The 72,089-nt window shown below is 45.5% G+C and overlaps 2 protein-coding genes and 1 long non-coding RNA gene across 3 annotated transcripts; 1 reads left to right on the forward strand and 2 right to left on the reverse strand.

Moving 5' to 3' along the window:
* The first annotated feature begins 27,924 nt into the window (after positions 1–27,924).
* LOC142568578 (uncharacterized) lies at positions 27,925–40,977 on the forward strand. Its single transcript, XR_012825466.1, has 3 exons — positions 27,925–28,050; positions 37,366–37,642; positions 40,782–40,977. It is a non-coding gene; the product is annotated as an uncharacterized LOC142568578 (long non-coding RNA).
* Positions 40,978–49,246: 8,269 nt separating this feature from the next.
* LOC142568576 (uncharacterized) lies at positions 49,247–56,447 on the reverse strand. Its single transcript, XM_075678456.1, has 9 exons — positions 56,396–56,447; positions 56,124–56,321; positions 55,981–56,028; positions 54,422–54,472; positions 53,270–53,317; positions 52,005–52,207; positions 51,097–51,256; positions 50,256–50,393; positions 49,247–49,564 (listed from the first exon to the last, which is right to left on the reverse strand). The coding sequence occupies exons 1-9, from the start codon at positions 56,445–56,447 to the stop codon at positions 49,554–49,556; spliced, it is 909 nt and encodes a 302-aa protein (XP_075534571.1). The 3' UTR covers positions 49,247–49,553.
* A 305-nt stretch (positions 56,448–56,752) lies between these two features.
* Positions 56,753–58,424, reverse strand: LOC142568577 (uncharacterized). The gene has a single exon (XM_075678457.1). It carries the CDS (start codon positions 58,172–58,174, stop codon positions 56,753–56,755), a length of 1,422 nt encoding a protein of 473 aa, XP_075534572.1. The 5' UTR covers positions 58,175–58,424.
* Positions 58,425–72,089: the final 13,665 nt, after the last annotated feature.

A 72,089-nucleotide genomic window follows, 5' to 3' on the forward strand; every position in this document is an offset into this window, starting at 1 on the left:
CTTCCTAATGCACGAATGACGCGCATAAAGCGTAATTCGTACTCAATATATTGTCATGGATGAGATGGGATTATTTAAAAGAGGACTGAGCGTGTGTACAGAAGAGATCGCAGGTAGTCGGACATTTTCTGCTCTGTGCGCAGTTCTTCAATTCCCTCTTTTTCCGCTCCGCAGCATAGTGCAAGTTCTTTCTCCGGCGCAAACGAAGCTCGTTGAGCGAGTTAGGCAGCCCTGTGATTGGTAATGCTTCAGTCGGGAACCTTATGATGGTAGTGCTTTAGGCGGGCCACATGAGCCGCGTGTGTCTTCCGCGACTGACGACTATTGGAGGTCAGTCTTGCTATGACGTAGTTGAGGTCCCTTAATCGGTTGAGTATCAGGAATGAACCGCTACATGTTGTGATAATCTTGCGATACAAGCCTTTTTCCGTTAGGGTGTCCACAGCAAAACGTGATCGCCTCAAGCGAAAGTGAGATGTACCTGCCGGTAGCCACAGCGTGCCTTGATTGAAACTTTCGACGAGATTGTTCTTAAGGGAGCAAGCCGACGCGCTTCTTCTGCACGACACAATTTCTGTGCAATGACGGTGTCTTCGGTCAATGTGAATTTGCTAAAGTGAATAAATTGGACATAAATCTTGGACATCAATTGTGTCACAGCACAGCATACCAATTCTTGTGATCAGCTACGATTCGTGCATTCGGTGAGGCCGTTCTTTTGCAGGTGGTATGGCGTTGAATGACAATAAGTAGAACTGCAAAGGCGCAGCATATCTTCAACATCGTCGGCGTTGAATTGCCGTTCACTATCCCTAATTAGAACGACACGTGGAGCGCGGTGGCGCAGGATGACAGAATAAAGTAGGAAGCAGGACACAATGCGGCGGTAGCAGACGTAAGCACCCCTGTCTCAGTATGGAGCGTCAAGTAGTCGACGCACATAATAATTCAGCGACGACCGGTAGTGCTCTTGGGAAAAATCCCGAGCAAGCCGATACCAACTTTTCCAAATAGTAACGTAGATGGTTTCACTGGCTGCCAATAGCTGTGGAAAGCGTCGCTGCCTTCTTATGACATTCGCAATGACGACAACTAGCAATATACTCTCAAGCGTGCGAGCGTAGCCCAGCTGACCCGATGTGATGTCGTCAGGCATGGCGCGAAAAAACGCGGTACGCAGGCGTTCGGGAATGACTAGGAGAAACAAAGCGCCGTTAGCAGATTAATTATTTTTCTAAAGCAGGCCGTCACATAGCGCGAACGGCGTGGTCCGACCTGACATGCGGGCAATTTGCCATAGGGATAACAACGTAAGATCGCGATGCTGGCAACATAGTCGTCGAAATCGTCGTCGTTAACGTTGGATAGGGTTGACAGGAGACGATAGAAACAGTAGGCGTCGGTATGACAACGAACATTCTTGTAGGCGTAACAGAAGTTGTATTCTTGAAGGCGTATGTCCCAACGTGCCAGCCGTCGAGAAGGATCCCGCAGTCCAACAAACCAGCAAAGGGAATAATGATCCGTCACTGAAATGGCGACCGTACAGATATGGCCGAAATTTTCGGATGGCGAAACTACTGCCAGACATTCCAATTCGGTGACAGTGTAATTTTGCTCTCCTCTCATCAGTGTCCCACTTGCAAACACGACGACTACTGCCACCCATGGTGAAATTGAACGAAAACGGCTATAACGCCCATACCGCTAGCATCAGTGTGTAGCTCAGTCATGGCCTCAAGAACGAAATGGCGCAAGACTAGCGCAAGACCGGCAAGACTGAAACGAATAATTCAGCTGACGGAAAGCGTCCACGCGCTCTGCAGTCCGGATTGCCTTTGCGAAGTGGGTGAGCAAGTCGGGCGAAGTTCTTAACTAACAGGCGGAAATCCCAACACAGGCTTAGATAATTTCGGAAGTCTTTCACTGCCTTCGTTTGGTCAAAAATGCGCACAGTAGCAATCTTCCCTGGCTCAGATCATATGCTATTTCTGTCGACAAAAAAAAGAGAAACCGAGCATGAGAGCCTGGCGCTCTCCAAAAATGGCACTCTTTGAGTTTAAAGCCAGTCTAGCGTTTTGTATGCGGTCCAGTAGGACGCCAAATTGATGATTGTGTACCTCAAGTGTTTTGCCAAAAATGATTACATTATCGAGATAGCACGTGCAGATCGTCGATTTCAATCTGCGTAGCACTGTGTCCATAAGCGTTTTAAATGTTGCTGGTGCACTGCATACACCGAAAGGCATGAAAGGCATGATGAAGATTGACCTCTATCTGAGGTCACAAAGGCAGTTTTCTATTTATCTGTGAGGGTGCGTCGGTATCTGCCCGTTACCCGATCGTAAGTCAACGGAGTAGAAGTAGGAGGCTGCATGAAGGCAATCGATAGCACCATTGATGCATGGCAGAGTATATACGTCTTTTTTTATGGCTGCCTTATGTATTCGACAGTCAACACTGAATCTCCAGGAACATCTCTTTCTCATAACTAGTATCACTGGAACTGCCGAGGGACGGCAAGGCTCCTTTACGAAGACGTTCCGCACCATTTCTTGAAATTGTTCGTCGATTACTTTTCGTGCTGTAGGACAGACGCGCTACGGTTTCTGGTGAATAGCCGTCTCTGGGTCCGTGTTTATGCGGCGTTGCGGAAGTGAGGAGTCGAAGTACGACGCTCGCTTTGCGCGAAATCTAATACAGATGCATAGCGAATGAGCACCCTTTGCAACTCTATCCGCTTTAAGAAGATAGCGACGTGTTCTTCGTCGTTCGGTAGAATTCCAAGGAGCAGGCGCGATTTGCTGCCGTCGCGTCGGTAGAGGAGTCAACGACATCAGTGTCGACAGTCGCTCCTCAGTCAAAGGTCGCAAAGCTTGAGTCCAATAGGCAGTAAACCATGCTCCAAATACGTGTTCACGACCTTCGCGGCAGCGCGACCGTCTAGACATTCTATAGTAGATCTAGGAACCGGTATATTTTTCTTCAACATGGTAGTGGAGTATGAGTGAATTAAACCACAGCAGCGATGCGGTGGGCAATGCGGTGGGCAATGCGTGGACGCTCCGGAGGAAATGCCGCAGCCTGAGCTGGTAAAATGACATCATGGGACACGTATAATACTTCCAGGTTGTCCATGTCAGATTGTTCTGTCATTGGCGTTATCACGTAATTTCAAAGCGCAATTTCACGAGCCCCTCAATCTAACATTGCACCACATTCACCATGAAAATCAATCCCAATGACTATGTTGTGAGTGGTGTGATCCAAAACAACAAATTGAGCTAGAAAATCTTGTCCACCAGCACTCACTATAAAATTGCAAGAACCAACTGGCCGCACAGTTTCGCCCTTGACTCCACGAAAAGCAGTCTTTCGGTCCCACGTGAACAAATCCTTGTGATAAGACGATTTTTAGACAACACACTTATCGCTGATATTCTAGCACTGATATCGACTAAGTCACCAGTATTTCAACCGTAAACACAAAAAGACACTTTGTTTTTGAGCATAGCGACGGGCGGAGGACTACATGACCGTCCCACAATCTCACCTCTATCGGTCGCAACAGCTAGTTTCCCGCCTGGGATGGTGGTGAAAGTGAGCGAGGGCAAGGTGATGGCGAGCGGATGTAGTAACTCAGAGGTGAAGCGAGGCTGCGATTGGAAGCTGGAGACTCACGGCGGGATACGCGTTTACGTTGACGTCGCCAATAACGCAGTGATCTACCACGGTGAGCTGTCTTGGCCTCCAGGTTGAAAATCTGAGTTCGTGGAAGCTTGCTGCTGCCGTCGGCGACAGTACCTGGTGATTTGTCTATGGATTTCTTAACTAAAGCAAATAGGTGGCTCGCGGTACTCGGGATATCATAAAATAGATTTCAGGCTGGCTGTATCGGAGAGAAAGGCATTTGGTTGGTGTGGCCTGATGGCGTTCGAAGGCACGCGAAGGAAGCCGGAATTTCGCCATGTTGACTTGGACGCCATAATCCCGCAAGGGCCGATTTTCTTTATTAGTGTGCAGTTGGCAAAATAGCGGCTATTCAGGACAGCGTACGTTGTGCATTGGTCGCACTGTCATCCTGCGGCTATTCCTCCACCTTGTGTTTGAAACTGCGCTAATTCTTGATTAGCGAGTTGACTTACTAATGAAGCGATGTCGGGGGAAGTGTAGGTATCCACGCTTGCAATCGTGGTCACGTTGTCAAAGTTTACCAAACTTTGGCAATACTCGTGAGATCTACAGCGCCTCAAAAGCACGGAAGTGACTCATTATATGGTGTGCGCAGGTCTGAGTTTCATATAAGAAAATTGTAGACACCTTCAGCGATGCACTTCAGAAGATGTCCGACCTTGTCTTCGTCGAACATTGCCGTGCTCACAGTATTGCACAGTTTCAATACTGCTTCACTGCAAGTTTTGCATGTTTCCCCAGGCAACTGTGTGTTTCGCGAAAGCGTATGCTCAGCCTTCTTTCTTTTTGAAAGTGAGTCCCTGAAGCAACTCTTGATTCCTTTTTCCTCGGCGAACTTTTCCCATGCGGTCATCGCGCTCTCGTTATTGTCGAACCAGAGAAGTGCGGTTCTGGTGGGAAATAAAACTGTGTCGGAAAGTTTCACCGTTCAGTTCCACCCATTGTGATCGCTTACCCTTTGATAGTACTTCAGCCAGTCGTCGACATCCCCATCAGCTTTACCGGAAAATGTGCACGATCCTTTCTGAAAAATCTAGCAGATGACTCGCCTTGGGCGTTCACTGTCATCGTGCATGCTTGTGTCATGACTGGCGCTAGCGGCTTGTGGTTCGTTCATGTCTGTGTCTTCAGGCGGTAGTCTGACCAAGCGCCGGCTTCGTCACAGGGTGCCTAGAAGAAGGTTGTTCAGTGTGATTACTCAGCATCGTCCACCAAAGTTGTTATGGATTAGATGGGTTTACTTACAAAATGAACGATGGGGCGCATAGACGAGATCGTTGGTTGTCGGGTGTTTTATACTCCGTTCGCAGTTCTTCAATGTCTTTCCCTTCGGCTCCACCACGCAGCGTAACAATATGTTAATGTTTATGGCAACCTTGAAATTCCGGGAAACAGGCGACAATCGCAGTCATCAAAAATATTCCTCAGTGTTTAAGAAATGCCATAAAAATTGTGCAGAAAATGATCTGTTTAATACAGGCGAGTGGCTTGTCCACGAGAACTCTGCAACACACCTGAATGAGTGTTTAGAACTTCCTGATAAACATGGCATGACAACTCGACCTTACCTCGCCTGTTACACCCCGTATCTTGCCCCTTCCTACTTCTTATCTCGAAGTTCGAAGTCTCAAGGAAGTGCTAAAGAAGGATGTTTTCAAGATGTACATTATTATTACTATTATTATTTGTTTTGAACACATATACACATATACACAGGTAACAGGAAACGGAAAGCGAGGAGCAGGCTGGCAACTGCCAGCGGAAGGGGCACAACGCCTGCCTACTCATCTGAAGGGAAATGACAGCAACACAGAAATGGAAGATAGGAAGGAGGGGAGGAAAAAGGAAAGAGGTAAGGAGAGCAACAGGACAAATCTAAAGACCAAAGTAGAACACTGCAACAGGACAAATCTAAAGACTAAAGTAGAACTCTGCAGCCGGAATTAAAGTGACGTCGCGTCGAACAGCCTCCACAATTATCAACCACATCCATGGCTAGTTCGCTATGCGGCTAATTGTGTTCTCCACGATGAGACGCCAAGTAAAGCTGCACGTAATCACCGTTTCACCGGTAGTCGGTTCACAATATACACTACAAGGTGTTTGAACCCGCCACTTCCCATCATCGAAGGAAGAAGCGTTAGGGTACAGTACTGATCACACACAGTAGGGCCGGTCACTGAAGGTCACGCTACTATAGAATGTTGAATGTTCATGTTACAAACGTGAAGCTAAGTTAGTTCTATAAAGGTTAGTAGGGCGCGATAGGCCTGATCACATTCAGATGCACAGCCACTGGGGTATAAACATTCCTCGAGTGTCGCACACCGCAGGCCAAGCAGATGATAGTTTCTCACTAGCGACATGCGCTGCGCACTGAAAGCGGGACACTCAAATATAAGATGCTGAAGTGTCTCGTAGCCGCCACAAGAAGTACACAATGGACTTTCCGCACGCCCTTGTCTGTATAAACGTTCGTGCACGTTCACGCGACCAACCCTCAGCTTGAGCAGTTGTGCTCTAGCGCGACTCGACCACGAACACGGGGCGGGAACGTTCCATTTGCGAAGCGCTGATCAGGATGCTGCTTGAGTAGGTGGCGACGTATCAGCAGACGAGCGTCATCAAGCTTGCACAATATTTCTGGGCAGTCACAGTTGTTATGAACGCAACTTGAAGCGAGCCGACCAGCCTCTTCATTTCCGGCGATTCCTACGTGTGAAGGTATCCATCGAGCAACGAAGGTACCCCACGTGATGTAATTTTGCTCGCAGAGTAAAAAATGCTGCGCACAAGTGGACAATCAAGCTCGCTGTGTTGTAACCTGCTAAGGGCAGCACGGGAGTTCGTAAAGATGACAACCTTCGATGTAATTAACTCCTCTTGCACGTATTTCAGTGCAACATTAATCGCTGCTAGTTCCGCAGTTGTTGACGAAGTTGGATGAGGTATTTGAAAGATACGTCGTGCTTGAGTTCAAGGGCAGTAAAAAGCTGCAGAGGCGCCTTGACCGTCGTTGTGTACAGATGCATCTGTGAAAACTTGAAGATAATCTGGAGACTTTTCGAACAAGTGCGACTGAGCCAATTGGAATATTGCCGAAACAGCCGTATCAGACTGTTTGTGCATGTCAGGGATTGTGAGGAAATTGGGGAATACGTGTTTCGTGATACCTTATGCAGGCGGAGACGTATCTCAAGCAGCATGTTCAGAACTGGTAGTGATATTCATAAATAATGCCGCCATTTTTCCCATGCGAGATAATGGGCGGTGAATCAGACGATCAAGGAGCGATTGACCATTCGATGCGTGGTGCAGAGGCTCAATATGATACAGCACTCTTTGATGTAAAGGAGATAAACAGGAAAACGACAAAAGCCCTGAATCTCTGACCAAATTCGTGTCAACACCATCAACAATACCGTTCTAATCAGCACACCAGACATGGGACGTGCAGATCTCTACCACAACATCCAGAGTCTGCAATTCAATGGTAACCCTTACGAAGTCGCCACCCATGTGGCCGATCCCATCGATACCTGCAGAGGATGCATTCACTTGCCCGCAGATTACTCAGAAGATGACATCGCCTCAACCCTCCGCAGATGCAACCCAACATTGATTATTGGGGGTGCACGACGCCTGGACAATACTGAAACCATCATGGTCATATTCCAAGGCGAAATCATCGCTTTCTACGTCAACTACGACGGCTGTTCACTTCGATGCCGTCCCTTCAGGCAGAAGGTAGAAGCCTGCACCCGATGCCGCGGGATTGGTCATCGCCAGGACGTCTGCACTAATGCCACGGACACACTCTGCCCCAAGTGTGGAATGAAAGACGCACCCATGGACCACGAATGTGACCCGATATGTGTTGTGTGCAACGGAAACCATCAAACCGGCTCCTCACTGTGCAAACAAAGGTTCAAACCGCGCCCTAAACGTCCCAGGCACAAACAAGACACTTCACCCACCAACCGAACTCCCAGTCTCGACCGCACTCGCGACTCAAGCCGGCGAAGAAGTCGGAGCAAAAGCAAGGACCGCGGGCCTGGCTATGCAACCCAAGACGTCGCCTGGCCAGCTCTATCATCAAGCCCTACTCTCGCCAACTCCTCGCGCAACCCACCCCAGGTAAGCTGGGCTAAGGTAGCCTCTTCCAGCTGCTCCTCAAACCAGACTGCTAATAATGAATCCCTCCTTGAAGAAAATGCAATTCTAAAAGCCGAAATTCAAAGACTTAAATTAGAACTCCAATCTTGTCACCCCTCTACTTCAACCTCTGAAGCCCCTCTCTCTAACACGACCCTTTCGACTCATCATCCATCAGCCCTACCTGAAACCTCTTCACACCGCCCCATGGACACTAGCCCCTCCACTGAACGGGAACCGCCTCACCCTCCCCCCAGCAAACGTAAAACTCCGAGCACTCCGCGATCAGAGGACACCCTAGACGAGACAATCTTAAATTATAACGACAGACTAACCGCTTTGGAGACTAAATTTCATAATATACGCACTGCAATTGAAAAAATCAATACAGATTACACAGCCAGGAATGAAAAGCTAGACAAATTTATTGAATTCGTACAAGCACACATCGAACAAACTACAAGTTGGATAGCTGGAGTCACCGCGAATCATCCTAACATAGTTGCACCTGCTCGATCCGCCTCCCCACCAGCTCCGCTTAACAATGGCCAATAACCCGACCCGCTCCGAGTTTGAAGTGTGGCAGTGGAACTGTAGGGGGTTTCGAAAAAAGAAAGCACACCTCCAGCAGTTTCTAGCCTCCTCTTCTAATCTCCCAGCTGTCATTGCGCTTCAGGAAACTCACGGACAAATCAGCTTTCCAGGTTATAATGTCTATCAGAACAATAAGGTCTCCCGGCCAGATACGGCAATTCTTATGCAAAAGCACCTCACTGCCAATCACTCCCAATTCGACAGCGTCGATATAGAGCACGATTTTCTAGAAATTATTCCTCGCAAAAATAATGCACCTGGCCTTTACATTCTCAATATCTATAGTCGTCCACAAGACAAACATCACCGCTTTGACTCCCTTTTCGCTCAAGCTATTGCCGCTGCCACCCACCACCCCCTCATAATCCTTGGAGATTTCAACGCACCCAACCATTTGTGGGGTCACTCCGTTTCTACTCCTAAGGGCAGAGCCCTATGGATCCACATACAAGACCACAGACTCACATTACATAACGACATCGATGCACCAACCAGGCTAGGCAATAGCGTAGCTAAGGACACCTCCCCTGATCTTACGCTTACACACAGAATCCAACACGTCACATGGCACAACTCACAAGTTAACCTCGGCAGCGACCATTACATCATTACCATCACACTACAATTCAAACACAAACCCTTTGCACCCAAACGCCTCAGCCTTACCAATTGGGACAATTTTCGAGAGGCCCGCCAGATATCAGCTCCCACAAACATTCAAGACATTTCAGAATGGGTTCAGCAACTACACGCAGACGCCCAGACGCACACTACCACTCTGCCCCCCGAAACCGCTCTCACTACGGTTGATTCCAAGCTTCTACACATGTGGGAAGCCAAACAGTCTCTTCTCAAACGGTGGAAGAGGCAACGGTTCAACCGAAAACTAAGACTCAGAATTGCCAAATTAGACCTCAGATCCAGGAGTACGCCACACAACTGGCCTGCCAGCAGTGGGGCCAGGTATGTGAAAGCATGCATGACAACCTCGATAACAAGCGCACATGGCAACTCTTGCGACACTTATTAGACCCTACCACATCGCGCACACACCACAACCATAGCATAAACAAACTGCTACATGCACACAAAACCAATCTCAACGGATTCTTCGACGACCTCCGCCATAAACATCTGCCTCCCGCTCAGAAGTATGACATGCCAAAATATACTGGCGAACCCAACGACCTACTTAGCGCCGCTATCACGGAAGCGGAGGTTCGCCATGCCCTCGCCACCCTGCGCACAATGTCAGCACCAGGCCCCGACCTTATTAACAATAAAATACTCCGCAATCTAGACGACAACTCTGTCACAGCCATCACGGCATACTTCAATCACTGCTTTGACACTGGCACCCTCCCTAGTTCGTGGAAAGATGCCATGGTAATTTTTATCCCAAAGCAAAACAAACCCCTCAACACTTCTAATCTCAGGCCTATATCACTAACCTCTTGTCTAGGTAAAACACTCGAACACTTCATCCTCAACCGACTCAGTAAATACATGGAGGACAACAATCTTTATCCATCAGAAATGGTAGGTTTTCGAAAATCTCTCTCATGCCAAGATATCATGCTTCGAATGAAGCATGACATCATTACACCCAATAGCAGTCTAGATACGCAAGCAATTCTCAGTCTGGACCTCCACGGCGCCTTCAATAACGTTTCACATTCCGCCATCCTCCGAGAGCTTAATCTCATTGGGGTTGGCGGAAAGACATATGACTACATATGTACCTTCTTATCCAACCGTACCGCAACGATACACATAGGCACAGAGCAATCCCTTTCATACGCTTTAGGTAGCTACGGCACGCCCCAAGGCTCAGTGCTGTCCTCTTTTCTTTTTAATCTTTCTATGATGCCGATGGCGCAAGCATTGCGGTCTATTCCCGATCTCAAGTTTTCACTCTACGCCGATGACATCACTCTTTGGACAACTGGCGGCTCCGACGGAAAGATTCAAGACACTCTACAGGCCGCAGCAGACGCCGTCGTGGCTCATGCCGGGGCTATGAATCTCACATGCTCCCCTCAAAAATCCGAGCTGCTACTTCTGCCATCCCACCGGGGGACCGGAAAACACATGTCTAGCATAGAGGTAATCCTAAACCACATCCCCGTTACTAGAGTGGACAGGCTCCGGGTGCTCGGTTTACACATTCAAAGCAACCGGCTCAACACATATACTCTACATACACTCCAGACCACAGTCGATCACACCCTGCGTCTTCTAGGGCGAGTCTCCAATAAACATGGCGGACTAAAGGAGGCCGAACTTCTCCGCTTGATTCAGGCCTTCGTTATCAGTAAGATTACATTCGCAACACCATATCTACATTTCCTTAAATCAGAATCAGATAAAATCGACACTCTTTTACGCAAAATATATAAATTCGCTCTCGGAGTCCCCATACGTACCTCCACTGAAAGGCTAATGCTTACTGGAACTTTCAACACACTTTCTGAACTCACAGAAGCCCACCTCACATCCCAATATAGCAGACTTTCTAACACCGCAACAGGTCGACACATTCTACAAACTCTTTCTATCACTCCGGCATCCATCATCAAGACTAAATACACCATTCCACATCACATACACGAGAACCTCTGCATCCCCCCACTTCCTAAAAACATGCACCCTGTGCATCACAAACAGCGCAGGAGGCAGCGAGCAAAGGCTCTCCAAAAACAATTCTCCACCTCTAAAGACGTGCTCTATGTTGATGCAGCCGAATATGGGAACAGAAATCATTATGCAATATCAGTCATTAACTCTCACGGGCAGGTCGCTGCGGCCGCCTCCATTCCTGGCTCTTCCTCGGAGGAGGCGGAGGAAGCGGCCATAGCCCTGGCCCTCACAATTCCAAATTCATCAGTTATCGTTAGCGACTCCAAAGCAGCCATACATAACTTCGGAGCGGGTAGGGTCTCTAAGCCAACTTTTTCTCTCCTCTTGGCTCATCCTTTCAATCAAACTGTGGCATTAATCTGGACTCCCGCGCATGCGGGCCTTGCCGGAAACGAGGCGGCTCATGCCAGTGCCCGAGGATTTACAGTCCGGGCTCAGGCATCAGACGCGTCGGACCTCGCCACGGAGGAGGCGCCGTTCACAGCGCGGGATCGACTTATTACTTACCACGAAATCTGCACACACTACCGATTAGGCCGCTTAACCTTTCCGCCACTCATGGGCAAATCCCCGCGTAGGTGTGAAGTTCTGTGGCGACAGCTGCAGACTCGCACCTTTCCGTCCCCTTACCTCCTTCACCGCATTCATCCCGCCATTTACCTTTCTCCCTCTTGTAAATTCTGTGTATCTCCCAGAGCAGACTTAAACCATATCATGTGGGGGTGCCCTAAGCACCCCCTTCCCCCTTTCCTCAAGCAATTAATATCTAGTGAGGAGCAGAGGGAGGCTGCCTTGCGCAGCTCCAGGCCCGATCTTCAGGAGGCCATCCTGGAGTGGGCTGAGAGGATAAAGGAGGTCTACTTCAAGTAGTTCCTCCCCCCACCCTCTATTCCATTGCCCCCTTCCCTTTAAAGAGGGATAAATAATGTTTTTCATTATCATCATCATCAGGACAGATTTGAACAATGGACAAAATGGCGGGTGGATTTCACTATGACTCTGAGAGAGTAATTTGAAGATAATTATTGTCTTGGAATGTTCGAGGAAATAAGCAAAATAAAGAAATAAAATATCGACGGTATTTGCGGGTCACCCCTCACACGCCTATAACGCTGTGCAGTGGCTGCAAAAGTAATGTAGTGCGACCGCTTAAATTTACCAAGTCTCAACTTAGATTGCGCATTACCCTTGATATACACCTTAATTCAACGAAATATCAACTAGGTACTTTATTTATTTCATTAAGCGCACTGTTTGTCATCAGTCGTCATGCCATCTCATAAATTTGTCTTGAGAATGAGCACAACGGAAAACAGGTCTGGTATGTGTTAATGCAGCGCCTCGCGTCTTCATTTTTCTAAATAACTGTAAATGAAACAGTTGCGACAGCTTAGTTGAAGCCTTGAAAGTGAAGTCAGGAAATAAGCTAAATTCGTAAATGTTTCCGGTCCTACGTCGAACCATGAGCCCTGACGAAGCACACGAAAGTCTGTCATCGTCATTTTTAATTTGGGAGCCTGGCTCGGGAACGAGACCAATTTGGAATCAGAATGCTTGCATATTTACAATACTCCCTTATTCAGCATACTATACCACACGCTGCCTGTGTCATTTTCCTCCTTACATCCTCGAAATGAACAATACACGACTGCAAAGGTTGGAGGAGTAATGACGGTGTCAGCCACGTGAATAACATTTTATACACTCTGGCGGGAAAGCACTTGCTACAGTATAGAAAGAAGTCATTCGAAGGTAATGCAGGGACCCTACGTTACGAATAATTGAATGCCTACGCCTTTAGGCACATATCTACAATTTCATTTTATATCTTTTTTTGTTTTCTACCAAGTGAACATTTCCTTCTTTCACACTTTTATGAAATTTCTTTACTTGCTTTGTTCTGTACATCTCTACCATTGACAGCTTTATTTTATGTTCTGTTTCTGGAACATATACTCTTTGCAAACCAAGCGGTCCACTTTGTTGTGTTTATAACAAAAGCGTTGATTGAGCCTATAAGCATGCTATAAATGAACTCTCCAGTTTTTTTGAAGTTGTGAAGAGGCTATAAAAAGTAGTGCATCTACTTAGATGGCTTTTGGTACGGACATGTGATTAAATACTGAATATCGGTCATAGACTTGTACAGAAACATTACTTATACGGAACTTGTACAACAGCTATGGGGTGCTGGATTGGGGCAATGTGTCGTCCGCGCAGTAAAGGAAAGGAAAAATCGTGGTCACTTTTGAAATGACGCCACTGATCTGGGCGCTTCCAGCGGCGATTGTGCTTAGCGCGCAAATTTAGACATGCATTGCAAAACTTCCGCATTCATAAACCAAAACGCTAGAACACACAATGAAAATGAATAAATTTTGCATAAAACAATTTAAAAAGATTTTATAATACACTAATGGCATATTTCAAGCTCCGTTTACGCAAGCTATACTTGCACGTTTCCCACCGTGTCCCTGAACATCTGCTTATTGTTTTGACTGTAGAAAGCAAGCAAGTGCTCGTTTGCTTGTTCCGTTCGTATACGTGCGCATTTTTGTTATCAAAGTACATTAAAGTTATACGACTAAACAAAAAAAATTGCCCAAACCGCGATGTGATTATGAGGCACACCGCAGAGGGTACTCCGGAATAAATTGGTGTACTTTAATGCGCACATCGTGCACATGGTGTCCTTTAACGTGCACCTAAATCGTAAGTACATTGCTCTTTTTGCATTTCGCCCCCATCGAAATGCGGCCGCCGTAGCCGGGATTTCATCCCGATACCTTGTGCTTAGCAGTACTATACCAAAATCATTGAGCAATCACGATGGGTTACGACGAAACTCATAGGAAAATTCGAGCCGAGAAGAAAAATTTGCGCTATGCCAGGTGAGCTGTATGAGCTTCTGTTCACCTGTATCAGCCAGAAAAGCAGTCATAGAGTTTTGCTAAAGAAATGACGCTCAAGTATGATGAACGCTGACACCATCGCGCGGACATTTCGCTCCGAAATTGTTGACTGAACGGCATTAACAAATCCGAAAACGCCTGAAGTACCTAGTCCGAAAAATCCGCTGTTGTACTAATTGTTCTCGATGAACCATAGTGTATAAAACAATAAAGAAGTAACTCTCACAATCAGTTGGCCTGCCACGCACCTAAATAGGGTGCGAGCTGAGTAGAAAAAAAACAATAGCAAGCAATCGGCGAGTTCTCACGGGCGTCATAAGAATGGCGTCCACGAGAACAACTACTGTTTACCCCAGAGGCCTTGTCTGTTATGGCTATACGGCTCCGTTTGCCAACAATGACTCAGTGCACCAGCGACAGAGGACCATGCAGTAGACCGGTGTGCTCCTGCACTCCAGGCAGTCATCGCAAAATGGGCCGCCTTGTCGGCCGCGAACGACACCACTGTCATATTCTGCTGCAACATACAGGAGCTTTTAAAATACACATGCCGTACTTTATATTCGCAGTAACAGTGATCCTAGGAATGTGCTACATTCGGTGTTTTTTTTCTATCCTGCTTGTCAATATATGTTTTTATTGCTATGATGACATTGCTATTTTCCTGGGACGAATGCACTACAGATGCGCAGAAATTGTTTTCTACATTTGCCACACAAACAAAAGAGATACAGACGCGATAAAAAACTAATGCGTCATGAAGCGCTAAGAAAACTATAGTAGAAAAAAGAAAAATTATTCAAAGGCAGCACCCACTAAACTTTTTTCATAGCGACACAACGGCAATAATATTATGTAGCCAGAGGAGAAACACATTTTACAAACTGTATGACTGTGCTTGGAAAACTCCTGGTCCTAATATTGCACCTTTTCCTCTATGCAGGCTGCTGTTGCAGGTGAGAAAGCTACTTCTCGGTACTTTTATTTATTTATGCAAGTGATCTGTAAGTACTGTCAATTTTGATGGCTTTATCGACGTTTTCCATAACTTCTTGTCTATTCTTGTCACAGCTAAAGTAATAAATAATTTTGCTAAGATGTGGGAAAATTATGACTAACCACTAGGAATTTGTGAATTAGCATGCCACATTAGCTTATTAGTGAATAATTTAGGCTAAATTGGGATCGGAATCACTTTTTTTACGCAGCATAATGAACGTATTGTTCTCTAATCTGATGGGGCCAATATTAAAGGGGAGTGACACATTTTTTATTACGAGGGTAGGAACTTCTGTTGGATTCTTTCTTTTTCATGGGAGCGTTCATCTCCCGAAAAATTAAATAATGTATAATTCTCAGTCTTATGTGTAATTTTGTTCACCGCACACTTAAGAGACAGCTTTATCTCGGGGCTTCTTTCTAATTATGTGAGAACTAAGATGTAATGTTTTCGGCAACTATTGCAAAATGTTTCATAAAGAGCTGCATATAAAAGACGAAATTAAAAGCTAGCAAACACAGCAAGTACATTTCAATTTATGCCATCGTTTCATTAGAAGTACCCTTACATATTTCAAGGCAAAAAAAAAACTGGTGCATCATGTCTAAGACTCCACAACAAAACCATAAAAAATGCCATGTGACGATTTTGTAAACTGTACTTATTCTTCTATCAAAAGTGGGCTACATTTTTATACTATACAGCACCCTGCAATATACAACTAGTTTGTGAGTAGCAATTTTGCAATACTATCATAAGTGTCGCAACAATATTACGTAGGCTGTAAGCTACAATCAAGATTGTCCGCTTAAGATGCATTAACACATGCACTTTAGACAACTGCGATATTTATTTTTGGTGAAAAGTTAAGCACTTATAAACTTCGTGCATAAATTCCTTAACCTGATTTCTGACAATTTCTCCGAAAATTCTGTTCTGGATCAAAATTTTGTTTACCACAGTTACTATAGTTTACCTGCTTTCTTAAATGCAATAATTTCATTGAAGTTGTTCCAGTGGTTGCGTATCAAAAATATTTATCGGTATTTTAATATGGAAATTGCAGTTAACTCCCGAGCTTAAACTTCCCCTTATCTGATGCAGCTTATGACACTGCCGTAGGTGTCAATTCATATTTTATTACGACAGCAATTACAGGGTGCTCGAGGCGCATTTTCACCGTCGCCGTTGCCGTCATTGCCATCATGCTGCGAAGGCGCGTGTATTAGAACTGGGTGTTAGAACGTTTTCAGACACGAATGACAAACCGTGCGCTTGGCTGTGAGAACAACATATAAGGCAAGCATCAAGTTCATGAATCAGTGATCTCCAAATTGCACACCATGCCACCCCAGCACGAACGCAATCATTCCTTTTGTTCAGCGGTCAACATACAGGGGTGTGAGTGGAACAGATAGCAAAGGTTAAACTGCAAACGCTGACGCGTTCCTTTGTTCTATTCTCGCGTACAATAAAGATGGGATGTCTACAACGCCGCTGACGGTGTTGCTGATCACGTCAGTACTATGGGGCACATGGCAGGTATAATACGAAATTCCGCAGGGGAAACAAGTTTTCTTGGCCTCAGTAGATACAATTGTCACGGTCCGCCCGAGTTCGTGAACGGGGGAGGGCGCGAGGCCCCCTCCGTTTGACGGACGCTCCGCAGCGTGCTGCTGACAAACGATGACTGACCGCCGAGCAGCTGTGTTCGTCGGTGTTTATAGTGGTGCGGTGACTAATGGGGGGGGGGGAGGGTTGCCTACCGAGCCTGGCAGGCCACCGAGTCTGGCGGCCCAACGAAGATTATGCCCGAGGGGGCGTCACATGCTTGCTACACCTCCTTACACCCGTTTGTTTGTCGACAACAAACGTTTAAGTTCAAAGTGCGATGCTCTGCCTCCACCCTAGCCGGGTCGACGGTGGCTGCAACCCGCACGACTAACGGACGGAGGCCGTCGAATACTCCGCCTGGGCACCGGTGTTGACGGGCCGGGCGTGGTAACGCCAAGTGCTGCCTGAGCCAGCCTCGCTCCGTCCGGAGGGTCCGCAGTGGTCGGCCTTGTGAGTGGTGCCGGGCTCGACACCGGCTCAACGGTCGCCGCACCACTGGCAACGCTTGCCGCCTCCGAGGTGGGCGGTGCTCCACTGGAAGCGACTGGTGCTGCCGCTAGTCCTCCTGCAGGCTGGAACTGGGAAGTAGCAGTCGAGGGTGGTGGCCAGGCCCCAAGGCGAGGCCTAATATGGTCGGCGTGTCTATACCACGTGGCCCCGTCTGGCATGCGGGCGAGCAGCGATGAGGCCCTGGCAGGGCACCTGTTCGGCGAACCAGGGTGGGCCAGGACGAAAGTTCCTGGCGAAAACTGGAGCTCCCGACTCCGGCAAAGGCCCGGGACGGCACCCTCGCTCAGCAGCCAGCTTTTGCTTCAGCTACTTCAGGAACACTGTGGATTGGAGGTCCGGATGCAAGGCGTCTAAGGGTGTCTTGACTATCCGACCCAACAGGAGCTCACAGGCGGCACGGCCAGTGACATCGTAGGGCGTGGTCCTGTACTGAAACAGTATCCAGGCAATCTGCGTCCGGAAATCCGCAGTCTGGCTCCATGGGATCGGGCCACCATCTTGGTCATTTCCACGCCAGCATGACCCGCATGCAGCAACTGCAGGACCCTGGACCGGATACTTTGTGGGATCACCACCCTGGAACCCCACAGTAGGCAGCCCTGCTGCAAGCTGAGCTCACCAGCCTTGTGGCTATAGGCCTGCTGAACCAATTCCTCCCCACGGGACACATCTTTGACCAATTGCGAGAGGACTGGGTCCCGGCTGGTCGCTTGCGATACCGCAGATCTGGAGAGCACCTTCGGGTGCGCATGCTCCAGCATGAACACTTCAGCAGGTTCCGGAACAGCATCAGGCACCTCTGGCAGGGGCAGGCGGCTCAGGGCATCAGCAGGTCCCAGGTACTTTCCCGGGCGGTAAACCAGCTGGTAACTGTAAGCTACCAGCCTCAAGGCCCAGCGTACCACTCGAGGTGATGCCTGCACGAGAACTGCCTTGTCAGGCCCCAGTAGCCTCAACAGCGGCTTATGGTCCGTGACCGCCTCAAACTTCTGGCACCATAGATATTGGTGGAAGCGTTCGACACCGAACATGAGGCCCAAACCTTCCTTGTCCAGCTGGCTGTAACGTTGCTCTGCAGCATGAAGCAGATGAGAAGCAAACGGCGCAGGGCATTCCTGGCCCTACTTGTCCCGGTTCACTGGAGCCTTGGTGATTAGCTCCTTGCTGCACTGGAAGGCCCGGTCCTGCTCCTTCTTCCAGACCCATTGCTGACCATGTCGAAGCAGAAGATGGAACGGCTGTAGATGCTCCGGGAGGTTCGGCAGGAAAGTCCTGTAGAAGTTGATGAGGCCGAGGTAGCTCTGAAGCTCCTTTTTGTTCTGGGGATTAGGGGCCTTGAGCACAGCATCGACTTTGCGTGGAGCAGGGGCTAGGCCAGCCTGGGAAATGACATGCCCCAAGCACTCAACACTAGGGGCCAGGAAAACGCACTTTTCCAGCTTGAGCTTGAGACCGGCGTCCTGCAGCCGTGCCAGGACGTTGTGCAGGTTCTGCAGGTGGTCCCCGTTGTCGCTGCCAGTAACCAGGATGTCATCCAAGTACACCGCCACGAGCCTCATGTCCCTGAAGAGGTTCTCCATCTCCTTCTGAAATATGGCTGGGGCTGAGAGGGGAAGGGTTGCCTCCCTGTCTCCAAAGCGAACGCTGACCTGTGCTTCACCCTGGACCTGGGAGAGCTGCCCAGAGTAGCTACGCAGCATCACGCCTGAAGTCTCGACGGACACGCCGGTGAAGATACGCTTGAACCGTCTCCCGGCCATGACAGAGACGCAGGCCTCTGTGTCCAGCTCCATGGAAATGGGATGCCCGCAGATTTCGAAGGTCAGCATGTACGGCGGCCCAGACGACGGTGCAAGGCCTGTCTGCCACATTTGGAAAATCGGTGGGTCCTCGGCCACGACGGGGAGCCTGGCCACGGAAGAACTTGAGCCTGCTGCCGCACGCCCCCGCCCCATACCCTTGCGACGGCTACCCTGGTCGCGGGCTATTGTGGTACATGGGCGTGAACCAGGCTGCTGCTGCTATCCGTTCTTCACCCTCCCCCTTCTGCATACCCGTGCCATGTGCCCACTTTTCCCGGACGTGAAGCATCGTGCTTGAAAGAACTGGCACTCTGAGGGGGAATGGGCACCACCACAGCGACCTCAGGTACTGCTCTTTGTCGCTAACTTCTAGACCACCTCTTCCGCCGACGGTGACCCAGTCGCCCGGGCAATCTCACCGGCGTCCTCTGCGGCAGGTTCCATAGCCAGTGCTGCCGTCACGGCGTCGCCCAGCGAGGGGTCGGGAAGCTCCAGGAGTCGCGTCTGCATGGCGGGGTTGTTGATGCCGCAGACGAAACGGTCCCGGAGCAGCGAGTCCACTTGGTCCCCGAAAACGCAGGCACTCGCTAACCCTCTTAGCGCAGCAACGAACTGCTCGAGGGTCTTTCCTTCCCGGCGGCTCCGAATGTTAAAGTGGAAACGCTCCATTAGGGTGAACTGCGCTGGGTTGAAATGAGAGCGCAGTATGGCGAGGAGCTCACACAGTGTCTTAAAATGCGGCGTGGCTTGTTTGAGAAGGTCTATCAGGAGACTAAAGACGCGGATCCCGCAACTGGCGAGGAAAATGTCCCGCTGTTTGGCCTCAGGTGCGTCGTTAGCCCGTAAGAACACGTAGACTTGTTCGTCGTAAATTTGCGAGGCGGACCCATCTCCCTCGAACGGCTCGAGCCTTCCGTATAGCGGCATGGCTGCAGCAACGGTGGGCGGTGTTTCGCCGCTCGCGGCGGCGTGGGTCGATCCGTGGGTACTCGTCGCCAGTGTCACAATCCGCCCGGGTTCGTGAACGAGGGAGGGCTCGAGGCACCCTCCATTAGGCGGATGCTCCGCAGCGTGGTGGTGACGAACGATAACTGACGGCCGAGCAGCTGTACTCGTCGGGATTTATTGCTGTGCGGTGACCAGTGTTGCCTACCGAGCCTGGCGGGCCAACGAAGATTATGCCCGAGGGGACGTCACATGCTTGTTACAACAATGGTGTGAAATAAAGAGGCGCTAGGCAACAGTAAGGCACAGGCAGAGGGAGTGCCTTCATCTCACCAAGGCGGTAGTTCCTCCATCGCAACGCAGGACTCGGCAGGTCTGAGCTCTTCGTTTAACCGCCATCGAAGATCAGCGCTCATTACGGAGATGCGTGCACCGGTCTCGATCAAGGCAGTGACTGGTAGAGCGCCTACTTCAACGGCAAAAATAGGATCTACAGGTCTGGGGTCCAATGCAGCGTCACCTCCGGATGCTGCATCAGTCAATCTTCCGGGGTTGAGCGTCTAGAAAGGTGCGACGACGAAGAGCGGTGGGGTATACAGGCAAGCAGGAGCGATGATCATGCGGCGACGGCGAAGGAACGGAGCACCTGATAAATGTAGGAGCTTTACGGTATGTCGGGTCATTTCGAGTGGCAAATGGCAAAGGTCGATTATCGTTACAGCAACAGCAAAATCTGGAGCGAGAGGACGTGATGTGACGATAACGACAAAAACGGGCAATGTGTCCCACGCCGCTTCAGTCAAAGCCGATCGGCTTATCGACCGGCGTTCATCATTAGGCCGGACTTCGAAAGCGCTTAAACGTCGCTGGTGATCAAGGAGGCGGGGCTAATCCAAGGGCGACTTACGGAATACACTGGTGGGAGGCCTGCATTTGCCAGTTCGTGGACAACAGGTTGAATCAAGGAGGTGGTCGGTCGGGAATTCTCGGAAGGGCGCTGCTTTAAACTGAGTACTGCTTATCATTTAGAAGCGCTATTTAGAAGTCAATCCTCATGTGGCTAAGTTCAGGTACCCTTCAGAAGCCATGCTTGATCATAAAGGGGGGTAGGCTCAGAGTTAGCCAATCGCGTCTTGCGCCGCGCTAGACGCCTCCGGAGCGGCCCGGTTGAACAGCCGCGTTTCCGTCTAAGGACACTTTCGTGCAGATTTTGCTACGTTCGTCTTTCGCCGGAGGCTGTTCTTGCACACTTGGAATCCTTTATCTAGCGGCTCTTCACGGCTGCGAAGTGCCATGTTGCCTGTCGCGTAATGGCTAAGCTAAGCTAAGCACAACACAAGCGCTAGCATTTAGGTGTTTTAACAAAGACTGCCTGAGCTGCTGCTGACAGGTGCCTTTCTCACTCACAATGCTCTTAAAAGGCATAACCAATTTATGCGTTTTAACGCTATAAAATACAGGAAGTAACGAAAACTTACATTTACATTACATTGTTGGTTGATAATCAGAAATTTATATTTCTTCAATTTTAGCTCTTTCATGGCAGCCCCCGGATTCGTTGCCTCCGCGCTGTTCAAAGTCAAAGCCCAGACATACTTGTCCAAGGGCGGCTTGAACAAACATTTATTAACAAAAATAATAATTTTATATTGTTTTTAAGCGTTCTCTAGAATGATGTACCTTCGTAGCTAGACTATAAGAACCGGGAGCTCCCAACTTTACGCAGCTGGTCCTAGCTCGGCAGTCGTTTCGTGGACCAGTGGTGCAACATATAAATAAAAAAAGTAAAGAAATAAAAATTGGGTCAGAAACTTCCCCATTGGCGAATTGTGAAATAGTGCGTAGCATACCTTATAATCATTACTTATGTAGCCTGTACTCTACCTATGTAACCAAAACATTATGCTGTCCTTCTGACACAACTGTGGGTTACGCGTATAACACGCCATGTATTCCGGAATCCCTGTTCTTGTATCCTACACATGAAGACCAAATCATGACAGTGTTTAGAAATCTTAGAAATAGCAGAGCTGAAGATAAGGGTGGCTTTCAGGTCAAACCCGTCAAGTTTGTAGTTGACATAGTAGCCGCAATGCTAACGCATATCTATAACCTAGCTTTGGCATGTGACGTCTTTCCAAGCGAAATGCAGGTAGCAAAAGTGGCCGTCACACACAAAGGTGGTGCTACCTCGGATATCGTTAATTACAGGCCTATTTCAATTCTTCCGATATTATCCAAAGATCTGGAAAAGATTATTTACGTGAGAATTCATAATTTTCTAGTTATACATTCAGTTTTATCAGACAGTCAATTCGTTTTCAGAAAACAAAGGTCCACGGAAATGGCACTAATTAAGCAAAAAGAGATAATAATAAATGCGTTTGAGGAAAAGTTCCTTGTACTCTGAATATTTGTTGATTTTTCAAAAGCATTTGACCTGCTTAATCATGATTTACTGGGGCATAAACTGAATTACTATGGAATTAGAGGAACGAGCTCATCTTTAATTCGATCATATTTGAGATATCGTAAACAAATGGTCTCCCTTTATGACGCTATATCAAACTCACAACCTATCCTCTCTGGTGTACCCCAAGGCAGCATCTCGGGCCGCAATCATTTAATATCTACATTAATGATATATTTTCTTCTCCTCTTCCTGTACACATAATAGCGTATGCAGACGAACTCACAATGCTTGCCTCAAGTAATACAGAAACTGATCTACTAGCACTCGACACTCAATTGTCAGAATTCCTGCGTCAATGGTCCTTTCAGAATTACATAAAAGTAAACATTACCAAGACGAAAACAATATTCATCATCATCATCAGCCTGGTTAAGCCCACTGCAGGGCAAAGGCCTCTCCAACTACCCCGGTCATGTACTAATTGTGGTCATGTTGTCCCTGCAAACTTCTTAATCTCATCCGCCCACCTAACTTTCTGCCGCCCTCTGCTACGCTTCCCTTCCTTTGGAATCCATTCCGTAACTCTTAATGACCATCGGTTATCTTCCCACCTCATTACGTGTCCTGCCCATGCCAATTTCTTTTTCTTGATTTCGACTAAGATATCATTAACTCGCGTTTGTTCCCTCACCCAATCAGCTCTTTTTTTATCCCTTAACGCTACACCTATCATTCTTCTTTCCATAGCTCGTTGCGTCGTCCTCAATTTAAGTAGAACCCTTTTCGTAAGCCTCCAGGTTTCTGCCCCGTACGTGAGTACTGGTAATACACAGCTGTTATAAACGTTTCTCTTAAGGGATAATGGGAACCTGCTGTTCATGATCTGAGAATGCATGCCAAACGCGCCCCAGCCCATTCTAATTCTTCTGATTATTCCAGTCTCATGATCCGGATCCGCAGTCACTACCTGTCCTAAGTAGATGCATTCCCTTACCACTTCTAGTGCCTCACTACCTATCGTAAACTGCTGTTCTCTTCCGAGACTGTTAAACATTACTTTAGTTTTCTGCAAATTAATTTTTAGACCCACCCTTCTTCTTTACCTCTCCAGGTCAGTAAGCATGTATTGCAGCTGGTCCCCTGAGTTACTAAGCAAGGCAATATCATCAGCGAATCGCTAGTTACTAAGGTATTCTCCATTAACTCTTATCCCCAATTCTTCCCCATCCAGGTCTCTGAATACCTCCTGTAAACACGCTGTGAATAGCATTGTAGAGATCGTATCTCCCTGCCTGACGCCTTTCTTTATTGGGTTTTTGTTGCTTTCCTTATGGAGGACTACGGTGGCTGTGGAGCCGCTATAGATATCTTCCAGTATTTTTACATACGGCTCGTCTACACCATGATTCCGCAGTGCCTCCATGACTGCTGAGGTTTCAACTGAATCAAACGCTTTCTCGTAATCAATGAAAGCTATATATAAAGGTTGGTTATATTCCGCACGTTTTTCTATCACCTGATTGATAGTGCGAATATGATCTATTGTTGAGTAGCCTTTACGGAATCCTGCCTGGTCCTTTGGTTGACGGAAGTCTAAGGTGTTCCTGATTCTGTTTGCAATTACCTTAGCAAATACTTTGTAGGCAACGGACAGTAAGCTGATCGGTCTATAATTTTTCAAGTCTTTGGCGTCCCCTTTCTTATGGATTAGAATTATGTTAGCATTTTTCCAAGATTCCGGTACGCTCGAAGTCATGAGGCATTGCGTATACAGGGTGTCCAGTTTCTCTAGAACAATCTGCCCACCGTCCTTCAGCAAATCTGCTGTTACCTGATCCTCCCCAGCTGCCTTCCCCCTTTGCATAGCTCCCAAGGCTTTCTTTACTTCTTCCGGCGTTACCTGTGGGATTTCAAATTCCTCTGGACTAATTTCTCTTCCATTATCGTCGTGGGTGCCACTGGTACTGTATAAATCTCTATAGAATTCCTCAGCCACTTGAACTATGTTATCCATATTAGTAATGATACTGCCGGCTTTGTCTCTTAACTCATACATCTGATTCTTGCCAATTCCTAGTTTTTTCTTCACTGCTTTTAGGCTTCCTCCGTTGCTGAGAGCATGTTCAATTCTATCCGTATTATACTTCCTTATGTCAGCTGTCTTACGCTTGTGGATTAACTTCGAAAGTTCTGCCAATTCTATTCTAGCTGTAGGGTTAGAGGCTTTCATACATTGGCGTTTCTTGATCAGATCTTTCGTCTCCTGCGATAGTTTACTGGTATCCTGCATAACGGAGTTACCACCGAGTTCTATTGCACACTCCTTAATGATGCCCACAAGATTGTCGTTCATTGCTTCAACACTAAGGTCCTCTTCCTGAGTTAAAGCCGAATACCTGTTCTGTAGCTTGATTTGGAATTCCTCTATTTTCCCTCTTACCGCTAACTCATTGATCGGCTTCTTATGTAACAGTTTCTTCCGTTCTCTCCCCGCATTTGGCGCACGGTTCTGTATTTAGCTCAGAATAATATTGTTTTCCGAGGGAACGGAACGGAAAACATTATTATTCTTAGCTAAATACAGAACCGTGCGTGCAAATCTCAACCTTTGGTTGGCAAACAAAAAAAAATGAGCTCGTACCAGTTGTGAAATGTCTTGGTGTTGTTTTGACCGAGTCTCTTAATTGGAATAAACATATTGGGAACATATGCGTTAATATAAACACGATTAATGGCATTCGATGTCGCCAGAGGCACACACTTCCCCCTAAAGTCAAAATATTAATTTACAATGCATTTTTGTTGCCACATATAACTTATTGTCTGATGGTCTGGGGGACAAAAACGAAGCAGAACCAAACGAAAATTCTCATTGCTAAAAATGAGCAATTAGATTGATAGCTAATATACCGTGGCGCACTCATACGGGTCCGTACTTTGGAAGGTTTAATATCATGGTAATATCAGAGCTATTCTCACTCAAGGTAATCTCTATGTATAAAAACGCTGATTTCACTAAGAATGAGTTCCTTTTATCAAGTCTCAACCTGACTCGTTCGATTCTATCCTACAATACACGGAACAAAATGTCATGGTGTGTACCTTTCTGCCGCACAACATACCGTAAGCAGTCACTGACATATAACTTATCACATTATCTCAACATTCAGCAAAAGAACATCATACTTCAAGAGATTTCAGGCATAAATTAGTCAAACTTGTTCCCATGTTTGAATGTATATAGCTCGTGATTAGAACACACACACACACATATATATCTTCGTGTATCTTCATTTTACTTGCATTGTATCTCGGTTGATTGTAAATGAGTTTCCTGTGCATAGAATATTTGGAGTAGTTTTTCTCAAATAACGTCCAGTGATAGTAGAGGCGTAACTTCATGCAAATGTCAGATGTAGATATTTTTGTGGCTGTATTTCTTTTGTGTTTGTGTGTGCGCTCTTCCACTGTTTTCGTGATCAGCTTCTGGGCTATACACCCCGGCAGAGGGCGCAGGGTGGCTCTCAAGCTGCAACAACGCAGCTTTTTGCCTTGCGTCCTCTCTGCTTTGTTGCTGATGTAACCTTAAGAGAGTTAATAAAATATATTGTATATTGTATTGTATTGTTACATGTCAAAAATTATTGCAACGAGTCTGGAAATCCTTTTGTTTTTTATTCTGAAATAGGAACAACGTGCATATAACAACTCATCAGGACTAAATATGTTGATACGCCCCTACGCAGCTGTTTTATTACTGCAAAAGGAGCAGTAAAAGGGGAGTGTCAATAGCTCAAAAGAGTTTGCTAGTAGAACTCGCAATGCGAGTATTTTTAACCATAGAACGTACTTCGCATAAAATTTTACGTTTCTCACGTTTAACAGAATACCACCATTATGAAGGTTTGGTATGCGCGTCTCGAAAGCAGTTTAACAGAGTGCTCGTAAAGCATAGTTTAGAAGAAGCAAACAAGTTTCACGGAAATCTGCGTGGCGTTCAAATTTCATTAAATGGAATGTTTGCCGCTCGAAAATTGCACATAAGCGCAAATGAGACACACAGGTCGGGATAACGTAAAACTAATGTAATCTGTTTTTATTCCAAATACGCCATTAGCCCTCCGTTATGGGTCACAATGACTTGGAGTTCCACCCATATCTATGGTCGCGACGTCCACGCATATGGGCTGGTCGTAAGCCATTGTAACCTATCACTGAGGGCTGATGGTGGATTCGGAATAAAAACAAAAAAGTTTTATGTTATTCTGGCCTAAGTCTCTCCCACGGAAATCTAGAAAGCAAATATATGTGTCTGCATAAGGAACTTGGACGAGCCTTCTTTGTAGCTCTGTGCTACTTTTATGTAGCCGACAGCCGTTTTCATGGAAGCATGTAAGATGAGATATAATAAGGAACGATGTGATTGTAAGCTGGCACTACAAGCTAATATTTTCCGAATAATGGGTATAGACCTAAATCTGTAACGCCATTAGGTGGCAGTGATTTTTTCAGGGGCTCATGGAACTGGCGAACGTCGAGAAGGAGGCTCGCTCAGCATGTTCTTCTTGCATGCGAGCCTTCAAGCCCCATCGGGCCGCGTAGACAGATGGGGACGGGGGTCGAGACTAAGTGCCTTTGTTCTAAACGAGGGTTCCAGATTAAAATATTCTGGTCTACATAGATGAAAGCAATTGGCTTTCTTTTGTGTTTCTTGGCACTTTTAGGTGAATGGTATGTATAAGCCCGCTGCTGCATGGAAACATCGAGTATCATTTGTACGCAATAACACTCGGCATATCAAAGTATAATAACTTGCATACAGCACTGCTAGAGGCAAAAATACCTTTACTTGCATCCTGTTCTAACAATGAGGTGCCAAAAATGAAACAACGTATTTCAAACGTTCTAAATTTGGCATAATTTTATAACTATTTCGAGAGCCTTATTTTAATCACTTGAAAATTATGCTTTATATCACATATCAAATGCGAACATAGAAGAGCTAGATAATAAGGAATACACGATAGGTCAACAGATTAAATAATCAAAATCCATTATCTGCTTCTAACGCATCGAAAACCAGAATACAATGCAGGTGTGGAGGAACTCATAGCTTTTGTGGTATGACGGACATGCATTACGTGTTTTCTGCATTGGTGTCTACTGTTCGTTTCCTGCTATATTTTGACAAACGTGGATAGTGTTGTCTGCTCTAAAAGAAAATCATTAACAGAAACTCATTTTGATGCAAACTTTTCAGGGCTCTTCTTTCACATGTTCTCGATGACGATTTTTATTTTTGTTCATTAATCATTATGAAATGTGTGTTCTGAACAATTAGGCTTAAAATAATAACCATAATATTTACGTATAAATATGCAGATTTTATTCATGCATATCAGAGAACCTACATTTTCCGGACTTAACCTTCAGACATGGCCATAGATAAATTAATCTTGAAAATATATCAGTCTGGCTTTCGCTCACAACGTGTCGTATTGGTACCACAACTATGTATCAAAACTTACGGATGTTCATGAGCCAGTTGCGACGATATTAACTGCGCGCGTCTAGCATGCCTTATTACAGAAGTAATACATCCACCATTTATTGCGGTAATGTTTTTTTTTATATGCCAGGTGCCACGATGGTGAACTTAACAAAACAAGCAGAGCAATATGTCGAGAAACAAAATAAATCAGGAAAAATTGATGGCTGGGGGTTGAGTGGTTATTACGAATACTGGATACAACAAGAGCAGGAGAAAAAAGGGTGCGTAGAGCTCTTTTTTGTAATGTTTATGCTAAGTACCTAAACTTAATGGCGCGATCTAACATCAAAGCCAGTGATCCCCTGACATCTAACTTTAAGAGAACCTTCAGAAACATTTGCCATTGTGAAAAATCACTTCACAAATACCCTTCAGAAAGAAGTATCCCGCCCCAGACTGCGTCGCGCCGCTACCGCCAGAAAGTTGCTGGCGCGTGGCTTCTGGCGCGTGGCGTGACCTCGTAGCTTCTGTCGTGCTGTCCACTGCTTCCAATCTTCTGTTTCTGCTTGCTTTACGTTTATTTGTGTGCAGGAAAAACAAACCTAATAATAGAGTTGCACCGTAATGTAAAATATAAGCACAAATAATTATTAGTAATTCACACGGTAACATTAGTACTTGTGCTAAAGAACATCAAAACTGCAAAGTCACAACCGCCTCACTTTATCGCCATCAGCCTGTTTTATGTCTATGCAAGACTAAGGCGTTTTTCAGAGGTCTCCAATTACCCCTTTTCTACGACAGCTGATACCATTGTATGCCAGTAAATTTTTTTATTTCATCTCGCCAGCTAATTTGTGGACAGCGCTACCTTTACCAGCACCAGTTCTGTAACTCTAATAGACCACTTGTCATACGGGTCGTGAAGCCTATCGCTTATCCGGGACGACGACGCTTCCTTTCCGTGTGCCACCGCCAAAGATACAAACGCAATGTGAAGCCAATGCCTGGAGCCGTGGCCGCTCACTTCACGGTGGTCAGCAGGCACGGTTCTTTCGCTCGAGGCACGGTCGAAGAGCGCTGCAGTAAGGTAGCGCATGAGCGCAGTCAGGTGGTTTTATTTCATATTTCGCGGGCTTTCTTTAAACGCCGAAAAAATCACCACGAAGCTTGTACGTTGGCACAAGAAATTGGATAGGTCCTTTTCGAATGCGCTCTACAACGTAATGAAACGCGCTTGGCTCTCAAGTAAATATTAAGGAAACGCATAATTAACTAATTAACTAATTAAGTGTAATATAAGAGATATCCTAAGGAGCCCCACATGAAGGCAAATCATAGGTCGTTGGTTTCATTCAGTTGCGCTAAACCACTTTTTCTTAATGCTTGGTTCAAGTTGTGTTAAACGACCTTTGTATATATACTGATACAAGGCAGAAACCATATTTAAACAACGCGCGCAAGTTCGTGCGCCCTCCAATAGAACAGTGGCGTATTGGTGAAAAAGGCGAAGACATAATGCCACGTGCATTCGCCGCGCGCACTCACATCGTAGGCGACCGTTGTCGGGGAATGCAAGAAGAAGGAGAAGACGTGAAACGACTCTCGAGAGACAAACAGAAGAAGGGATCAATTGAAGTCAAAACGCTAGATTGACAGGTACATGAAAGACGACAGGACGTGTGCTATCAACTCAATTTTATTTAATAATAATAATATTTGGGGTTTTACGTGCCAAAACCACTTTCTGATTATGAGGCACGCCGTAGTGGAGGACTCCGGAAATTTTGACCACCTGGGGTTCTTTAACGTGCACCTAAATCTAAGCACACGGGTGTTTTCGCATTTCGCCCCCATCGACAATTTTATTTCAGAAAAGCATGATACTTATACCGGGTCACACGAGTGAGAATCATCGCACGTGCAACCCAGCATTTTCCAGATAGGTCATCTACTTTCTGCTCAGAGATAACGACGGGGCGCTGACGCAGTTCGCACCTCCTTTTTCAATCAAGTTTGCTGCTACAATCTTCCTTGTATCTTTATCTGCATTTCTAAACACAACTTCGGTTCAGTTGATCGTTAGCGCACGTCCTGTCGCCTTTCATGCCCCTGTCAAATCTGCACTCCTGGAGAATAAGGCATTCGTATCTCCTGTTCGGAAGGCAGCAGACGTATTTTTATTTACTCCCTGGGCAGAAGTTAGCCCACAATAAATAGCTGCGGCTGAACCTCTTGAACTGTTCGTTGCTATAATATATATATATATATATACAACAGCAAGCCTCCCGAAGGAGTATAGTCGCCAGAAAATGACATAGTCGTCGTGAAAAAGAACGGGCTAAGGGATCCGCCGTGGTTGCTCAGTGGCTATGGTGTTCGGCTGCTGAGCACAAGGTAGCGGGATCGAATCCCGGCCACGGCGGCCGCATTTCGATGGGGGCGAAATGCGAAAACACCCGTGTACTTAGATTTAGGTGCACGTTCACTTTCCGGTCAGGTTCACTTTCCAGTCAATGACTCTGAACTTTACAAGACGCTATGGCATCTCAGCAACGGCAAACTGTCTTCCGTCATAGAAGGTCTTAATAAGATTCTACGCAAGGTGTCGCCAGTGAACCATGAGGTCAATTGGTCAGTGTCCCCCCTAAGCAGAAAGGGTGACATTGGTTATGTCAGCAAATTGCGGCGTGGTTTTTTACCTCCTGAACGGAGACGTCGAGGGAAGGGGGAGACGTGTGGCGATTGAAGAACGCGAAGTCTGTAAAAGCGGATGACGAAAAAGGGCAAATGATATAAGGGTAAGGAATTTCAGCCGCGGCACGTATCTTGCTTCTGACATCGCCCATGTATATATATATATATATATATATATATATATATATATATATATATATATATATAGCAGCTGCACCAAAACGCTCATGTTGCTTCTGTATGTGGGTCTACAAAGCAGGGCCAGTGAGTGCACCTGTCTTTTGCGTTAATCGAACAATAAAACATGACATAAAACTTGCATATATAATGTCAGTTATAGGTCTCCCTAAAGCAACCGGACCTGTTAATGTTGTTACGGTAAGGCTTAGCAGAGAACGGCAACGGTTCCGAAGACGACGAAAAACCAACCCAGCCTCGCTGCCCTCCATTCCGTTAACGTTCTGTATCGTATAAATACATATTGTAAATAGGTTTACACGTGTAGCATTTGGTGGAGGTCCAGGTGGGCGTCGTCGCAATGACGATCCGCAGCGGATCCCATATCCAGCTTGTTACCATGCCTCCCTAGGGCGACAAATCATCTACGCCTGCCCCTGCAACGTCGGCTACCCAGTGCTTTGACCTTACAGATCCGCATGGCTCCCTCAGATTCTCCGGTTTCGATGGTATTGACGTAGAAGAATGGTTGGTAATGTACGAACCTGTCAGAAAGAGAAATAGGTCAGACTCGACCATAATGCTAATCAATGTCATTTTCTATATGGACGGAACCCTCTGCGTTTGGTTCAAAACATATGATGAGGAACTCAATATTTGGGAGCTGTTCGAACAGAAGTGGTCCGAACTTTTAGCAATCAGTATGGTCGATAGCTAACCGCCAGAAAGCAGCTCGCTACCCACGCACAGCTGCTGCTGAGTCATAAGTTTCCTAAATCCAAGACGTCCTCGCCCTCTCTCACAGAATCGATGGTTGATGACACAGTCTGTCAAGTAAAACATGTCCCCAAAGGCATTGCGGATGACGCCTTCAATCTCCTGATTTTCAACATCTCCACTGTCTCCAGTATCATAAAGGAATGCCGCTGCTTCGAGCTATCGAAGAACTGCCATGTCGCTTATCAGTTTTCGCGCCTCCCGAATACCACCGCGACATCATCCTGCATCGACCAAGACCACCCACGAGCCACATGCAACAGCGTGACTCGTGTTGTGCTGAATAGGGCAAAGTATTCAACAACATCGCTGATTGACTTCATTTATTTTTTTTTACCATTGGGTATGGGCTCGTTCTTCGTTACACTTCGGAATGGTTAAGTGCCATTGTGACAGAGGAAGTAAAGTATCTCTAAATGTATTTAATTATGTATTATGCTTATTTCTGGATACATCTGTCACCAGTATAGTTCCCTCAAGAAGCGTATTACATCGCCTTCTTCCTCTCGACATCGGACACGTCTCATGTCTGATATTGCGCATACGTCTTATTTGGTGTTTGCATTTTGCATACCTTATCAACGGTGTACTGCATCAATGCTTATAAGAAATTAATCAGCGCTTCCACTCCGTGAAGGACGAGCTGCGAAGCTGTGGTGTGTTTTACCTCAATCGACGCATCTGGGGAATATCTAGGTATTATTATTATTATTATTATTATTATTATTATTATTATTATTATTATTATTATTATTATTATTATTATTATTATTATTATTATTATTATTATTATTATTATTATTATTATTATTGAAGGACACAGACAACGAATAATCTTTTGACTGTGGAGTGGTTTACTCTTATCCTGACGTGTGCAAGTGTACAGGAATTCCACAATATTTACAACTTCGTTGTGAACTACGTCATTAAGAAAAGTAGATGAAACTCGCCGTGATGTTAGTTGTCTTTGCAGCTAATTGTCATTGAATTTATTTCAGGATAGTTTGCATAAAACAAGGGTTACAGCCGTTCTCTGTAACCGTACTCGCTCCGGAGACGGCCATGTATTGACGTCAGACAGGAATTCTGAAGTTTACCAATGCCCTGTGAACTAACCATTTATGACAAGTAAATGAAACTCAGGATAATGATAGCGTCGTCTTAGTGGCCAATTCGGTATAAATTTTTTCAAGATATCTGCGTTAGATTGAAAGCTACAGTGCACTCACGAGAAACTGGAGCCGAAATTTTTCGTGTCCATGTGACGAGTGCACAAGACGCCTCCTCACCGGGACACCAATAAAACAAGACTTATATGGGCCGACGACGCGAGTACCGATCCGGTAAGTGCCATGCTTTGTGACCCACCCCCAGAGCAAAGTAAGGATCGTGAAATCGAAAGACTTAAGAAAGAGAATGCAGAACTAAAGGAAATGAATCAGAACATGATTAGAGAGATGACGGCAATAAGGAAACTCTTAAGCGAGGCTAAACAAGTAGAAAACAAAGATAGCACTAATACACGCAAAGAAGCCCCAGTCCCCGCGCCTGCTGGTGAAGGACCCATGTCAGCCAAGCGTAGGGCTGTTGAAAGTAAGCTCAAGAACACTGAAACACAGATGGAGGAAGTCAAACAAGCGCTGGCGTCTTTTAAAGATAACATGCAGATGCTTATGGACAGTGTCTCACAGTTGACAATGAATGTAGGCCAAATACAGACGGCACTGAAACCCTAAGGAGGGGCTGAAGGCTTTTGGCGAAAGAATCAAAACCCTGGAAATGATGACTATGTCAATGGACGTAAGGGAACAATGCGGGTCGTCATTCCTCAGAGCTACAGTAACTCCCCAGGCGGGGGAGATGAATATGCAATATGGCTCACACTAAGAGGGAATTTCGAATATGGCAGTGGAATTGCGGGGGGTACAATAACAAACGTACCACAGTCCAGCAATACCTTAGGTCACTTCAGTCTAAACCGGATATTATCGCACTTCAACAGACAGGATATGGATATGTCACACTAACTGGATACAGAGCCATAGAGTGTGAAACTTTCGGTAGGGGCCTGTACGTGCTTGTAAATAAGCAGCTTACACACATCCCACATCAATTAGGCATAATAGACAAAAACCTTGGGTACCTCATGGTAGAGGTTGTAGTACGAACTTCACACAAAAATTAAAGGAAAAATAGCTTATTCGTACTCAACATCTACAGCAATCCGAAACACCATAAACAACACTTCAAGAGATTATTCGAAAAGGCTGCTAACAAAGCTGGAAGTAGACCTCTGATTATATTAGGAGACTTCAATGCAGCCCACGAGCTATGGGGGTACGTTACGACGAATGCCAAAGGCAGGAATCTGTGGAACCACGCGGTTGAGCTAGACCTGGTCTTAATCACGGATAAGACATACCCTACAAGGGTTGGCGATTCTGTCTGCAGAAACACCACACCTGACCTTAAGTTCATTAAGAACACAGAGCATGTTTCATGGACTAACACAAACATGAATTTTGGCAGCGATCATTACGTAATAGAAGTCAAACTGGAAGTTGAGAAAGGCAGAACTCGAGAATTCGAAGTCGTAGACTGGGACCTTTTTCGTAAGTTAAGAGCCCAAAGCGGAAAAGAAACCAACAAACTCAATCTCAGAGACTGGTGTGAAGGCATCAGAAGGGACATCAAAACAGCGTCCAAAAGAATTGGTACAGACACTAATGTAGAGGCAATGGACTCGAAACTTGCCCACTTGATAGAAGCCAAGGAAGCCATAACCCGAAGGTGGCGGGCCCAAAGGCTAAATCGTAGGCTGAGAAAAACAATCGCATAACTTAACAAACAAATCGAACAATACTGTAACACCCTCTGCCAGCAACAGTGGGACGAGTTTTGTGAATCAATCAATGGGCAAATCGGGAACGGCAAGGCGTGGCAATTGATCAAGCATCTGCTGGATGAAAAAGGCACTAAAACCAACCAGAGACACAGCCTTGCCCGAGCTATACACGTAGCCCTTAAGGATCAGCCTATCGAAACAGCCAACAGACAGACAAATACCTACCAGTTAGAAATGAGCAGGACCAGCCACTTCCATCAGAATACAGGGGAGCCGCTCAACCTGAATTCGACCAACCCTTCACCATATCCGAAATCCGGAGGGTGTTAAGTGAACTAAATCGAAAGTCAGCCCCCGGTCCTGATGGAGTAACAAACAGATCACTTAGAAATCTCGATGAGCCGTCAATTGAATCCCTGACAGACTTCATCAATGAAGCATGGATCTCAGGCGAAGTCCCAGAAGAACGGAAAACTTCTCAGGTTATACTAATACCGAAACCGGGTAAACCTCCAAGCTTGGACAACTTAAGGCCAATATCACTTACATCATACGTGGGGAAGGTCGCTGAACAAGCAATCCTTAACAGGCTAAAAGACCACTTAGAGGACAATAATATATACACTCCCAACATGCTGGGTTTTAGGTCCGCACTTTCCACGCAGGATGCCATGAAGCAAATTAAACACCACATACTCGACGGAGATTCTACAAATACTAAGGCCATACTGGGATTAGACTTGGAAAAAGCGTTCGACAGCATCAAGCATGAGTACATCCTCAGAACGATAGAAGACATTGGACTCGGGTTGAGGATGTTTAAATACATCAAATCCTTTCTCGAAGCACGCACGGCGAATATAAAGGTCGGAGACACAAACTCGGAAGTGGTTCAGCTCGGAGATCGAGAAACCCCCCAAGGATCGGTGATCTCGCCCGTTTTTTTCAACCTGTGCATGATTGGTCCGTCCAGAAAGCTGGGAAAGATTAAGGGCATTGACCGTACCATATATGCTGATGATCTCACTGTATGGTGTGCTGGTGGAAGTGAAGGGCAGATACAGGATGCACTGACTGAGGCGATCAAGACAGTGGAAGAATACCTGAGGCCCACTGGACTCAGGTGCTCCCCACATAAATCGGAGTTGCTACTTTATAGACGTGAAAAGGGGGGCAGGCCTAAGGACTGGAAACCTCTATCAGAAAGCAATATACACCTACATACAGAAAATGGTGCCAATATACCCAGAGTCAACGTGATCAGGGTACTAGGCTTTTTCATTGATGCAAACGGTGAAAACCATACCGAGGTCAAGAAAATCACGCTTAAAACGGAAAACGCGTGCAGGATGATCAGACGCCTGGCAGGAAGACACAAGGGCATGAAAGAAGATAACCTCATCAGGTTAATCAACTCTTTCGTACTGTCACATATCATACGCCGCTGCCATGTACAACTGGACGCAGTTTCAACTCAAGAAGCTTGACGCAGCGATCAAGAAGGCTGTTAAAAGCGCATTGGGGCTCCCAATTCGAACCAGCACTGCAAAATTGCTCAAGTTAGGAATACACAACACGACCATGGAGATCGTGGAGGCTCAAGAAACATCACAAATAGCGAGACTATCTACAACCAGCACGGGAAGATCAATCCTGGACAAGATCATGATCAACCCCATTACAGATCCAGCACAGTATGTTAAAGTTAATCAAGAATTCGCAGACAACATAATTGTCGCACCACTACCCAGGAATATGCACCCAAAACATAACATCAACAGGAGAGTCGCACGAGCCAGGGCGTTAATCGAGAAAATGGATAAAGGGGGCAGAGGAACCTGTTTTGTCGATTCGGCTGCCTACAAAGATCGAACTAAGTTCGCGGCGGTGGTAGTGGATCATCAGGGCAATTGCACCAACTGCGCCACGGTCTACACTAAGAAACCTGAAGACGCTGAACAAGTTGCCATTGCATTGGCACTAACAGTCGATAGATTCATCGAAATATATAGCGACTCGAAAACCGCTATGAGACCTTTCAATAGGGGAAAGATTGCCCCACAGGCTGCGAGAATAATTACCAAAAGGCAAACAAATGTTACACATTACATTTATTGGCTCCCGGCGCACCATAATTCACTTGATGGCATTCCTGTCAATCGAAATGAATCGGTCAACAGCGTCGCCCGCGACCTTACAGACCGGGCCGCTTTTACATATGGTTTTGATTCTGCTGGATTGGAGAACTTGCAGAAAGATAAGCTCATTACATACAATGAAATTACAAAACATTACTACATGGGAAGAGTTTCCACCCCCTCACTATAGGCTAAACAGAGCACCAGCAGTTACACTTAGGCAATTACAGACAGGGTCTTAATATTCACCTGCACAAATAAAGGAATGGTATGACATTGCAGACATGAATGTCATATGCAAAGCATGCAATAAGGAGATGTGCACGCTTGAACATCTGCTCTGGGAGTGTGGGTCGCTCGGCCCTGGCATTTCCCGGAATCGGTTTTTAGGAATGATAAGATCTCCAGATCATATCCCTCAAGTCCTCGCTCTCCAGTACGTCCGTGAGAGGGCTAGGAAGCTTGACCTCCCGGTCCCAACATGGGACTAGCCAGGCAGGTGGCAACACCTTGCACAGGACAAGAATGAAGTTTTTCCTCCTCCTCCTCCTCCTCCTCCTCCTCCTCCTCCTCCTCCTCCTCCTCCTCCTCCTCCTCGCTGTAAATTAATCGAGAATGCAGTTGTGACTTTCTCGGTGTGTAATCAGAAGCATTGTATCAGGTTACATGTTGCATAAGTTGAAACGACACAAAATTTATGTATGTTTATTAATTAGTTAGCATTTCATCAACTAGTTCAATGAAGCTTCACTTCACATAGCTTCGACATGTGTTTTGGACCAGCGTTTTCATTACATTCCAGCCAGTTAGCGGTACATACTGCAGTACGTACCCCTACCGGGGTATATCGCTGGCGTAAGTCATGCGACTTAATCAACATTCCTGTTTTACCGGAGAAATATAATATCAGTTTAGATTATATTTCACTTGGCAACTAACATTTGTGCGTCATACATTCGCAGGCACTATATCTTCGCAACGACGGAAAGCCTTGTATGTGTTCCGGAGGACAGTGGGGAAGGGCTGCAATATGGTACACATATTCGCAGCTGCTCGGAAGAGTTCAGCCTGTTTATTACGGATGGCATGATGTCTCCATTCCGCATAGTCACAGAAGTTAACTTTCCCCTAATGGGACAAGCATGGGCGGGAGTAAAATACGCTGTTCCAGTAGACTTAAACAACCAAACTCGGATATTCAAGACGATCCGTGAATTACCATACAGACGATCTGAGATGGTGAGTGAGCAGAGGCTATTATTCAATATCTCTTACTGTGCTAATAAGTAATGTCATAAGAAACCAACTAAGGGTGATCGTAACGTCATGCCGTAGTGTAAGAACCAATGCACACTATTTAATCTCTGTCATATGGACACACCGCGGGAGATCTGGAAACATAATGTGCCATATGCCATATGACAGAAAAGAACTGAACAAGAGTAGTGCAAGAGTTGAATGTTGTATATTAATTGGAGTTGTCCTAAATATTTAAAAAAATCACTGATTGAAGACGAAATTATGCTCGGCAGTTGAAATGCGGCGTAAAGCAAAGGTGAGATTGAACATCGAAATCCCGCGATCGGCGACATCATAGCTGGTAGAAGCTATGCAAGCAGCTCCTCTTTGTCACGCGATAAAGGTTTCAGGTGAGGCGGCGCTTCCATGTAACTTCTTGGGCAGAATATAAATGGGTGCCACCCCCCCTCCCATCTCAGGATATGCACAATTCTTGGTGGCTCTTCGTCCAAGAAGGCTATACACGAGCTGGCTCTAATTCACAGACTGCCTTCATGCGAATGCCAGCCTGCTCCTCGTTTTCCCTTTCCTGTCAAGTGTACATATATTTCCAAATCAAATAATAACAATAATAATTCTAAAGAACGGAACTTCGTCAGGCGGCTACACGAGAAAGAATTCCAACCGTTCTGAACAGTGAATGACTAGAAGGTCGAAAATGTGCACCTGCAAAAGCGCGCATAACATTTTTGTTACGGTTCAAGCATAGCATTTTTTCAAAAAGCTCATTCCCTCAAAACAACGAAGTAGGAACAAAGAACCTATTTTCCGCAAACATAAATTTCGTGTCGGCGAGAGAAGAAAATGTGGGATTGTATGTTATAATCTCTTGGATAACGTAAGACATATGTGCGATTGGCACTGCTTAGCTTCACGATAAATACGCTTTGTAATCAAATTTCAAGTAGTAGATTTAGGGAACCAATTGCCATAACGGAACTGAACACAGTAAAGGTGCAAGGAATGTGATCCATGTTCTTTATTTCGTGAGAATGCCGAGACTACGATAAGCTTCCAAATTTATCCAAACTTGCTGTGAAATGCGTTAGCGTTCCATTAACTTTTATCAAGGGTATTGTTCTGCACTGTGGGACAGATCATTGCGATCATTTTTGCATTTTGTGAGATTCTGTGAGGACGAATCCGCCGAACTGTGTGAAGTCTCAAGAAACCTGCTAAATAGAACGTATGTAACCCTGGAGCAGCTTTCACCTCGAAGCTGCAATTTTACCATAGCTAAAAAACAAGTATTTGATTAACTTTAGTGAAATAAAACTGTAGCGGTGATCAACCGAAAATATTTCTTGTATTAAGTCGAAAGTTGCCGTAATCAGCGCGACGTAGCTGCAGTAACTTCAAGCAATATTTAGAGCATTTTTGACTGGTTGTTTCAGAGCATGCCATTTGTCCTACAAAGAGGAAATACAATGAACCGCAATATTCAAGGTTTATTTACAGTCTATGTGCTCTTTAAAATTATTTATGATGATAAAATATAAATATTCTAATCGGGTTCAGCCCGTAAGAAAGCTAAATCGCTGTGTTAAATGGTCTTTGTAGCGCGTCCCCACCGATCATACCAGCCGAATGTGCCCCATTCACGTGCGTATATGCCTTGTACACAACTCATGCACACATTGGAGCAAGGATTTGATTTTTAATACCTTTACATCAATGTAACTATTCTTCTACAACCTCTAGTAATTACGCTTCAAAGCAAATGCGGGGCTTAGCAGTGCAGGCTGCTTTGCTTTTTCATTGAAATTTCATACCGTGGAAGTCCCCTTAAGGATGAATGAATACGTGTTGTTTAGTGGCGCAGGGGCCAGATATGGCCAAAGAGCGCCAGGGTCCCCTTAACAGCTTCGATATAAAAAGCATCAGTTGCGCCCAAAGGGCAATACGTTTAAAGCGATGGCACAGTTTAGCGTTGCTGTCGAGCTCCCAGGACCGCGTTTTACACACACGCGGCGACACACGTACACGCGACGCGGCACGCAGAAAAACTGCTTCTCCGTATCAGATATTGCGCCCTGCTTCATTCCAGGCTATCCATAACGCAGGCGTGATGAGCAACTCAAGCAGCAGCGTTGCGGGTGTCGCACCTTCATGGCGTACGAGGTGGCACCAATGAAAAGTCATCGACATTCATAATCGCCAAATAAATGTATTAGCTGGGTTTAGCATGAAGTTGACCATCTGTTCCGCTCGAACCATAATCGAGGCCACAACGGTGTAGGTTCATTTACTTCGCCAAAGCACTTTCGTGGCACCGCTGCAGATTCGATTGAGCGGAGCGTGACAGTGTCTCCACTTGGCTGCGTCGTGTTTGCAGCCAAAAGCGCTGCGCATCGCTCGCCTCCCTGTAGGCCTAACACTATGCGCGCGGGCAGTGCATACTTCATCTACAGCGTTACAGCACGACGGCGGGAACACGACCCGAGTTCCTGCGTAATTACTTTCAAAATCAGAAATACAATTTTCGTCATAGCATATCACAATCAGAAGCTCGCAAAACCTGTTAAATGCACACATTCAGCGATCCGCAATTTCTCAAAGTTCTGCTATTACTTATTGTTAATTAATGATTGTTAGCTAACACACAAAACAAATCATTAAATAATATCAACTGCTCTATGTTTTATAAGGCGCTATTTTTTATAAGGTGCAGTTTAGACGACTGGTGAAACCAAATAATGGCAAAAGAATTCGTTCGCTTCACTTTAGTTGAATATTCACTGAAACTTAGCCGAGAGTTATCACAACAAAAAACTCGCTTAGCCTGTTCTCATCCCATGAGTTGAGAAACGGGTGCAAAGAACTACAAAAATCCGCACTTGTCCTAAACTGACACGTACAAAGCTCTCAAATCTATCTTACTTTGCCTTGGTGATGGCACCTCCTTACTTTTTGCTATTATTTGTAGTGGCAATTTGTTTTCTTTGTTACTTTCTTCTCACAGATATAGCTTCCGTGTGAACGTTTTTTCATCTTATGTAATAGATAACTGAAAATTTGTAACCATGGGATCCGGAGGCTTGTTCAAAAAACTGTAATTAATTCAGCTCTTCTCTTTCAGAGATCATGCACATTCAAAACTAATGTGACTTTTCGAGGAAATTTTGCCTATCACATGAAGGGGGAGAAAATAGAAGACGGCGAATACGTGCCTGTGAATGTAGGGGCACTCCAAAACAAAACGAAAAAACTGTACCATGATAGCGGCCGGCTGGTGTACACCATTACAGGATACTATAATGAGCAAGTATGCGTTAAGTGAGAAAAAGAAATAAATGGTTTGCCTTTAATACAGCAAAAGAGAGTGGTTTTCTTCTATTTCAAAGAGCCATCAGAACGTTTAATTAGATATTCATGTGCCTGAAAAATATATAGTGCGCTATTACATCACCACATATAACCATATGGATACGTGATATCAACGTGCAGGCTTGCGAGCGACGTAACTGGCCCAGAAAAGAAGTATTCGTTTAGTTGGATTGCAGGCACAGACTGAATGCTCTTTCACACGCAGGGATCTAGCGAAAAAAAAAAACCTTTGCTGCACCGCAGATCTCCCAGTGATTTCTTTAACAGCTGTCACAGGGATCGGCGACGGCGCGAGTTTCGTATCAGGAACGTCGAAGATTGGCCTCTGGTATTAAGCTATTTACGCCTGTATGTGTCGCCCAGTATCTAGAAGCATGTATTTTCAAATATATACCGTGTGTGTGTGTTATTTGAAGACAAATCTTGCAATCACCATATGCATTAAAAATCTCATTGTCACCTATCTAGCACATTTAATTCAGGGTATCAGCTCCCAGTCCGACACAGCATGTAAATCAAAGTGCAGACTTAGCTGCCTTACACGCCGGTCAGAGCGACTTGCTGATGACCACGTTTTTGTATTAAAGCTTTATCTTATCTTACCTCGACCGTTGCTAAGTTTCGCGCTGTGAGCGTCGTCAGCAGTAAGAGAGGTGAGCGAGAGAGGTGAGAGTTGCGCAGAAGGTGCTTCCACCAATGAGATATAAGTTTTCAGTGACGTGACGCAATGGCTAGTTCTCTCTAACACCACCAGGTGTTGCCCTCCAGGCACCACGGCCCGCAGAACCAACCAATAGTATATACTGCCGTCGTCACGCCGTCCTCGTCAGGCCATTGAAGTCCTTAATGTATCGTCGTCTAAGATACGTTGTCAGGCTACCGTCGTGGTCGCCGCATCGTTGTCATTCGATTCTCGTCGTACCGTCGTTGTCACGCCATCGTCGACATACAGTCGTCTTCGTACACTTGTCATTCCATTGTCCTCGTGGCGTAGTCTTCCCGCTTTCATTGTCGTACTATGGTCGTCATTTCAAAATCGTGTTCCCCTTGTTGTCATGCTTAGAAAGCATGTGAGCGCTCGAGCATCGGGAAGCAGCGTAACCGTTTAAACGGCAATGCCATAAAACAATGTTTAAACAAAAGTACCTTGAAGGAAGCACCACCTTCCGAACCCCAAACGATTTGGCGAAGTTGAGCTCGAGAACGCCTGAACATTGCCTTACATACTCTAATTATCGTGTTAGTTTTACAGAGGGGAGTGGTTTAGAAGTAAATTTCAACAGCAAGTCCTGAAAAAAAAAATATACGACATACCAGTAGAATTTGACAAATAATTCAGTAGGAATGCAATGAGCAATTAAAAAAGCTATTACAGAAAAGGACAAGATATACAAGCAATTAGGATCCCGGGATTTCTTCGTCTGCGTATCAAAAAAACCTCAACCATTCACAACGGGAGGCGCGCGCTGCGTGTGCAGCAGGTTTCCATGCAGCCCCATCAGATAGAGAATGCCTCCGCACATCCGCGGCAGCGGCGGCGTTTGCCGTGAGGGGAACAAAAAAGACCTGAAAAGTGGCCTTCGCGCAGAGCATACGCGTTTTCCAGTAAAGATTACGGTTTCATAAGCTGCAGTGGTTACAAGCGGCAACTATAGAATACGAAGCAGGGACTGACGTAACTACACTTTCATACGCAGAAAAACCCTCCTAGCAAATGGGTGCGATTTTGTAGAAATGACTTCTTTCATGCCAATACCTTTTCGCGTGACGTCAGCGCTTTTGGAAATGATGGTTGCGTATGCAGGACGTTTTTTGGATAGTCCAATCGAAAGCTCCCTTCGCTAGCCGAATGTTTCTTTCGTGTTCTCTCTTCTTTTTTCGGGGCGGGATAGCAAATTTATTTTGTAAAACGACTCTTAATAAAGGCGAACTTCTATGCTGCGTAAAGCAAATTCATTTTGTTACCTTACAACGCAAAAGCTGCCGCAGCTTACAGAAATTCAAACGCAAGTGCTCCTATTTTTGAAGCCGTCGCCACATATTTGTTGTATCTACATCCAATCCATGTAGTTTAGCGCAGGCAAAATATCAGCCTCTGTTGAAACCAAACAGCTCCCAGCCCCTAGCGTGTCCATACACAGGCTGATTGCCCCGAGGGTGTCCGTAGCGCCGCGCAACTAATTGCGGCCCACATAGGTATACTTATTGCGTCTGAGAAGAATTGCAGGCGCTGCTTGCAGGAGCCGTGAGATACAACACTGAGGCGAGTAAATAGTGCTCGTGTAGTGTTTCCATTGTCATGTGGTTTTCGCTGCATGAATTGTACGCCATGTGATAATTTCTTTTTTTAGGAAGGGTCAACAAGAATAATTCATAACACCCGAAGACAAACTTTGGAACATAGTAGATCGAGAACTGTCAAGGCCCTCAGCACTTCTCGATAGGGCGCTACCACGACAGAATAATAGCTTCGTCAAAGTGATGGCAGCAGCGGTAATACGTTCTTCCTTGGTCAGGCGCCCCTGCACTGACGGTTACGCTCCGAAAAATAAGCTGCTTTTTTACATTATAGGTATAAAAAGGTAAAAATAATAAAATCGAAGTGAGCACTTTCTGCAGGCGCTTTGCTTAGAAAATATGTTTGCCGCTAAATTTCTTCCTGCGTTGCGGGCCGGCTAATATTCCCAAGTTTAAGAAGGAAGATAAAATGGCGGTGAAAGGGTTACGAGTTCCTAAGGAGCAGGCTGCTATTCTCCTGGAGTTCATCGAGCAGCATCCATACCTTAGGAGAGCTTCTACAGAGCTCTCACCACGTATGACCGCTGCTCAAAAAAAAAAACGAGTTGTGGGAGCAAGTCTTGGGGGTGCGGAGCGCACAGGCGCCAGCGGTCAAAATGACCAGCTGCTGGCGCAACCATTGGTCCAAGGTGGCTCATAAACCCAAAAAAGAAGCGGCCAGGGCAGCGAGCGAGAAGAGGGGAACTTTCAAATAATACCGACAGTACCCTCGTTCCACGTTGTTGTAGTTGTGGCGTTTGCAGGGCTACGGGAGGCGGAAAAGTGGGTGGCGTCGACGGCCGCGTCCTCGACGTCCTCATGAAGACAGGAGGGGCTCTGGTGCCCCCCCCCCCTTCTCGCCTTCAGTTCTTCGCCAATTACGAGGTGCATACATTGGATTTTGAAAAGTACTGTTTGTGCAACCTGTGACCTCAAAAATTCTCAGCATTACATTGTAACACAAGATTGCAGAATGTGTTCAACCATTCTTTTTTCTTTTTGTGCAAGGGATAGCATAGGTTATGTACTCTGAGCAGCAACACGGGCAAATGATGCGCACTGCACACACTGCTCACGATGACTGAACACTATTCTGATTACAGGACACGAGCTCGAAGAGCAGCAGCGCAAAGCGCTTGCCTCACAGAGGCGCCAGGGGCAGGTGTCGTAGTGAACTCGGGTCCTGCTGCGGTTGCTGGGCCGAGTGGCCTTACACGTAAGGCAGTGAACTAGCTTGTGTAGTAGCTGCAGTTGCTGTGTTATCTTGCTATAAAGTACTCCACTGTGCCTGTTGCCACCTTTGTGTCCAGAATGCATTACAGCTCTTATTCATCGAGCTGAAATGCAAGCCTAGAAATGACATGATGTATGGGCCAGTATCGTTCAGCATGAGTCATAGATACTGCCTGTAAGATATGTTATGGCAGAGATTCCTTGCGCTTCTTACAGGTATAGCGTTACCAGCAACTTTCTATGGCATCTTCTTTCTGTAATTATACGGCAGTCTTGTGTATTGTTGTAGCTATGTAGCTACAATGATGGTTAAAAGAGGCCGGTGAGGATAATAAAGTTTTGTGAATCGGATAACAGTAAATGAGCAATCTTTGATTTTGTCTTGCATGAAGACCCACCACATGTTAAGGTGCCCGTTCAGCAGCCGCAGCCCCACCTAGGACTTCCAGCTCTGCACGCGCGCCGCAGACAGCTGAAGCAGCAGGAGCTGGAAGACGCCGTCTGCAGGGCGACTGCTGAGTATGTCCGATAAGGCCAGTCGGCTGAGGCAAAGGCCCAAGATGAGGCGACCTTCCGCCAGCAGCTGCTCGATCAGAACCGACAGGCATGTGTGAGGGAACAGATGCATTTTCGTTCGCATGGAATTGAAGCGCGCATGTCATCTCTATTAATTGTATCGACCAGAAACAAGCATAAAGTGTACATGCAGTGCGGTGATCGTCATTTCTTGTACACATTTACATGATATAATAACTGGCAATGTCAAAGTACTCATGTGGTCTAAAAGGAATAACTCGTGTCACGTTCAAGGAAGCTAGCATAGCCATATAAGACATCCTAATGAAAGGGGCGCGCACAATGTCAATGAGCCAAAAATAAATTTTCACTGTTTCATTATAGAATAGCAATAGCCTGTAAATGCGGATGAATACAACATACCATGGCCTTGTTACTGAGCTTCTGTAATTAAACTAATTGCACACCTCTTTTGTAAACAGCACCACGAGGCACACATGGAGAGCCTGTGGCAACAAAGGGAGAAGGTAGAAGGAAGTAAAGGCATGAGTTGAGCATGTCCGTGCCCGATACGCACTGTTAACCAATTTCCAAGCGTACTACTCGGTGCCTGCTAGAAAGAAAAGAAATCAACTCTTGTTGGTGTTATCAATGACACAATGGTAACACTAATTCGTGTTCATTTCTTCTGCTTTTGGCTGACACTGGCACAGCAGCATTAATACGTGTTCCTTTCGTCTGCTCCTGGCAGACGAAAGGATAACATGCTCAAGATAACATGCTTGTAACTAAAATCTTTGAACAGTGCCAGTGGTGGCAGTAAATGTTATCATTTTTTCAAATGCCGGCACTTAGTCATGCGCTTGTAATTCAGTTAAGTGTTTGTGTTGGGGCTGACACATCGTTCTGTTCCCTACTGAAGCGTGACTGCGCCAAAAAATGTTTCGACTCACCGAGGAGGTATTGTCCGGTATTGTTGATGCGCTCCGCTTGGAAACGGTGGCGCAGCCACGTCGTCCGACAGACGAATGAGTTATGCTCCGACCCCGGTGGCATAAGGTCCACGGCCAGAATCCTCATGTCCGCGTAGCAGATCTGAGGAAATATATGAACAGAGAAGGTCCCTGTTGACAAGACCAAAATTATTGTCAAAAAAATTGTCACTAAAAGCTTGAGGTGCACTTACGAACATGCAGTTGAGGGGGTAGCATCCTTTGCAGCAAATGAATACAGCCTAGCGCTCACCCTTGAGTGCGATAATGGTTATGAAGCTTCCGTCCACACATCCGATGACGCCGGGAATGGCACGGCGCCGAAGGAAAGCCTCCTTTACGGCTGCCTTTTCCTCAGCCGTCTTGGGAAAATGGACCCAATTCCCATTGGACCACAGATATCCAGTGCATGTCCAAAGGATGTCCTACAAAGGATATTTTGATGTCCGTCGGACATCCCTAGAAGTCCCGATGATGTACTACGGATGTCCGTAGGATCGTCCGACGCAAGAGAATTGCACATCCAACGAACATCCGTCGTACGTCAAAATCAAATATTCGGACGTCCACAGGACATTTGAAAATAAGCTTTTCCTTTAACAAATGTCCAGTGGATGTGCTGAGTAGTATACCTTTAGGACATATAGTGTGCAGGATGTCCGCTGGATGTTCAGAAGTAAACATTTCAAAAGAAAAATGACCAGTGGATGTCCGAAGGACTATACGTTCAATTGTGGGATTTCCACTGGACGTTCAGAAATACGTTTGCCCAAGGAAAATGACCACTAGATTTTCTAAACAGTATGTTCCTAAGTGCAGGATGTCCACAGGAATATTCCTTTTAAACCCCTAGTGAAGTTTTGTGTAAGCTATGCCGGCAATGTATGAATCTCCTTGACGATAGTGAGGCTGCACTTATGCGAGTAGTGGCTGAAATTTATTGCCCTGTGTACAAAGAATTGAAAAGCAAGGCTTATCAGCCTGCTGTGCTTCATCAGCAGGGCCCGTTGCATGTACTGTACCATATGGCTTAGTGAAGGTCGAGGTCTAGCGCACTGCACTGGAAGAGAACCTTTGCCAAAGGATACAAGGCAGTGCCAAAGAAAAATTAACCATACCTGAGTGCCTGTGTGTTTCGGTAAAGCTGCAACTTCAGTAACAACCTACTACTACAACTGAGCCAGCCATGCAAAAATACCATACGTAGGATAAAATCGTAGTACATCCCACAGCGAGTGGTTTGTTCATCAGTGCACTGAACATGAACGAAGCTCAATGCATAATCGACAAATCTTGTTAAAATATTTTATTGTAACAAAATATCAAAATGTTTGATCGGAGCAGAGTAACAGTATTGAAAAATACTTTGCCAATATTGTTACAAAAGCTATATAAGATGACTAGAAATACTGGTTCGGGCTGTAATTCCATGAATGTGATGGAAAACAAAAAGGTGCAGCTCAAACAACACAAGTGGCCTACAACCAATGCTACTTAGTAGGTCACCGGCATTTTTGTTACATGAAATATGACATCAACATGAAATTTGCAAGCAAAATTACTAACAAGAACAAAACTAGACAGCACCAAACACTTTTCAGGCTGAGAATACAAGGCAAAAGCAATTAACTGTATACTAAGACAGCTGAGGCACCACACCATAAGTGTTAGTTCTCTCCAAAATACAATTGAATATGTCCAACAGCAACACAAAAATTGCAATGGAAGTAACTAAAAAAGCATGTGTGATCATCCAGACCAAATTTTAAAAATGCTTAAACGCAACCACCACTAAGCACACCAACACCAGTCCACACATGAGTACAGTGTGGGTTGAAAAATTGCTGAGGGAACTACTGACATCAACAGCAAAGAATAAAATAGAATTAACAAGGCTGAACAACCAGATAATTAAATCTATATGAAGAGAATGAATGTGATTGAATAATAAGCTCGCGGGTGAAAGATAAAGCTAAGAGCTCCAAGAAATCAACCTATTAAGAACATGAAACTTGAACACATTGTGTTGCTTAATACATGAAGAACGGAAACACACAAATTTCTATCTTAATTTGCCCACAACAAAATGATCAGAGCTTAATATAGAGAACAAAATCACGTGTTATGACTAGAACTGCTACAGATCAGAGCCTGCTATAGGTTAATGAAGCTGAAAGCTCAAAGAAATAAATCTTCTCAAGCACATGAAAGTGTTCCCTGGATAATGAGCACTGATCACACATTGCTTAGCGCATATAAAAAAAGAGAAACAAGCTTGTACCTCAATTTGTAGCTTGTAGCATAAACAAAACAACGACCTGTTATGACTAAAACCACTACTGACTAGAGCTTGTTGCAGGTGAAAAAGCCAAAAACTCTGAGAAATGAATCAGTATCAAAGACATGAATGTGTTTCCTGGATAATGAGCACCGACACGACATACTGCTTATGAAAAAGCAAGCACACAAATCAGTACCTCAATTTTGTCTACTACTAACCACTAAAGCTCTGAAGCAGAAAAAAAATCTGTCATTTCTTGTGGCAAGAAGCATTAATCACAAGAACCTACGATGGGTGTGCATTAAAAGTAATCTGCAGAGTGATAGCAATGAGGTTGAGCTTTTTACACAGCAATGAATTAACAGAATAACTCGCAAATAACAGCGATACATCAGCTGAATGAACAGCATGACTGCAGCAATGCGAGATTGTTAGGGTCAATCCACAGCAATGCATCCTTCTCTAAAAAAATTGAGTTTCTACTAGGTTTAAAGAAATGGAATGTAGTCCCCCGCAATATTTTAGGTGAAAGTAATTTTTCGACATGGAGAGGGCAATTTAAAGTTCATTGAATGGCACAAATCCAGGCGTTAGAAAACGCACAGCCATAGTTTTAACGTTTTGTGCAATGTTGTGAGACATGCACTTTTGGTTAGATAAACTTATGCTTTCATTGAAGGAGGTTTGCATAACCAAAACTTTTCTTCCCTTACAAAATTAAAAACGACCAAATCCGATAAATTACACAAAAAATGGTAGCTTAGGAAAACATGGAACTACTATGTTAGACCTGCACCTAAAGCATACCATCTAATGAAATTTTATTTGGATCTAATATTGCACACTTTCTCTAAAGAAAGCTTGAATTCCTAAAAAAATATTTTAAGAAATTTTTAGACATGAAATTTATGTGGCCCTCTCATTTACAAAATATTTCGCCCAAGAAATTTTGTTAGCTCATCTCTTTATACATAGCGAGACAATTCTTTAATAAAAAAATCAGAAATGGTGGAGTTTTCCACCGAGTTCGACATGGAATGATTTTGCGCGACGTAACAGCATCAGTAGAAAAAAAATGTAGGAAAAAGACAATGCTGAAATACGAAGAGTAAAAGTAACTCAGTGCTGCTGTGAAGACATTCGGGTACTTGGTAGCTGCTGTAATCGGGCACGCTAATACCATGGCAGTGGCAAGGGATTGGAGTACAGTTGGCAAGGAGGGTACTCATTCAGCATCTGATCGGAAGACAGGAAGGAAATCCATTTTTACTTGTTGCCAGTATACAACATTCAGTAAAGCAATTGCACCTATAACATGTTCTGCCTTTGCACTCGTTTGTGTTGCATCTGCTCCCATAATGAGTTAGTACCTGAAAGCATAGACTCATTCATGGCTATTAGGAACTCCAAAAGGTTCACAAGGCAATGAAAGCCTGTGAGGTGATACAAACACATAATTAGAGCGCAAAACCTAGCTTCAAGGTGTCAACGTACACTGTATTCAAGGCCACACTGCCAACCCTGCCGACTACTAGGCACACACCTTATGCAATCTCCCCTCTATACCCCCACCTTATTCCACACGCTATATATAATGCGTATCAATATACTACCCGGCAAGACACATATGTTCTTATGACTCCCTGTGCGTATGCTCACTATCACTTAACCAAGGCAAAGAAAATTGTGCGTAGAAGGCTGCAGGTCGGGCAGGAGGTTCACACCAGCTATCACCTGTATTCAAACTGTGCGCACCTTCTACAGAATAAAACACGTCCAAAGAAAAAATAAGGGATTCATTTGAATTCGAGGCACCGAAGGACTTCATAGTGGCATATAACACTGAGTTGAAGGTCGTACCTCAGATTACGAGCTCTTGTGAGAGGCCGATGAAGACTACTGCAATAGTTCTATTAAAAAAATGTACCTTCATTTGCGTCTTCAATGGATGCTGCAGGCTGTTGTTTCAGGGCACCTGATGCTCTTTCTGGCGCATGTCTTAGCCATGACTTGATGGCATCTTCAACAATCGTTGTGGTTCCTTGCGGAAACTGTGTTGCAGCAGCTGAAATCCACCAACATATATATATTGTTAGTGTAGTAACCACATTTTCTTCAACAGTGTCAACACATGTACAAGAATGCTGCCAGCATTGACAAACCACAATGTATCTTGTAAAGCCAAGACAAATTGTTTTCATCTGTATTCATGTAACAGTATAATGCCACATTGCTGAGGAAATCTCATATTCCCATTAGCACTCAAAATTTGCATATATATTGCATTGATGGTCAATTTTGTGTAACATGTTTAGTGTGCAGTATTTGAACTATGTACCGAACAAATTTGACATAAATCGCATCCTACTGCTGGACTATTATTTCTCAAAGGCATATGTGGAAGTGATACTGCTATGAAAGAACATGTGCCAAGTCAGAGCTATGTTTAGCAGTAGTTGGCCACAAATGAGTCGTGTTGGCAGTTGCCGCAGCTTGAATTTCAGACATAGCATAACAGTTGAAACAAACTCACGAAACAATGCAAGCACTTGGCAGAAATGCACTCAAGAGGAATAATAATGAATGACTATGAACTGCTTGCACACAGCGAGCTGCTTAGAAAAATTGGTCACGAAGCAGGACACAATGAGTGCACATTCTCTGATTAGTTTCCTGAAGTACCCATAACCGTGTGAAATAGCAGGGCAGTGTTGCAACTGTCTCAAATTTCGCTTTATCAGCAGAAGAAAACACAGTATCAGGCTTACCGATGATTGCGCTTGAAGCTTTGAGGTTTGAGAAATTGAGTTTATTTTTTCTTCCAACCCAAGAGAACTTTGAAGCCAGCTCGTCAGATAAAAGGTGTGCTAACATGCGCTTGGTTGCAGCGTTTGCATTCTTTCCGCCAAGTTGCATGAGCTCACGCACCTGCAAGATGACAGGGAAATTGAAGAAAATGCAGTGTGGACCACACATGGTTATCTTAATCTTTTACAACCTAGAATTTGTTACACACCACTGAAAGAACAGCTTGCATACTTTGTCATGAAAGAATATCTTGACAAAAAGTACTTTGCACGTCCTCAAGTAGAAGCTCATCTGTTATCAGTGCTGAAATATCTGAATTCTTGTGCACCCTCAATTAGGATGCGCCCCCTATAGACATGGCCCTTTTAGCAATACACCCGTGTTCAGAGTCGGCAAGTAAAATCGTGGCATCATACAAGTTGTTTATAGCACTGACGGTTTATTGTTCTAGCCAATACACAATAAACTGACCAGACTACTAGAAAAAGCTGTAGAAAATGGTAAGGCTATAACTCACATTATTCTCTATTTCTTGAGCACAGACAATAAGATATTTTGATATTTATACTGTATTAAAACTTCCTATGCTAATCCAAAAAAAATTGCATACTATCTCAACTACACACACACACACACACACACACACACACACACACACACACACACACACACACACACACACACACACACACACACACACACACACACACACACACACACACACACACACACACACACACACACACACACACACACACACACCATAATAGCAGAGAATTGCTTCAATTGGTCATTTTCCCGGGAACTACCATCAGTTTTGACTATTGGAGCCCACATGTCAATTTAAAATATGCATGGTGATACTTACCAGAACTGCAACTTTTTCTTTGTCAAGCTGCTCACTGAAGGCTAACAGCCTATCCAAGGAATCAAATGGCTTGTCAATAAGTGGCGACGTTGTAATCACTGCATGGGCAGGCAATACTTCACATAATTTGTTAAGCATCTCTCCATGTTGCTGCTGTGTAAATCTGATGATGTTGAGAAGCCTAAGAACGTGTTGCTTGAAGTCTCCAAACAGAAAGACGAAAGCATAATGCAACAAAACATGCTAGATAGTATTGCACTATCCGCTACACAAGAAGGGTATCAAATAAACTCGTGGCACAAAGGCAATTGCCAAATGCTGCAGCAATACGCCTTATATTAAAAGTGGTGTTCCGCATCAAGCTAACTTGTCCGCAAAGTGTCAGGTTCTGTAGATATTCCTAGGGGTGGTCAGCGCAGCCCAGACGAAGGACAAAAGGAAGTGGACGATAAAAGTACGCTTCCTTTCGTCCGAGCATACTTCCTTTTGTCCTTCGTCCGGGTTGCACTGTGCATCCCTAGGAATATGTTCAGTCACCAACTCACCCAGCTTTCTGTGTTAATTTAGGTTCTGTAGCCTGGCATTCCAAGCAGAAACAATGTTACCTAAAAATATTAAATATTGCAGCTTACTGCTGTTCAGCGTCCTTCGACTAGGATGTAAGAACAAAGACAATAAACAAGTTCTTTCACACAAGTGGTACGGCATGCATCAGCCTTAGGAAATCTTGTTTGCGTGCACGATTGAAAATAATTTCACTATATTATTAATATAGTGGCACCTCGTTAAGTACCTTAACAGAATAATAATGAGGTATTTACTAACAGCAGCACCAATCCAAAATGAATGTTATGCATGTCACAAAAGGAAACTTGAATACAGTAAACAGCAAAACCAAAGGCTCAGACAACCCTCTTTACCACCAAACATACCTTTATAGGAATCATTGCTAGTCTCATGTGTTCCGTTCACATAAGCTCCCAATGCACCATTTAGTCTACAAGAGACTTTTGGTAAACCTACTGTCTCCAAATCGGTGTTTACTTTCTAGAACGAAAGTGTAACATATTTTACCGTTTTTACCACCTGTCAACAGACATGTTTTGCGGCCGTTTAAAGTAATTTTGTTAGATAATTGTTAGTTTGGCATGACTCCTCTTTTTGGAAGATTCCTTTAGAACAAACATTTTACTCACTCTTGACTGGTTTACACGATCATCCCCCATATTTTCCTTTATATACAAAAGTGTTTATCAATGAGTTACCTTGATCTCTCCCGAGTGATGCGTCAAATGGTCGCGAGCGTTCTTGACCTAGAATAAGAAATTTCAACTACATTGCTCTGAGAATTATGCACACACAGCATACAAAGTCCTTACTTCTATGCATAAAATGGCCCCAGAAGAAAATGCAAATTATCGCGTAACTTTCATGTAGGGTCACAAGCAATTTTTTGTTACCATAATGTATTCTACATTTAACTTGTAATATAATGATGAATTGTAATACTAGTGAATGACCAATAATAAGTAAACATATGAGTTCAACATCTTTTCAGCATGCTTTCTCCAGAGGCACTTAAGAATCACTTTATTATTACTGCAATACCCTCTCTGGGGGATTTTAACAAGGTGGTCTACAAAGTGTTGTCATCCCTTTGTGTCTGCGTCAGTTCGTTCTGTAAACACTATTCTGGTTTACAAAAAATGCAATACTAAACAAAGTTTACATATATTATCTGGCAAGGTGACAGGCTAAAGTTGAATGATGGTGCAATAAGTGCTGTCAGTGACAAAAAAATGAATAATATGTTTAGACAAACTGAGTAGCTTTAGATTTCATATAGATCAAGAGCAGAATAAATGTATGATAATGCCTTCAGCACTACAACTTATAAACTCTTCCAGGACAACATTTCAATCTAGTCCCATGCAATATGTAACAATCATCAGGCTGTCCCAATTCTTGATGTGCCTTATTTCTCTCGTGAACTCACCTGACATGCCGTGATCTTTAAACAATTTTGATAACGATAACTTATACACTCATTTAAAGTGAATATGCTTGCATACATAGTGACAACCAGAACGAACATTTCTAAGTGATAAATAAGGGGAAGCAAGTATCACAAAGATCCTAGAATAGCTAATGACAGTTTATTATTAAAGAAAAATTCATCTCTTAGTTCTCCAAGATTAGTTATTGCACAGTTCCCTATCTTTCTGGTCTTTTAGTTCACAGCTACAACATAGAAATATAATGAAGTGTTCCTCTCTAATTAAATATTATTTAATGCTTCTAGCCAAGACAAAAAATGAACTTCTTGTGTGTACTGTGGGATGGTACATATGCAGCTGCAACCATGCACTGGCATTACATAAGCATTGACAACAAGCTCGAAGACAAAAGATACTTACCCACACAAGAGGTGTCCTTCTCACAAAGTGATGCCAATTCCTGAAAATCACCTGCATAAGCAACAAGACCTGCTCACAGCTGTACTAAAATCTGCAATCATGCCATGTAATAAGGCAAGTGTGGTGACAAAACAGGGTCAAGCCCAAGCAGACACACAGACTAACTTCCACAAGGCTTTATTAGAAAGAGGTGCACATATTCATGCCTATATGCTTATCAGTCACCAAGCCTTTGTTGATGTCAGTGCTTGTGTGTGTATGTGCCTGTCCACGTTCTGTCACTGCACTTAAAATATACCAAGTACGTATGTCTACAAGCACGGCTGAACCTCAATTCTTCTGAAAGTCTGCTTATACTTTATATTTTTGCTACTTGCCACTTCAATCAAGTACTGTTATTAAGAAACATCTACACTGGACCCTCAAGGTGCAGCAAATGGTGGTTTGCTGTACTACTGAGGTCAAATGAAACACTAACAGCGGAGCGCGCGGCAGAATCACAACTGAAGGTATAGTGTGCATTGTCCAGTCATCACTTTTAACAGGCACACCCCCCGTTTGACTATACTGCACAATGATGCTCCCCCTATATTGCCATTTTTTTCTGTTCTGGTTCTCTATTATTTGAAAGCGAGAAAAGAAATATAGAAGAAAACAGAAGCTATAATGCCCCAGTATGGGGTGGGTATTATTGCATGGTGCGGCAAAACATTACGGGCTATGGGCATCAAATGAAACGTGAAGAGCAATGCACCTGCTATAGTGTGCACTTCATCATTACTGCAAAGTCACCTCTTTTCACTTTCAAATGAAAGAAACATGAAAGTATTGCAGCATACGGGTAGCATCATCACGCAGTGCGGTCGAACGATGTGCATGTCTGTCAATGGCAATGACTGAACGGCGTAGACTATACCTTAAGTTATGCTTCCACCACGCACTCCGATGTTTGCTTTCATTTGACCCCAACAGTAACCAAGGAAAGTAAACAAAGGCCATAACTTTTTGAAAATTTTCTTCATTGGATTTAATTACTTAATTCTCTTACACTACATGACCATAAGCTCTTGGCACAAAAGAGAGACACCTTAAAGGCCGGTGGCATAGCCAAGATTCTTTCGTAAAGCGAGAGAGAAGAAAGAGCAGATGGGGTACTCTGCCAGCTCAGACCATGCCTCCCCATAATAATTGATCCTCTCCTTTTATCAGTGTGGTCTTATTTGTGCGTGCCTGCATGTACTTATTTGTAGCACAGATTGCCTTCTGCCAGTTGGGTAGCTGCAATACCCACAAACCAGATCAAAGTGCTTTGCCACACATGCACACACACAAAATAAGTGAGAGGAATTTAAGGCAGCAAAATGGGCAAGTTCGTTGGGGCATTTTGGCATACTTAGAGTGTTCAAAAAAAAAACAAGACGCAGTGCACGAATAAGATAAAACGTGCATTGAACACAGGCAGATACAGCTTGCATTGGTCAACAGCGCTGGGAGCGATATGTTAAACAAATGTTGCCGGCATGTTGTTAGTAAATAGAAAAAAAAATGATGCTTCTTACTTTCACTGCAGCCTTCAGATTGTTCTCCACATTCAGCAGAGGCCAGTCCTGGGAGATCAATATACAAAATATTATACTACTTACAATTTATTACAAACAGGGGAGCTGCCCTGTGCCACCTACAGAATGACGAGAAAGATTACCCAGTGGGAAATTCCTAGGAACAGGCACTGCTCCTTTTTGTTGCGTTTTAGCTGGTGTTTGTGATGCCTCGGAGTCATCAGAGTCTGACCATGGCTGAGGTAGTTTCCTTGATCTCTTTCGTGGAACATCTGAGTCTGTGTTCAAATCTGAGTCCCGTTCACTTCGGTTGAGCTTTCTCCTTGCCAACTCACAGGTTCCTGAGATGTAAGAACACCCCCTGTGAGTACTTGTATTTTTACACAAAACTACACAGCTAGCGACTGGTACATACCAAACAGCCCCTTTACAGACACCTCAAAGCATTTCCAAGAAGCATCCGGCATTGCTGCTTTTTTTACCATTGTGACAATCTTGTCTCCTTTAATGTGCTCTGGTGGCCAGGCACAACGATTCCCTTTTATCCATGTTGATGGTACCACTTCAACTTCTTGCAGGGCCAAAAACTCAACGATTGCATATGCCATCTAGAAAAGAAAACTATGCTTAGAGTTTTTTTACAATCATATCTTATTAATGGCTGCATTCACACAATAGCAGTAGCACTCAAAATGCATTAACCATGTATAACAGAAGCTACTTGCAGTAACAATGAGACTAAAATCTCCTACACAGGTGCAATGTCTGGTTTCTAGGCAGTATGCAGCTGTGGGAACACTATATACTTGTTACCGAAAGGGAACATCACCATTTTTTGCAAGTTGCGTACATGCCATATTTTAGGATGAGATAGGGAAGACACAACACAGATGCAAAGTCTGGATGAACTGAAGGGTACGGTGTACCAGTCTTCTTTAACTAGGAATTCTGGACCAATAATGCATGGTTCATTTGAGGCCTTCAAGTGGGCAATGTTTTTAGCCAAAACAACATGTCCATTTTGCAGAAAGCAGCAGTCCTTGTCACTTAGAGAAATAGTGAACTCCCTAAATGATAGCATCTTGTACTGAGGAGGACAGCACCCCGGCAGGAGCAAACCGTGCGTATGTTGACGGAGCAGTGCGGGCTTCTCATCCAATGGATGGACGATGTTTGCTTCAGACTGGGACTCCACCAAGCGGTTGTACAATTGCTGCAGTGGCTTGCCATGTTTTCGCAGCTGTCGCTTGATTGTCTGCATATGATTCTCAAAAGGAAATGCACTAAAGGAATCTAAATGCCCATATCTTTGAACATCGGCAAAAAGGTGTATTAGGCAGTGCACATTGAAGGAAACGTGCTCATCTCCATAAAAATCACGAAAGTCTCTGACAAAGCAACGCAGGAGTTCTCCAGCAAACACAGCATGTTGGCGACAGAGCTGCGGATTAGCAAGTACCGAGAGAGAGGTATGAAGGACGAGGAAGTGCTGGTACAGGCGGTCTGTCAAACAAAATTTAAGAATAAATGGGCCAGTGTAAAAAAGAAAAAGCCTGAATTCAACAGCCTTCCAGCGGTCTAATTCATCAAGACCTCGTGGTTTGCGATGAAACTCACTGGGAACAGAAGCTCGCACAAGGTTGCTCTTTTCATTAAAAGTTTGACGTTGGAGTGGCCCAAAGCGTACAGCTAGTGGTCCTGAAGTCCACAACGTCAGAAGCTTCTTGACTACACCTAGCAACACAAGGTGCATGTAGTCCAGGGGTACATCATCCACACAGTCAATTGGCAAATCTAGGAGAATGGAATCCCCTTTGTGATGTTCACTATCATGTTGTTCTCTGAAACTAATGTTTGTACGTAGGGGGCAGTCCATTTCAAGAAACACAACTTTTCCGTTCATATAAGTCCCCTCCACAGTACATTTTGGGCAGCCACTATAGCCACCATGCCCTTTAGTTGCCATTACAAAGGCTCGTGCAGGAGCATCACAAATGATGGCCTTCACACTTACTTGAGCAACACTGCCATCTACAGCAACACCTTCCGAAATCAATTCTTGCAACTCTACAACGAATGGCCTCAGAAACTCCCTCGAGGATGCTGGCTTTGACAGCCCAGCAAAGGCACCAACAAGAAACGGTGTTCCATTGCCACAGGCATGGGCAATACACTGAATAGGCCACAACTGCATTTTCGAACTTTTCGATAACGGAAGACCGTCTATGTTGAACGACAAGGGGATCACAGATGGCGGGTGTTCGACATGACACAGTATGCGCAGCAGCCCAGCTTTAAGCCCAAAATGGCAATATTCCCCAGGCTCTAACGGTGTTAACCCGCACTGCTCTTGCGCTTGGCGCGGTGTGCGGAGAAGAGTACGACCATCTTCGGGTAGTTCTGCTAAAGAGGGCTGGCTTCGTAACAACTTCAGTAAATCTGTAACTGCCCTTCTTTTGATATTGTGTTGAACAGCCCACATTCGCAATTTTTCTTGAAAGTTGCCTTCCGAGATCACTTTGTCAACACTGTGTGTCTCCTCCCTGTCGACAGGATTCGTAGAAAGTGGGCTGCTTTGAACAACCGCATAGGAAGCAGTGTCGACAGCATACGTTTCTAGTGAGCGTGTATGAAAATCGGCACGCCGATACTCGCCGCTGTCCACTGCATCGCAAATGACGGCGTCAGTTCTATTCTGAACATCGCGGGAAACTCCGGCTACTTGCTTCGGCGGCTGTTCTTGCGGACGTTGATCCTGCAACGGGTGCTCGCTTGAGCATTCAAGAAGCGCCAAAGATTTCTTCGCCTCTCGACATGCTTTTTCGGAGACGTACAGTTCTACAGAACGCGACATCGAATAAATACACGTCGCGCCGAAACGCGTGGCGCGGGCGTCACCAAACAAAAGACAATATGGAAACTATACCAAGCGCGCGCAAACTCTTAATACGGCCAATGGCGGTATGTCCATTATCGAAAATCGAACCTTAATCGGATGAAGGTAACAAAGGAATACTCACATCTTTGCAAGAGAGCTCTTCGCACGCCAGCGAACCGCACCACAGAACACCTGTTCGAGGCCAACGTACGCAGCAGCAAACCTATGATAAACTACAGAAGCTACAACGGAACCGTGGCACAGAATAAGGAACCAACTATAGGCGCCGGGTCCGCCGGGTCACGTGGCTCAACACGTGGCTGCAAAGAGTGCGAGGCGCATATCGAGGGGAGAGGGGCACGTAGGTGGCGAGGCGCGGATAGTCAAGTGAGGCCTCTAAGCACCCCGCCCTCCTCGCTGCTCGTTCTCTCAGTTCGCTCTTTGTAATCGCGGTGAGCAGCAGGGCGAATGCCACGGTGCCGACGCAAGCAAAAAAAGGAAAACAGTTATAGTGACGTTTCACTTCGTGAACGCGGGTGACGCGCATGCGTGTATGTGCTAATAGCACATGCGACGCCATCGGCCTTCAGCGCGCCTTTACGCCAACTGTCCGCATTGGATAGTATTCAAGACGGATCGCGTGGCCGCGCCATAAGCATCAGCCGCGAGTAGAAAGCGCCGTTGCAAACATTGGCTTACTATCTAAATTACCTAGCATGATGTCACCGCGCACAGGCAAACATGAACACTTCGCACTCGATAACCGCGCACCCACGCTGTCAAAACGCAGGCGTGAGCAATCGCTGCAGCAGCAGCAGCGAGCGAATTAAGTGGCATTCGTGCTGTCTGTCGATCGCTTCCAACGCAAACTAAGCGATGAGAACGCAGCGTACGCAGAGGTATGAGCCGTCGGCCCACCTGGACTGTGCCCTCAAAGCAGATCGCTTTCAAGATGAAGCCCGCGCGGCTGCATTCATCTGAGTGTGGCAGCGTAATATTGCTGTCTGACATGTCTTTTCGGAAGAGCGTGCACTGAGGGCAGCCGTGGAAGAGACTTAACATTCTGCGATATGATCACATAGTACATATCTTCAATTGTGTGTTGGTCCCACAATGTCCAGTGTGGGACATCCCGTTGAGAACATCCTTCGGACATCCATAGGATCAAAGCTTTGGGATTTGTTTAGATCCCAGAACTTTAATCCTGTGGATGTCCGAAGGATATCTTAAATAGGCCATCCCGAAATTAATGTCCTCATGTTATCCAGTGGACGTCCTAACTGGGTCTTGGACGTTGGGATCTAATCGGGACGTCCAGAGGATATTCGTGGTCCAATGGGTTGTTGCGGGCCCCTGCGTTCACGACAGCCTCTGCCACCCGTCGCACGCACTCGCTTACCGTCGACGGCGACACACGGATTGTCTCCTCGCTCCCAATGGACGCTTGGAAGCTCCCGGTGGCAAAGACGCGCAGCGCGCACAAAACCTTCCGCTCCATCTACAGTCCCGTCGCTCGCTCAGCTTCTAGCTCCCCCGTCAATTCCTCGCCGAATAACCGCACCATTTCCTTCAAGAGGTGAAAATGCCGTCAAAAATGGTCATCCGGCATGTTAAACGCGTCGTCTGGCTCTCTGTGTCCACCTAGGCGACGGCAAAGAGCCACCGCCACAGCGATGAGAGGGGCAGCCATGTTATCTTCTTTTGGAAATGACCCTGCCTCTGGCCGTGCCGAACATTTATACGTTACGCTCCGTATAATGAGTGCGTCAACGTCACTTTGACGTTTCTTGTTTTTGCGGTTTCCGGACGCCTCGTGATTAACAGACAAAATGGGCGCGGCCCGGTCATTTTCGACCAATGGCAGCGCGGTGACGGCGGCAAAAGGCATAAAAAAGTAATAGAATTCCTACAAAATCAATACCCTGATTTCATTTGTGTTCTGATAGTGCTATAGAAAGGCCATGCATAGTTACAACTCCCGAAAAGCAACGTGAACGCGATGAGCGGCGACGGGAACAGCAACGTCAATATGCACAGCAGCGTCGTGCTCAAGCTAGGTAGCACTGTAATGTTTGGTGGGGTCGGGCATGAAATAGACGGCAGCTGGCCCATGCCGTCGTCCAAGTTATCGACGCTGAGGACGATGTTGAAGGGAAGGACTGCTTTTCATCAAGAACGAGGAATATAGTATGTGTTTACAGTATGTACATCAGAATGTTACAGTTCATCAGTCTAACATGGCTGAAAGAGGAATGCACTCTCAGCAGCCGAACAAAAGCTGCTTATAAACACTCTGTCCTCCCTAGATTCCTAGGTGAGGGAAAACGGCCGTTCAACCTGTTACCAATTCGGAGCGTTCAAAGTCATCGTAGCCGACCCGCCTTGGAGGGTGAGGGGTTACACACATTTGCGCACAGGTTTCACCACCAGTGGGTTCTCGCAAACATAATGCCTGACCCGAGGAGGCGCCTCTTAATCCTTGAGCTGACCTCGCACAGTGGCCGCCGCGGCTGTCCATTGCCTGGCGTCTTCAAATGCCTCTGAGAAGGCACCGCAAAGCATCTCCTTCCAGGAATTCCCCCTGCTTCAATCGAACCGTGAAGGCGTAGGCGATTCCACTAACAATGCTTTGTCCGCCGACCGCGTTTAGTCATAGCGGCGCCGAGGGGGTGTTGACGCGGCACATCGTCGCCCCTACAAAACGAGTCACCGCTGCAGGGGGGGGGGGGCAAGGCTTCCATGGTCGCTTCTGGGAAGCTGGCCACGCTCGCAGCTGCGGCTGGCTGGAAAAATTTTGTAGATCGGTTCCCTCGCAGGTTGTTCGTAACAGCTCCTCCATGGCCTGGAAAATCTCGACTGGCCAGTGCTAATAACCGCTGGGCAGGAAGAGAATGGCTGGTGGCAAGGGGAAGATGACTTGGCTTGCAGCGATCAGCTGTGAAATGATGACACCGCCCGAAAACATTGAACAAGGACAGGCAACTGCAAAACGAACCCCACAACACAGCTCTGCGCCGACATGACGTATCATGGATCTCACTTTAGACCCGCTAGGCTTCAAGGAAAACATAAGTGCAGAAACAAAATCTGCTGCATTTCGCTACGCCAATCTGGAAGGAATTTCGTGCTGCAAATTGAGCAATGATGGAGGGAGTCTTGCTAAATGAGAGAGGATCTTCTTGGTTAACAAAATTAACAAAACCAACCGCAAAATCTAGGCGGGATCCCTAAACTAAGAATACAAATTAGCCTGCTCAAACCAGCCGCATTGCTATGCAACTTTCCCTTCTTATATCTGATGGAGAAGTTGTACTCTTGGAGTGTGAGGCTCTATCGGAGCAAGCGGCCATTTTTTTATGACATTTGATTGAGCCACGTCAGAGGACAGTGGTCGGTCTTGAAGATGAACCTCGCTCCGTACAAGTAACACGACAACCTCTGGGCTACCCAAACCAAACAAGAACATTCCTTCTCTGAAGCACTGTAGGCTTCGTCTCTTGCAGTTAGTTTACGGCTGGCATAGAGGACAGGATGTTCCTCCTTATCGTCGCCGACCTGACTAAGTACCACGCCAATACCCCTGTCGCCTGCGTTGCACTGAAATATGAATTCCTTTGTGTAGCCTGGCGCGCGAAGCAGAGGAGGAGAAACCTATAACGTTTTCAAACCTTGGAAAGTATTCTCTTTGTCCTTATCCCAGTGCACGTTACTCGGTGCTCACTTTCAGAGGGCGTCCGTTAAAGGACTTGCCATTTACGAGTAATTCGGAATGTACGGTTGACAGTACCCCACATAGATGAATACAACTTTCTTGTACGTCCGGCAAGGTTTAACGCGACCCGGGCTGAGGTCCCAAAAATGAACGAATGTCTGTTTTCGTGCGCGGCTGAGAAAAATCTCGAATTGTAGCTATTTTCACCTCGGCCGGCAGTCTCGTGCCCTGACTGACAACATGGCCCAGATAAGTGACCCGCGAGCAGCAAAACCTACACTTTTCCGCCTTCATCGTTAAGCCGGCTTCCCTCAACCGTGAGAACACCTGTTTGAGGTGCGATACGTGCTGTTTTAAGCTGTCCGAAACAATTGCTACATCATCAAAATATGGCTAGTGGAACTCCTGTAAGCCATTTAGGACAATATCCATTAACTTAGAGAGCTAAACGGCGGGTTCTTCAGCCCAAAGCTGAGGGCGTAATGTGCCTACAGGTGAGATAACTGCGGCATAGCGGCTGGCACTTTCAGAAAAGGGAACTTGCCAGCATCCCCGCACGAGATCTATAGTAGAAATGTATTTAGCAGCGCTAACTCTTTCAATTCGTTCCTCAATGTTAGGTATCGGGTACAGCTTATCCCCAGTCATGGCACTTAATTTTCTGTAGTCAGCACACGGACGAGGGTCCTTGTTCGTGGTTTCTACCAGTATTAGCAGTGACGTGTAGTCACTCTCAGCAGGCTCAATAACTCCGAACTCTAGCATGCGCTTTATCTCTACCTCTATAATTTCTCTCTCTCGTGGAGACACCTGTAAGGCTTTGATCTTATGGGTTCGGTTTAAGTCCGCTCTATTTCATGCGTTATTAGTTCGGTTGTACCTGGCCGATCGCTGAATCTGTCGGTCGAGATATTCCCCTAACATCCCGTTTAGATCATCTAGCTTCTCGGGTCTAAGAGCGTGCGAGCTTACCGAATGTTTTACTACTTGCTCTAGGCCGAGTTCAGAGTTGGAGGTCCCCTTATACGCATTAAACTTGGCACTAGTGTCGTCTTGCTCTTTCATGGTACAGTTAACGACTCCGCTCCACTCTACGTACGGCTTCATCACATTGTAGTCGTATATCCTCACCTGCTTCCTCCGACCGGGCATTTTCGGAGCATAGTTAGTATCTGAAAGTTTGTACAACACTTTACCGGCCCATCTCAGTGAACTTCAAGCTTGTTCTTTCTTGAAGGCTTGAGAATCATTACCTGGTCTCCGGCGTTAAACGTACGAAGCCTCGCATTGTTGTCGTAATGGAATTTGGCGCCCTTTTGATCTATTCCCATGTTCTTTTCGACTAGTTCTTGAGTTGCACTTAGCCATTCCAGTAGATTTTGGCACGTATTCTACCACTGTTGGACTCTCTACTCTTTCCTCCCATCATCATCGTCATCATCATCAGCCTGGTTACGCCCACTGCAAGGAAAAGGCCTCTACCATACTTCTCCCACTACCCCAGTCATGTACTAATTGTGGCGGTGTCCCTGCAAACTTAATCTTATCTGCCCACCTAACTTTCTGCCGCCCCTGCTACGCTTCCCTTCCCTTGGAATCAAGTCCGTAACCCTTACTGACCATCGGTTATCTTCCCTCCTCATTACATGTCCTGCCTATGCCCACTTCTTTTTTTGATTTCAACTAAGATGTCATTAACTCGCATTTGTTCCGTCACCCAATCTGCTCTTTTCTTATCCCTTAACGCTACACCCATCATTATTCTTTCCATAGCTCGTTGTGTCGTCCTCAATTTAAGTAGAACCATTTTCGTAACCCTCCAGGTTTCTGCCCCCGTACGTGAGTACTGGTAGGAAACAGCTGTTATACAGTTTCCTCTTGAGGGATAATGGCAACCTGCTGTTCAATATCTGAAAATGCCTGCCAAACGCACCCCAGCCCATTCTTATTCCCGGTCCCAACATGGGAATAGCCAGGCAGGTGGCAACATCTTGTACAGCACAAGAATAAAGTTTTTTCCTCCTCCTCCTCCTCTTCTGATTATTTCAGTCTCATGATCCGGATCCGCGGTCACTACCTGGCCTAAGTAGATGTATTACCTTACATCTTCCAGTGCATCGCTACCTATCGCAAACTGCTGTTCTCTTCCGAGATTGTTAAACATTACTTTAGTTTTCTGCAGGTAAATTTTTGCACCCACCCTTCTGCTTTGCCTCCTCAGGTCAGTGAGCATGGATTGCAGTTGGTCCCCTGAGTCACTACGCAAAGCAATTTCATCAGCAAATCGCAAGTTACTAAGGTATTCCACATTAACTGTTATCCCCAATTCTTCCCAATCCAGGTTTCTGCATAACTCCTGTGAGCACGCTGTGAATAGCATTGGAGAGATCGTATCTGCCTGCCTGACGCCTTTCTTTATTGAGATTTTGTTGCTTTCGTTATTTCTTTGTTTCTTTATTCCACCCACATCTATCCTAACGTTCTCAGTGGAGAACGGAGTGTCCTCCCATACACTAGTTCTGCTGGTGAGAACGCTTTAGCCTCATGAGGAACCATTCACAAAGCAAACTAAGTGGCCGGAAGACAATTCTACCAGTCCTCCTTGTGTTCGTAACAAAGCGCCCGCAGAACTCGCTTAAGCACTGAATGCCACCTCTCTACACTATTTGACTGAGGGTGATAGACGGAACTGTGTATCAACTTTACCCCGCACTTTTGCAAGAATGTGGAAGTCAGTGCGCTGGTGAATACTCACTCTTGATCCACCTGAATTTCGGCTGGAAACCCAACTCGTGCGAATGCTGTCAAAAGCGCGTCTACTACTTCGGTGGAGCTGAGTTCTTTCAGAGGAACTGCTTCTAGAAACGTTGTAGCTGGACACAGCATGGTAAACAAATACCTGTAAACCGACTTAGTCTTTGGTAGAGGCCCTGCCGAGTGTATCACAAGTCGTCTGAAAGGTTCTGTTATTAAGGGCACTACCTTTAGTGGAGCATTCCATATTTCTCCTGCTTTACCCGAGCGCTGGCAGGCGTCGCATGATCTTACAAAGTTTTCTACGTCTTTGGAACAGCCAGGCCAGTAGTACTCCATAAGCAATCTATCCTTTGATTTGTTTATGCCTAGGTGGCCAGACCGCCCATTTCCATGACAGAGACTCAAAAGGTACTCCCTGTACTTAGTAGGTACAACTAACTTATCTGGAATCCTACCCTTTCGGTCTCTGTAGTGTCGATACAACAATCCTCCTCTCTTTCGTATTGTCACGTTGCGCCTAGCAATGCCTTCTTTAGCTGTGTGATGCAATTTAGCTAAGCTGTCACCATTCTTTTGCTCAGCTGCCAGTCACTCTGTGTTCACACTTAAGAGTTGATCAAAGGTCTTTGAGGCGGGCGATAGTAACGACCCTGTCTCGCTTGCGAGTACGTCAGCTGACTCTTCCTGCAGGCGTGAACTTTGACACAGTGATCCGCTCTCATTGTGCTGGTCAGCTGGCAGGCTTTCATCAACCGTTTTTTCGTCCCTCGAGCCTAGCTCGGATTCGTTTACTGAAGTTACCTCTTTTGTTACTTCCGCTGGGGCAGCTTCTACATGTTGAGTCGAAAGCGACGCACTTTTACGAGCTTGGCCTCGCGTCAACACCTGTACTACGCCGTCTCCTAGTTTAAGCCCTTTGTCACGCAGTAACTGATCCGACCGATTCGAAACAATGTAAGGGTACTGCAGCGACAAGAATTTGGAAACTGCAGCTTCGGTCACTAGCTCCCCGAACAGACCAATGATTTTGACTTTGACCATGGGCAGACAAACTCTGTGTTCTTCTACAACCTGTTTAATCCATGCTACTTCTCCAGTGTAGTCATCTATCGTCACGTAAGACGGATGGACAATGTCCACCGTGGCGGCACCGTCTCGCAGCACCCTGCATGGTTTGCCATTAACTTGCAGGTCGTGAAGATATGGGCTTTAGAGTTCCGTATTCTCGTCTTTTTCATCCACATAGGACAAAACTACGCTGGCTTCCCGCAGTTTACAGCGATATGTCCCAGTTGGTGGCACTTATAGCAGCGGATCGGTCTGAAAGATTCGAACTCTCTTTTCTGCTCTTTTTGTGCGGTTTCCACGTTTGATTTCTCCTCGCTCTTTTGTGAGGGCTTTTCCTCCACGTCTACAGGCTCCGGTCGTTTAGTCTGCGAACCCTTTTTGTACGGAAATGGTTTTCGTTGTCTATTTCGACCATACCAGTTTCAGTCCTCGGCGTTCAACTTTCTTCACGTTGCATACTCTTCGGCTAATCCAGTCGCCCTTTCCACAGTGTTTACATTTCCTCTGTCTTGCACCCACAGCTTCACACATTGAGGGATGCTTTTGTAAAACTACTCTAGACGCATGCATTCAACAATCATGTCTCTGCTCTCGTACGCTTCCGCGCTTTTCACCCATTCGTCTAGGCTGGCCTTTAAGCTATATACAAACTCCGGATATCCCTAGCTATCCTTCTTGCCTTTGCTTCTAACCCCCTGCCGAAAAGCTTCAGCTGAAAGGCGGTACTTTTTCAAAAGACTAGGCTTGACATTCCCGTAATCATATTCATCTTCCGCAGTGAGTCTGGCGATTACTTCCGCAGCCTCACGCGGCAACATATACAGCAACCGCTGTGGCAGTGTACTCGGACCGAAGTTCATCTTCTCGCAAGTCCTTTCAAAATTTCCGAGGAACAAGCCTATGTCGTTCCCGACCTCAAATAGCTTTAACGCCCTGTACATGTGGTATGAGCGCCTTCACTTCCTTCAGACCTCTCCAAACGCTTGCTTTCAAGTTCAAGTTGCATTTTTCGTAACTCGCGATCTTTCTCGTGTTCCTCTCTTTGTCGCTCTTCTCTCTCTCTGTCCCGTTTCTCTCGTTTCCTAACAAATTCCAACCCTATTTCAATGTCGTCCTCACTGGCCTGTTCGAAAATCAGCTTCAATAAATCCCATTTGAGCATTTCCTTGCATACCTCCAGGCCCGATTCCTCACCAAGAATCAACAATTCGTCTCTCAGCGTGTCCTTAACTCTATGGTTGCTGCTTTATTGCCTTGGTCCTGCTCGCTAAACCTGCATAGGAAAACACAACCTAGCTAACAATCAACAATCCAGCTTCCCTATTGTTCTAAACAGAACAACCACAATATGAAGCCTAGAGAGTCAAAGCAAAAACCAAGCACTCACCGCAGACACAGTACCACGTCGCAAAGTGCGTCTCACCGCTGTCGCCCAGTTGCAATGTTTGGGGTGAGGCATGAAATAGATGGTAGCTTGCCCATGCCCTTGTCCAACTTATCTACGCTGAGGACGTTGTTGAAGGGAAGGAGTGCTTCTCGCCAAGAACGAGGAATATGGGATTTATTTACAGTATCTACATGAGCCGTTGTCAGATGGGAAGAGGACTAGGTGCCTTTGAAGGTGCCGTGTCCATGAGCTTGCATGTACTCATCAACCCAGCATGATTCGATACATTGACCCCGGCGTTACAATTCATCAGTCTAACATGACTGAAAGAAGAATGCACTCTCCGCAGCCGCACAACAGCTGCATATAAACACTGTCCTCCCTAGATTCCTAGGTGAGGGAAAACGGCCGTTCAACCTGCTACCAATTTGGAGCGTTCAAAGTCATCGTAGCCGACCCGCCTTTGAGGGGGAGGGGTTCCACACATTTGCGCACAGGTTCTCGAAAACACGGTGCTGACCCGAGCAGGCGACTCTTAATCCCCGAGCTGATCTCGCACGGTGACCGCCGCGGCTGTCCACTGTCTGGCGTCTTCAAAGGCCCGTGAGAAGGCACCTCAAAGCTACTCCTTCCAGGTATTCCCCCTGCTTAAATCGAACCGTGACGGCGTTGCCGATTCCACTGACAATACTTGGTCCGCCGATCGCGTTTAGTCATAGCGGCGCCGAGGATGTTTAGACGCGGCACATCGTCGTCCCTACAAAAGGAGTCACCGCGGCTGGTGGGGAACGCTTGCATGGTGGCTCGGAGAAGCTCACCATGCTCGCAGTTGCTGCTGGCTGGGAAAATTTTGTAGATCGGTACCCTTTCAAGTCATTCGTAACAGCAAAAAGCGGTTTCTGCCCAAAGCAAACGATGCACAGTTAAGGCGCCTGAAGAGCAGCGCGAATACGATTAGTGACGAAAGGAACAACAACGTCAATATGCACAACGACGTCGTGCTCACGCTCAGCAGACCCCAGCTCAAGGCTACGTCACATTGGTATATCGGCGGTGATGGTGATGATGATGATGATGACGATGCTGCTGGTGATGATGATTATGGTAATGATGATGCAGTCGTTGACATGTCATAAGAAGAAGTATGAAATTTTTGTGAAAATTGGTGCATCATGATGCCTGGTCTCCCCTCTGTTCTCGTTCGCCAGCCCGAAATGTTAACCCAGCTTAAATAATCTAATTTGCACAATTGCTCTTATGATTGCTGCATCGAGTCATTTTCAAATGTGTGCCTCTGTGGTAGAAGCATTTATTACCTCAGATTCCCGAATTTTAAGAACCTTCGAAGAATTTCGTGAAAAACACGGTTTATACATTGATGTGGACACATAAGACTTGTATTGGTCTATCGGATCAGGTGATAGGACAGCTTCGCTAGCCAGTCATCTTAACAGCGTAGATTGTAGCGCATTTTCTTTTTGTCTAAATCCTTTGTTTTTGAGGCGAGAAAAGATATCAAGGCAGATTATCGTCATGTGACAACGAGTAACAAGTAGCCTCAGTGCTCAGACGTCCCTCGGTCGAGTTTCTCGACAAGGTAGAAGCCATAATAAGTAAGAACTCTGAAAAGCCAGTAATGGCAATTGGTCACGTGCAGATTTAAGTGTCAGCGTAAACAGCCAAGTTTGTGTGCACGATGCCAGTATCCGCGTACCAGTAATGGGTCTGCTTGCTCCCGCAGGGCGTGCAGGACCTGGGAGTGAGTGTATTTGATCTTCTGCGGCCGCTACACCTTAATTAATGTGGTATCCTAGTGCCCACTATATTCTTCCTAAACTGCTATATATGGGGGGCGTCACTGAGATTGAGACTTACAAATTGCCAAACCATGCTAAATACTCTTTAAAGGCTGCTATTGTGAAAGGATGGCCCGAGACCAACACGAAGATCAAATGTTATTAATCGACACGTACTATCTGATTCGCCGATCGAATCAGCGCCCAATATTATCAACGTCGAATGAAGTCAGTAAACTTATGCTTAAAGTGGTTTTGTTTGAAAGTCCTAGAAAACAGCTCTAAATGGAGCAGTTAATGTAAAGATTATCAATTCTGGTCAGAAAAATTGTTGTACTCCTCAAATACATCACGCACAGGATATATTAGCACTGGCCTTTATTACCACTTCGTGCTGAGCGACAAAGAAGTACGAGTGAGCGCGCCTCCGTTCTTCGCAATCAAATAAGATATCACAACATGAAACCTGTACGCATAATGTAGCTCATATGTATCCCTAAAGCGAAAATTCGTCTTAATGCAATAGTGCAGGATATTGAAGGGCTAACTTGATTTTTCCTTATGCGAGCTACCCCATTCTTAAGAACTTCATATTCAATTGTAGGATCCGGCCTATATAATGCCGGCGTATTGAGCGGCACACTCGAGCCCACGAGAGCAGTTCTGTTCAGCGTTTTCAAGCAACAAATCACTATATAAGTACTATAAATAAAAATGACAATCATTACACTCTGTGAAGATGGAACGGCAGCGAAAGCGGGCGCCGCTGATGCCTGAAGCACAGCTCAGTCCCTCGAATGTGACAAATCCCAAACTATAACATCCTTTAACCTGAGTAATTCAAACAATGTATCAAATTTCTTGGTACATGGTTTGTTTTTCACAACTCAAGAAAATTTGGAGATTGGGTTATGTAGTATTACTGATGCAAGATTGAATGCAGTAGTTGAAGCTGCATGGTGATAAAGTTGCCCTAAGCTTTAGGCAGTAGAACGTGGGAGAGAAGGTGAGAAAGACGAAGCGCACTGCACTTTCTGATGTTAGAGACAATAGAAGACAAGGGAAGAAAAGTATACGGAAAGATAGAGAAGTTAGCCAGCTTAAATACCGGCTAACCGGAACCAAGGTCGCCTGTGTGGAAAGTGCAGAAGTGGCGAGCGAAAGAGGGCACAGTGGTTCATGCGCCATGCACCCAGTTCTCAACAAAACAGTCATGTTGCTTGCAATCATAGGACTAGGCTGATCACATCAGCAGTTTTTGTTCGCCACATATTTTTGCGACGTACAGACACGTTTTGTCAAAAAACTTCATCGCAAGAAGCAACGCTCTGTTTTCCGTGCATTTGGAAATGGTCATCTTGAGAAGGCGTAGGTTGGCAGCATGCGCCGATACTCACTCAAACTAACTAACCATAATTTCGCATGCTGCGAACTCACTCATACACACACGTACTCAGACTGGTGGCACTCGTTCATGTTACCACTCACGCGCTCTCACATTCTCCAACGCGCACTCTTGCTCCTAGACAGTTCAATTTACACTTACTCATGGTGGAAATCGTGTCTGCTCCCACTCACTCGCACTCACTCACGTACATAATCACGCCCAGTTGCACTCGCTGGTAGACGCTAACAGTCATGCATAAACACGTTCACCCAGTTCTTTTTTCACATTTACTCAATGGACACTCACTCCTTTTCTAGCTTATGTCCACACAAGCTCACTCCTGTTAATATCTATGTGCACTCACACCCTTCTCACTCACTAAAACTTTATTTAATGCCTGTGAAACGACTATGGAGAAAGTAGGAGTCAATGCCCTCGTGAGTTAGTACGCCAACCAGTAAAAAAAGTATATGCTTGCTGATTTTTTGGACATTCAAAGAAATTTCACTACAGCGCTACAGTTACGGGGGCAACAACTCTCTGATAGATCAAAAGCCGGTATACAATGTTTGCGTCAGTACCCTGTTGTAGCCTGTGCTTGCAATTGGTACCTTCAGTGAGAGATTGCAGTAGTGTGACAACTGCCCCAAACATGGCATTCTGCAACATGCAGTGAATATTCAATCAAGTAGCAAAATTTTAAGGCTGCTGTACTACACTGAAAAACGATACTTCAGTAAAATTCCCTTACAGTTCAAAAAAATTAATGTCAGAAGGTTCTTGCTGAAAGCGACTGCTTTCTACAAATACCTATGACAAGTAAAAAAATCTATGTAGGCTGCACAAAGAGAAAGGATTGTTTTTTTGTAAATATGTTTCATTTAGTTCTTCAACCCAGAAAGGCAGCTGTCAGAATTTTCTTCCAAAATCAAGATTCTGAATCAAATGCTTCATTTTTTCAATGTTGCTGGTACATTTGGGGACGCCCAACTGACAGGCTGCACTTTTACTTTGGCCATGTCGGGTATGGTGTCACCAGGCCTAAGGTCGACATGCTCGCCAAAAATTGAGTCCAATATCTATAAAAGAAACATCTCATAATTTTGCTATGAGTTCTCTCATCT

Source organism: Dermacentor variabilis, unplaced genomic scaffold (assembly GCF_050947875.1).
Source record: "Dermacentor variabilis isolate Ectoservices unplaced genomic scaffold, ASM5094787v1 scaffold_211, whole genome shotgun sequence".
In the NCBI taxonomy this organism is placed as follows: Eukaryota; Metazoa; Arthropoda; class Arachnida; order Ixodida; family Ixodidae; genus Dermacentor; species Dermacentor variabilis.

Bases quoted from the DNA above. Each gene is read 5' to 3' on its own strand.
- LOC142568577 (XM_075678457.1), bottom strand. From the start codon at position 58,174: ATGCAGTTGTGGCCTATTCAGTGTATTGCCCATGCCTGTGGCAATGGA.
- LOC142568576 (XM_075678456.1), bottom strand. From the start codon at position 56,447: ATGCCGGATGCTTCTTGGAAATGCTTTGAGGTGTCTGTAAAGGGGCTG. The intron at 56,322-56,395 runs GTATGTACCAGT...CTTACATCTCAG, and splicing joins GTCTGTAAAGGGGCTGTTTG to GAACCTGTGAGTTGGCAAGG. The intron at 53,318-54,421 runs GTAAGTATCTTT...TTCTTATTCTAG, and splicing joins GAAGGACACCTCTTGTGTGG to GTCAAGAACGCTCGCGACCA.